The sequence below is a fragment of the Gigantopelta aegis genome, chromosome 8 (genome assembly GCF_016097555.1).
Source record: "Gigantopelta aegis isolate Gae_Host chromosome 8, Gae_host_genome, whole genome shotgun sequence".
Classification (NCBI taxonomy): domain Eukaryota; kingdom Metazoa; phylum Mollusca; class Gastropoda; order Neomphalida; family Peltospiridae; genus Gigantopelta; species Gigantopelta aegis.
The window spans coordinates 53,535,850-53,607,938 of record NC_054706.1 but is presented as its reverse complement, the minus strand read 5'-3'; the positions used below and the strand labels follow the sequence as shown (position 1 = coordinate 53,607,938).

General features: G+C 35.1%; 3 protein-coding genes across 9 annotated transcripts in view; 2 read left to right on the top strand and 1 right to left on the bottom strand.

Annotated features, from left to right (window-relative positions):
- LOC121379359 (pro-neuregulin-2, membrane-bound isoform-like) overlaps nucleotides 1-25,164 on the top strand; it is a 161,339-nt gene extending 136,175 nt beyond the window's left edge. For 3 of the 7 annotated variants that reach the window (XM_041507935.1, XM_041507936.1, XM_041507934.1), the window contains 4 exons: nucleotides 5,293-5,467; nucleotides 6,573-6,634; nucleotides 11,877-11,973; nucleotides 15,356-18,512. In XM_041507935.1, the coding sequence (XP_041363869.1) occupies nucleotides 5,293-5,467; nucleotides 6,573-6,634; nucleotides 11,877-11,973; nucleotides 15,356-15,617 (596 nt within the window). In that variant the 3' untranslated portion in view covers nucleotides 15,618-18,512. Of the gene's footprint in view, nucleotides 1-5,292; nucleotides 5,468-6,572; nucleotides 6,635-11,876; nucleotides 11,974-15,355; nucleotides 18,513-18,929; nucleotides 18,964-22,504 lie in introns of those variants that run through there. The other 4 variants (XM_041507941.1, XM_041507938.1, XM_041507940.1 and 1 more) reach the window with 4 other exon arrangements.
- A 7,050-nt stretch (nucleotides 25,165-32,214) lies between these two features.
- LOC121378845 (kinetochore protein Spc24-like) lies at nucleotides 32,215-44,559 on the bottom strand. The gene is made up of 5 exons (XM_041507184.1): nucleotides 44,488-44,559; nucleotides 37,657-37,914; nucleotides 35,281-35,539; nucleotides 34,713-34,789; nucleotides 32,215-32,964 (listed from the first exon to the last, which is right to left on the bottom strand). The coding sequence occupies exons 2-5, from the start codon at nucleotides 37,820-37,822 to the stop codon at nucleotides 32,858-32,860; spliced, it is 609 nt and encodes a 202-aa protein (XP_041363118.1). The 5' UTR covers nucleotides 37,823-37,914; nucleotides 44,488-44,559; the 3' UTR covers nucleotides 32,215-32,857.
- Nucleotides 44,560-47,360: 2,801 nt separating this feature from the next.
- LOC121379299 (rho GTPase-activating protein 32-like) lies at nucleotides 47,361-69,836 on the top strand. The gene is made up of 17 exons (XM_041507849.1): nucleotides 47,361-47,549; nucleotides 50,790-50,880; nucleotides 51,234-51,461; nucleotides 51,960-52,052; nucleotides 52,896-53,018; nucleotides 54,160-54,237; nucleotides 55,057-55,156; nucleotides 55,775-55,882; nucleotides 56,666-56,768; nucleotides 58,233-58,374; nucleotides 59,521-59,597; nucleotides 62,717-62,824; nucleotides 63,944-64,071; nucleotides 64,913-65,063; nucleotides 65,943-66,001; nucleotides 66,473-66,541; nucleotides 68,746-69,836. Exons 1-17 carry the CDS (start codon nucleotides 47,452-47,454, stop codon nucleotides 68,823-68,825), a joined length of 1,836 nt encoding a protein of 611 aa, XP_041363783.1. The 5' UTR covers nucleotides 47,361-47,451; the 3' UTR covers nucleotides 68,826-69,836.
- The last annotated feature ends 2,253 nt before the right edge of the window (nucleotides 69,837-72,089 follow it).

Here is a 72,089-nt window from a genome sequence, read left to right as displayed (position 1 = left end):
GTTATGACCTGTTGACAGTTTGTTTGTAAGAACCAGAACTGTCTGGGTTACCTGCAGCATGCTACGTTGTATTACCTCTACCAATTTGCTCGTTATGACCTGTTGACAGTTTGTTTGTAAGAACCAGAACTGTCTGGGTTACCTGCAGCATGCTACGTTGTATTACCTCTACCAATTTGCTCGTTATGACCTGTTGACAGTTTGTTTGTAAGAACCAGAACTGTCTGGGTTACCTGCAGCATGCTACGTTGTATTACCTCTACCAATTTGCTCGTTATGACCTGTTGACAGTTTGTTTGTAAGAACCAGAACTGTCTGGGTTACCTGCAGCATGCTACGTTGTATTACCTCTACCAATTTGCTCGTTATGACCTGTTGACAGTTTGTTTGTAAGAACCAGAACTGTCTGGGTTACCTGCAGCATGCTACGTTGTATTACCTCTACCAATTTGCTCGTTATGACCTGTTGACAGTTTGTTTGTAAGAACCAGAACTGTCTGGGTTACCTGCAGCATGCTACGTTGTATTACCTCTACCAATTTGCTCGTTATGACCTGTTGACAGTTTGTTTGTAAGAACCAGAACTGTCTGGGTTACCTGCAGCATGCTACGTTGTATTACCTCTACCAATTTGCTCGTTATGACCTGTTGACAGTTTGTTTGTAAGAACCAGAACTGTCTGGGTTACCTGCAGCATGCTACGTTGTATTACCTCTACCAATTTGCTCGTTATGACCTGTTGACAGTTTGTTTGTAAGAACCAGAACTGTCTGGGTTACCTGCAGCATGCTACGTGGTATTACATAAACACGTTCTGGTGTTTTGCTCTGGAGGAGGTATGTTATCAGTTGTGGTGGGCTCTGTTCCATAAATACAGGCAGACTGGTGCTGGCAGTGTCTAAATGAGATATAAATATCAGGCTGTGATATGTTTATGTGATAAACCGTTATCAGTTAAGTTGGCTTCAGGGTGTACTGTTTTGATCAGTAAAAAAACCAGATGCCCTCTTCACCCAGTCAAGCCGACACCCTGTTTCCTGCCCTGTAGGTGTTTGTAGTACCTGCCAAAAGAGATATTAACACTTAATTTCATCTAGTATGTAAATTACCTGTTTTACATGAACATGTGCTTCATGACACCACAACCAACCAACATGTATTTTTACCTAGAACTTGCTTTCTGAAAAAAAGTGCAACAATAAGGTGAACAGTTTTGAAAATGAAAACAAAGGTAGAATTATTACATAACTAGTTATTAATTAGTGCTTATTTGTAAAGTTTTACACTATAATACAAGAACATTTAAAAATTAAAATAATAATTATGTTCATTTTTAAATGTTATGTTATCTATAATACATAATGTCTAAAAGTCAATTAACCACACTTTTGAAAGTCAATTAACCAAGCTTTTGAAAGTCAATTAACCACACTTTTGAAAGTCAGTTAACTACGCTTTTGAAAGTCAACCAAGCTTTTGAAAGTCAATTAACTACGCTTTTGAAAGTCAATTAACCACACTTTTGAAAGTCAATTAACCAAGCTTTTGAAAGTCAATTAACCACACTTTTGAAAGTCAGTTAACTACGCTTTTGAAAGTCAACCAAGCTTTTGAAAGTCAATTAACCACGCTTTTAAAAGTCAGTTAAACAAGCTTTTGAAAGTCAGTTAACCAAGCTTTTGAAAGTCAATTAACCAAGCTTTTGAAAGTCAATGAACCACGCTTTTGAAAGTCAATGAACCACGCTTTTGAAAGTCAATTAACCACAGTTTTGACACACGTTTATATTATTAATTTCCAAATCTTGGTGTTTAAGCATGTTGACACCTGTGTTGTGAAGAATGCTTCTACTGACGTGTTTAAACAAATATATATATCGAACTTCTATTGATGTGTTTAAATAAACTACATACTACACTGTAGCTCTAACCATGCATATTACAACACAAGTCAATTATTAATTTTCGACAGGATAGCATAGGGTGGTTTTGTCAACAAGGAAAGAAAATAATGTTTGTTTAATGTCACCTCAGCACTTTTTAAACTATGGCATATGAAGGAAAGTTTAACGACACCACTAACTAGGGCATATTCATTGGTTACTTGGATGTCAAACATATAGAGCCGAATTTGTGAAGCTTGTTTTGTTTGAACACAGGTCTTTAAGTATTATAAATGTATGTAGTTACGCATGTGTAAGTCTTGATCAGGTTTTGTAAATTTGGCCCATAGTCTAAGAGTGGATCTTTTATAGACACCATCCCATAGAAAGGATAGCACACATACCAGTCGTGATGCACTGGCTGGAATAAGAAATGGCCCATCAGGCCCATTGGCGGGGATTGATCCTAAACCGACTGCACATCAGGTGCTCGCTTTACCACTGGGCTACGTCCCGCCTGGCATATGAAAGATCCCTTGCTGCTGTTAAGTAGAGCAGCCTATGTGGTGTACCAGTAGGTTTCCTCTCTCAATATCTACACATACCAAGTGTTAAAATAGCATATACATGTATGTATATATATAAACATCAAAGCAACATACTTTAAAATGGACTGAGGTGACATTAAACAAATAATTATCTTCCTTTCTTTTTTGTTGTATGTGGGGCGGGATGTAGCCCAGTGGTAAAACGTTCGCTTGATGCACGGTTGGTCTAGGATCGATTCCCGCTGGTGGGCCCATTGGGCTATTTCTCGTTCCAGCCAGTCCACCACGACTGATATATCAAAGGCTGTGGTATGTGTTATCCTGTCTGTGGGATGGTGCATATAAAAGATCCATGAAGTGGCGACAGCAGGTTTCCTCTCTCAATATCTGTGTGGTCCTTAACCATGTGTCTGACGCCATATAACCATAAATAAAATGTGTTGAGTGTGTCGTTAAATAAAAACATTTCCTACATTTCCTATTTCTGTGGTATGTGATGGTTCAGCACACCTAAGTACTGAAGATTTGAATTTAATCATTAATGGTGCTGAAAAGAACTAAAACATTTTAAAGATTACATTTGTATATTTTGATACACATAACATGTAAATATATTTTAATTCATAAATGTCGAATGACAGTTGTGTCAAAATTAATCTAAAACACACCAAATGTCTGTTAATTATTTAATATTCAGAATATTTATCTGAACATAGAAATTTATAATATATTTTTACTTTGTGATATACAGTGAAATTTTTCAAAACCGGACTCTCTGTAAACCAGAATTCCCTCAAAACCGGGTGTTGTTAATGGCCCTTTTTTAATAATCATTACAGAACTTAACCTCATTAAACCAGATACCTCTTAAATTTGGACATTTTACTTGGTCCCAAGGGTATCCAGTTTAGAGGGGTTTCAGTCTATATTCAAAATCCTTTACCTTTTTGTCTCATTATATTGACAATAAAAACTATAAGCATAATTTTATGTCCCGTTTTAATGTCGGTGTATAAATGCACAAAACTATGACTTGCTCCAAGCAAGTGCACCATGTGTTCCTCCCACATACATGCATATATATATATATATATATATATATATATATATATATATATATATAAAAAGAGAGTAATAAATAGTACGTTTTATATGTGTCCAAAAAATATCACATTATTGCAAAACGTAATCCATCTAAATTCTTTGCACAGCTTTATCGAATTCCAGAAGATCACTGTACAAATAAAGTGAAGTCATTAACCAACTTAAGTCTGTTTTGGTTCAGTATACATATAATAATATATTGCAGAATGCCGACTTTTGTGATGCTTTTATATAATGTTCGTTGACATACTTCTCCCAGTCGCCATTTATGCTGATTGGTTTTCTAAGTGCACAGATAAATAAACATGGAAGGAACATTTCATCAGCAAAACTAGTTACTTAGGAATGCCGCTGTTTTCCACCGCCATTACTGCAAGTGGCATTATTTTACAAGGGTGGGTTGAGATTATCAATGTAAATATTCCTTTAATAAATATCCTCCACTCTGTTGACATCCACGAACAAATTGGAATTGCTTATACCGTACTTGTAATTGTTTTCTTGAAACAATCTTCATTCAGTGCCCACGAGAAACTGTAGTTTTTAGGTTTTATATACTCTTCAAAAAAAGTAGGGGAACCTGAAATACTAATATTAATATCAACTATTAGGCCGAACATACGTTTTGACCACAGACATCCTAGTAAAGAACGTTCAGGTCTGTTTATCAACACACCAAAACACATTCCATAGTTAGTACGTGCATCACGCAGTTGCCCTGTACACATGCATGTGGTGTCATTCTCGATTTTGACAATTTCCAGGAAGGTCGATTAATCACTGTGGAACATTATTTCTGTCAATCTTTTTCATTCTGTTGATCATACAGTTGTTATTGTTCGGTTTTAGTCATTTTCATTGTTTGAATTTGCAATTTACTGATAAAAGAACGTCAACTTTCAAATTCCACTTCTGATCCCAGTCGTCCTTCAAGATCTTTGGTGGTCATAAAATCTATTGTAATACTGAACTACCGGTTGTAATGTTTGCCCAATTAATTCACTATTATCATATAACCATTCCCCACAGCTAATATACCTTACAATTTTGGCAATTGTAAATTCTTATTAGAATTGTAAATTCTTATTAGAGTTCCCCTACTTTTTTTTGAAGAGTATATAGATATTATTTCTTGTACCTGCTACTTCATGTACATTCTACAGTTTCATCACATATATACATACACTTGTATACCTTGTTTTTGCTTTCTTTTATTGTATATCATAATATGCACCCCTGGGAGCCAGTTAGTAAAATTTGTAAATTTGGTTTCTATAAAAACCAAAAATTATTGAGTCAACCAAGGGCAACAAACTGCCATCAGTGTTATAAAACTCCTAGGGGGCAGGACGTAACCCAGAGGTAAAGCGCTTGCTTGATGTACCGTTGGTCTAGGTTCGATCCCCGTTGGTGAGCCCATTGGGCTATTTCTCATTCCAGCCAGTGCACCACCACTGGTATATCAAAGGCCGTGGTATGTGCTATCGTGTATGTGGAATGGTGCATATAAAAGAACCCTTGATACTGACTGAAAAATGTAGTGGTTTTTTTCTCTAAGATTATATGTAAAAATGACCGAATGTTTGACATCCAATAGCCAATGGTTAATAAATCAATGTGCTCTAGTGGTGGTGTTAAACAAAGCAAACTCCTGACCTATGGTAATTGATATCTCAGCTATGGCAATTGCCATTGTTAAGTTCGAACTCTGTTTAAAATTTATATAACTGTTTTAAATATTTTGTGCTATTATTGCAGATGCCTGTGGACGACAGCCTGCAAAGCCGAACCCGACAGAGTATCCTCCCTTGATCACATCTACTTTGGCCACCCACCGGTTAAAATGCAATGCAGCGGAGACTGAGAAAAAGGGATGTCTCAACGATGGAAAATGTTTTGTGGTATTATTAGGAAACAGGACTACTTCTTGCGAGTAAGTGACAAGATTTCACTTGTTAATTTTTACAGGTCAAACAGTGCTTGAGAAAGTCACTAGCGCTCACAGAAGCTTTAGCTGGCGCCTATGTATTGTAGTAATACAGCTGATAATTTACACTAATTATAGTCCAGACCAAATATTCACTGGACTTGACCGAGTACTAGTGGATTTGTCAAAGCCTGGTCTAAGCCACCCTTGATCACGTCATCAAATGGTCACCAGTACACAGGGCTACTAGAATTTATACAAAATCCACTAGCCATTTCAAAATTTTACTAGCCATGTTAAATATTCACTAGCCCTACTTTACTTTAAGTTAATACAATTTTACTAAATAACAGTAATAATCGAATATGTGACCTAAAGAGGGAGATAGAGCTTAAAACACTAACATTGGGGGTTCAGGTGGGGGCAGGATATTTATATTTACAAAATAGACTTAACTGTAAGGCATAGCAGTAGTAGTTCTTTACTAGCCAAACATTATATATCACTAGCCATGGGAGTGGGGCTACCATGATCTAGAAGCCATGTCAGTACATGCTTGTATATGTGCCCATAAGCAAAGTTTAAACCAGATCACAAAGATTATTAGCTGAATTTGGCGAATATGCTCAAAAAAATCTTTAGCCACATTCAAATAGCCAAGTAAAATATGGCAGATTCAAAGCTCTTTAAGAAATATATTTTATCCGAATGTTTTACAGGTCTGAGCCACCCTTGATCGCATGTGATCGAATGATCACTAGTACGTGCTTGTACATGTACCCATAAGCAAAGTTTACATCAGATCACAAACATTATTAGCTGAAACAGTATAAATCATACCAAGCATACTTTTAATATTCTGTTTAATGGATGTACATGTAGATAGTGTTTTCATGGAAACACTATTGTTCTATTGTTGAGTTGTACTAACATTCAACATACACATGTACCTTCAATGCTAACTCCAAAATTTGGAAATGAGTGTATATCACATTTTGTTAATAAACTCTTTATTTGTTAGTAGTTATTTATATAAAACATGAATTATTTCACTTTTCCCATTGAATGTCTATTGAAATAATTGGATTAATTTGAGTGTTTTTCATTTCAGATGTCCTGAAATGTACATAGGAGACCGGTGTGAAGAAATTTCTCCAGACATCTTCGGTGAATGTAAAATCATCATAACATATTTAGCATGATTTCTGTGGGATATTAATCCCTTGATATGGGTCTATGATTTGCATGATCTGATAGCATGCGGTCAAATACGACTTGTATTGGTTGTACCAGCCTCGACCGTGCAATGGGCAAACCAGTAGATTTAGGGCTGATACTTGTGCTGAAGTCCTGGTTCATGTCTCAGTGCTGGCTCCATCCAAGAGCCCGACACCATATAACCATAAATAAAATGTGTTGAGTGCGTCGTTAAATAAAACATTTCCTTTCCTTTCCATCCAAGAGCACACTACACAGCTCAGTACAATGACTATCAGACTATAGCTATACCATGAGTGCGTCATTAAATAAAACATTTCCTTTCCTTTCCATCCAAGAGCACACTACACAGCTCAGTAAAATGACTATCAGACTATAGCTATACCATGAGTGCGTCATTAAATAAAACATTTCCTTTCCTTTCCATCCAAGAGCACACTACACAGCTCAGTACAATGACTATCAGACTATAGCTATACCATGAGTGCGTCATTAAATAAAACATTTCCTTTCCTTTCCATCCAAGAGCACACTACACAGCTCAGTACAATGACTATCAGACTATAGCTATACCATGAGTGCGTCATTAAATAAAACATTTCCTTTCCTTTCCATCCAAGAGCACACTACACAGCTCAGTACAATGACTATCAGACTATAGCTATACCATGAGTGCATCATTAAATAAAACATTTCCTTTCCTTTCCATCCAAGAGCACACTACACAGCTCAGTACAATGACTATCAGACTATAGCTATACCATGAGTGCGTCATTAAATAAAACATTTCCTTTCCTTTCCATCCGAGAGCACACTACACAGCTCAGTACAATGACTATCAGACTATAGCTATACCATGAGTGCGTCATTAAATAAAACATTTCCTTTCCTTTCCATCCGAGAGCACACTACACAGCTCAGTACAATGACTATCAGACTATAGCTATACCATGAGTGCGTCATTAAATAAAACATTTCCTTTCCTTTCCATCCAAGAGCACACTACACAGCTCAGTACAATGACTATCAGACTATAGCTATACGACATGCCAGGAAATATTTGTAATGTTTTTGTCAGTAATTTCAGTTTATCTTCATGTAAAAAAAAGAAAAAAAGAAATGATATGGAAATAACAAAAATGTTCTATTTTATGCGAAGATTGTAAAAATATTGGTCAAGATATAAATAAAATAGCAGTACTCGGCAATAGTGAAGATTGTTGTCTGCTAATAGGGATTGAAATTATTATTTCTCAATTTTTTCTTCACCTGAATACATGTACTTACAAAATTAATCTCCCAACTGGTAGAAACATATTAACACAAGAAAATCGAATACAGAGTTAAGTAGGATAAACTAATAAAAAATATTTACATCAAAATTCATGTGGAGATAACATTATTCACAATGGGTGAGTATTGATGTTTTATTTGTTTGACCAATGTTTTTACAAACTGCATATGAAAATGTAATATTTTTATTTTATTTTATGTTCGAAACAGCTTTTTGCTTTTTTTTATGTCAAGCCAAATTGAAATTATATATATAAAAAAGAATAATAAAAAAAAAAAAAGTGGTTGGTATTAAGTATAGTAGTTCAAAACAGCAGGTGTGACAGTTCATGATGCAAATAACCCAGTTCAAATTGGGCTACACCTTCTTCGGGCTTATCTTCATACTGGCCTCTACTGGCCTCGGTGGCATCGTGGTTAGGCCATCGGTATACAGGCTGGAAGGTACTGGGTTTGGATCCCAGTCGAGGCATGGGATTTTTAATCCAGATACCAACTCCAAACCCTGAGTGAGTGCTCCGCAAGGCTCAATGGGTAGGTGTAAACCACTTGCACTGACCAGTGATCCATAACTGGTTCAACAAAGGCCATGGTTTGTGCTATCCTGCCTGTGGGAAGCGCAAATAAAAGATCCCTTGCTGCTAATCGGAAAGAGTAGCCCATGAAGTGGCGACAGCACCACCAATTACCTCCTTGCACCAGTGTGTGTGACAACTCTCCTCTTCCCTCCCCAAAAACCCTTTCCTGTCTTGGACGAAGGAGCTGGCAGTGATCAGAACCTATGCCCTACAAACAGGCATGCACTACAACATCTTGTCCTGAATGTACATGTAAAACCACTTGACCGTGACCTTTTTAAAATTGAGGTTGTGTGGTGCAGGGCTCGAAACGGCCTGTGGCCAATGTTGCACCTGGCGACCAATGTCCCGTTTGGGCGACTTAAATATTAAAAAACATAATGGCGTTAGTCACCCAAATAATATTATTTGGTCGTTCTTCTTTAGAGCTATAACATATGAGCGACTATTAATATTTGTATTGCATATAATATTTATTCCACATTAAAATCTTGCTCGTGGTTCATGGTTGGCTTACCTTAATTTGCCAACATCTATTATTATTTTTTGGGCCACCATATGTTTTGGTAAGTTTTGAGCCCTGGTGGTGGTAATGGTGGTGGTGTGTTGGCTGAGCTGAAGTAGTGAGTAGTTTATATAGAAAAGGCACATAGGATTCTCTGTGCTAGTCATATAACCTTGACTTCTCCAGTACTAATCACTAACCATTAATCTCTTGCTTGGACAATTAACACAGATAACCAAAATGTGCATGTGTCCAAGACTGGATAAAACTATTACATGAAAATACATGTAATTTAAAATGAATGTATTGGCTGTGGGTGCTTCATGTGATACACAGATAGCCAAGGACATACTTGTTCTAATCTAGATATTTATGTTTTACCAGACAGATTTTGTTTATAGACTATAAATAAAACACAGGACTATTAGTACAAGATGCGAGTACATGTAGTCATTTATAGTTGTCACCTTGACCTGCCATATAATGCAAGGCAACTACCACTATTAGTGCCCATCGTGATTTCTTTTAATAAACCACAAACATATATGTGTTTGTTATTTGAGCTTTAGGGCCATGGGACTATCTTCCTAGACCAAGTGTTGTTTAATGACACCACTGGAGCACATTGATTTGTTAATCATCGACTATTAGTATTTCCATTAGTAGCAAGGGATCTTTTATATGCACCATCACACAGACAGGATAGCACATACCATGGTCTGTGATACACCATTCGTGGTACACTAGCTGAGACAAGAAATAGTCCATTGGCCCCACTGGCAGGGATCAATCCTAGACCGACTGCCCTTCAGGCTTGCACTTTACCACTGGACTATGTCCTGCCCCTTAGCTCCTGCAAAACTATATTTAGCTATGGTGAGATGTCATTAAACAAATAATCCTTTTCTTCAAAAACTACTTTTCTGAAATCTTTATCATATCTGTATATCTAATTCTCTAATCAACTGGTGCCATCAACACAACTTGTCTAGGACATTACATCTATATATACTGAACAACAAAACTACTTTTCTGAAATCTTTATCATATCTGTATATCTAATTCTCTAATCAACTGGTGCCATCAACACAACTTGTCTAGGACATTACATCTATATATACTGAACAACAAAAGAAATGCAAATATTGATTTAGTTTTCATTAATTTATATAGTATAATGTATATTAAAGGGACAGACCCTAGTTTCAACCCGTGAAAATTAACACTAAGTTTAGTTAATCTACAAACCTGAAACACATTTGGATAAAGTTGCAATTGAGTGAAACAAGAGTCTGTGACTTTGAAATAGTGAAATACCCACTGAAAATGGACTAAACCTTGACTCCATAACTGTTACTTCTCAGATGTGTGTGCATTTTTTAAAATATGAGAAATGCATTTTGTGATATTAAAAAACCCAGGATGACCAAAGACACTTTGAATGTACGGAAATTGATAATCTAAACCATAAAATCTAAGTAAAGTATGATTTCAGTTATCAAAAACGGCTACAATAGTCAAAAATATACCTTAGTGTTTAAAAACTAGGGTATGTTCCTTTAATGAAACATTGAGAAACTTCAGTGGTTGAGACAGAGACGTTGTTTTTACTCATGTTTAATTTATTGTGAATTATTTCATTTGAATTTCGTTAGTTTTTGTATCTGTTAAAATTATCTGTGAACATTTTAAGCTCATTTTGACAGTCTTAACTGTTTACAGTAATAATTGTATCATAAACTATATTTATTTAAATACATGTATTCACCTTTGGGTTTTTATGTTCAGTATAGTTTATAAAAGAAAGTCCATGAATATGGGTTGTCTTTGCAATAAGAAATAGGCATCAATACATGAGCACTGATTTATTTATACATGTAGATTGACTTACAATGAAGGTTATAAATGATAAAATAACAATTTAGAAATGTTTTGACTAATCATACTAAGATGACTAACAATTACTCAATTTTCTCATGCTGTATGTATTTCATCAATAATACATTGGTCTTAATTATATTTTTACTTGAAACATTAGGGTAAATTAATGCATGTGCTTACCTGACGGCATGCATTTCTTTTAATTGCTGATTTCCTATTGACTGAATATTGGCCTTGGTCATGGAAAAAGCTAATATTTTCCAAGGATAATTAGCCAGTCATAAGCAAAACTCTGGAGAAGTAAACAATTATGACCATAATAGGCGTGCATAAACATTTTTCTGATAAGATTCACACACAAAATTACTCATACTTTACAAATGAAATAATTTATATTTTGACTTTCTATGTGGAAACAAGAAATATATAAGATTTTTCAGTCTTTATGCTTTAGTTTTTTTAGAATGGTATTCTATCAGTTGCTCTATATATATATATATGTCGTTGGCTATTGTGTTCATGCTGTGTGACAATGCATATAATTATTATCTAGTTCATGTGTATATGTGTGAGGGAGGGAGAGATAGAAAGAAAGAGGGAGAGAGAGAAAGAGGAAGATAGTCCATGAGCCAGAGGGGTCTGTCAGTACCATCTTGGGGGACAAATGCTCTTAGTGATTTTTGTCCAGGCCTACATCTCTAGGGATGGAAAATTTATGATAGCATTGCAGCTTTCTGTGTGTATCTACCCGTTTTGTCACCCTACCCCCATTTCCAGAGAGAGAGAGAGAGAGAGAGAGAGAGACAGAGATTGCACCAATATACTGGTGGTAGTTCATATTTAATGCATATAGTATTATTAGTCGAAACTGTATTATTTAGATATATGTATATTTTCAGACTTAGATAAATTGTATGTACGGTATGTTTTGTTATTGCAGTGCGGAAAGGCGATGTCATGGTGGGAGGAATTGCTGGTGGGGTCTCTGCGCTTATTATCGTTATTGCAATCATCATCTATGCAGTTATTATTATTAAGTAAGTTTTTAAAGTCTATCACACTGACAGTTATAGCAATAATCATCTATGCAGTTGTTATTATTAGATAAGTTTTTAAAGTCTATCACACTGACAGTTATAGCAATCATCATCTATGCAGTTGTTATTATTAGGTAAGTTTTTAAAGTCTATCACACTGACAGTTATGGGTGTATACTACCAAATCAAATCCCATAGACGACAATAGTAACATATGTCGCTAAAACTCCTACCTGCAACGTATCAACCGACATAAACGCCACGGATATAAATACTACCACCCCTTACACTTAAAGTGAATCAGAAAAAAATGGGGGTCAAGCTGCTCGTTTCTGAGATAACGGGTAGCATCTATGACTACCCTAGTTTCGCACAAAACTCGAGTACTTTTTTTTACAGGTACCCCATACATGTTTCAAGCACAAGGCTACTTGACACATTGGTACTAGATGAAATAAAATTGCACATTTTTTTTACCCAGATGAAACTATTATTTTTTACAACCAACACACTCACATTTATAACCAATCACAGGACTTGTGGTGTTCACTTCTCTATCAAAAGTTCGGTGCACCTCGAACTTTGACCCAGCCGGAAGTTATTTGGTTTATTACTACCTTATAGCAATCATCATCTATGCAGTTGTTATTATTAGGTAAGTTTTATTAGTCTATGACACTGACAGTTATAGCAATCATCATCTATGCAGTTGTTATTATTAAGTACGTTTTTAAAGTCTATCACACTGACAGTTATAGCAATCATCATCTATACAGTTGTTATTATAGGTAAGTTTTTAAAGTCTATCACACTGACAGTTATAGCAATCATCATCTATGCAGTTGTTATTATTAAGTTAGTTTTAAAGTCTATCACACTGACAGTTATAGCAATCATCATCTATGCAGTTGTTATTATTAAGTAAGTTTTTAAAGTCTATCACACTGACAGTTATAGCAATAATCATCTATGCAGTTGTTATTATTAAGTAAGTTTTTAAAGTCTATCACACTGACAGTTATAGCAATAATCATCTATGCAGTTGTTATTATTAGATAAGTTTTTAAAGTCTATCACACTGACAGTTATAGCAATCATCATCTATGCAGTTGTTATTATTAGGTAAGTTTTATTAGTCTATCACACTGACAGTTATAGCAATCATCATCTATGCAGTTGTTATTATTAGGTAAGTTTTATTAGTCTATCACACTGATAGTTATTGCAATCATCATCTATGCAGTTATTATTAGGTAAGTTTTTAAAATCTATCACACTGACAGTTATAGCAATCATCATCTATGCAGTTGTTATTATTAGGTAAGTTTTATTAGTCTATCACACTGACAGTTATAGCAATAATCATCTATGCAGTTGTTATTATTAGATAAGTTTTTAAAGTCTATCACACTGACAGTTATAGCAATCATCATCTATGCAGTTGTTATTATTAGGTAAGTTTTATTAGTCTATCACACTGACAGTTATTGCAATCATCATCTATGCAGTTGTTATTATTAGGTAAGTTTTTAAAGTCTATCACACTGACAGTTATTGCAATCATAATCTATGCAGTTGTTATTATTAGGTAAGTTTTATTAGTCTATCACACTGACAGTTATAGCAATCATCATCTATGCAGTTGTTATTATTAGGTAAGTTGTTAAAGTCTATCACACTGACAGTTATAGCAATCATCATCTATGCAGTTGTTATTATTAGGTAAGTTTTTAAAGTCTATCACACTGACAGTTATTGCAATCATAATCTATGCAGTTGTTATTATTAGGTAAGTTTTATTAGTCTATCACACTGACAGTTATTGCAATCATCATCTATGCAGTTGTTATTATTAGGTAAGTTGTTAAAGTCTCACACTGACAGTTATTGCAATCATCATCTATGCAGTTGTTATTATTAGGTAAGTTTTATTAGTCTATCACACTGACAGTTATAGCAATAATCATCTATGCAGTTGTTATTATTAGGTAAGTTTCTAAAGTCTATCACACTGACAGTTATTGCAATCATAATCTATGCAGTTGTTATTATAGGTAAGTTTTTAAAGTCTATCACACTGACAGTTCTAGCAATCATCATCTATGCAGTTGTTATTGTTAGGTAGACTTTTAGTCTATCACGCTTACAATTATTGCATTCATCATCTTTGTTAGGTACGTGTAAGTTTTATTTGTCTATCACACTGACATTTATTGCAATTATCATCTATATTTGGTAGACTTTTATAGTCTTATCACACTGACAGTTATTGCAATCATCATCTATGCATACATTTGTCATTGTTAGGTAGGTCTTCATTGTCTATCACACTTATCATAATTATTACAGTTATTATCTATGCAGCTTTTATCATAATTATTGAAATCATCATGTCTGCATTTTATTTTAGGGACACAATGTATGTAGGTCTATCACACTTAAAATTAATACAATTTAATTATAATCTATAGAGACTTTGTTATTGTTAGGTAGGCCTTTTTAGTATATCACATTCATATGTACATGTATTGCTATTATTTATGAAGTTGTCATAATGTTTTCATGGTCTTTCACACTAATAATATTTTTTGCAATTATCATCTGCATGTATATACATGTAGTTCTTATTGTTAGGTAGTTCTTCATAGTTTGTCAGTGGCATCAAGGGCAAAGAAAACAACATATTCATCCAGGTTTTTGTGCTATATAAAAGATTGTTTAAATGAAAATAAAAACCTGTTCAATAAAGTCCATATTGAAATGATCAAGAGTATTGGTAGCTACCACAGTGTCCTGAGATAAGCATTATAGGATTGGTTTACCTTTGTTTTATTGATAGCCTGATTTCATGATGGACGCCTTTGTTTTATTGATAGCCTGATTTCATGATGGATGTCTTTGTATTATTAATACCCTTCTATTGGAGTGGGTTTTTTAAACTAAATTTGTTTGAAAAAACTATAAAAAAAAACCCCAAAAGCCAACAAGAAAAAACATTCAAGTAATTTGTAACTAGAGGGCAAATTGTTTCTGCCATTGTCTTGGATTATTTTCCATTAGGGACAGTTATCAGGGAATATTGTGTTCAGTATCACATCATGATTTGCTTTAAAGTTTCAGAGATCAGTACACAATTTTAAACATCAAATAGTAGTTGCTAATTGATTTTAAATCCATTATCAACTGTTGCTAATCAAAATTTGGAAAACAAAATATTCCCTGGTTATGCGAGTGGTGTTTTGATTGGTCAAATGAAACACCATCTGGACATGCAGTGACAATTGACTTTGGTCAGATCTTTTGATAGATACTTATACTTTTCAGTGACCAGTAAGATATTATTTGAATTATGTCGATTATTGGTTTCTGTTTTCTCTTTCAGAAGACGGCGGAGGGGACAGGCAGCGCGGGGTGTCGTGTTAAATGGAGGACCTGCACCCAATGGGCCTCTGCTGGAGCATGGGCAACCGGTAATACATGGTCCCATAGATAACGATACCACCATCGCCAGTCCAGTGTGGATCTACAGAGTTGGTTCCCCTTTTGATTGTGCACATTGTTGGGCTGCTCCAGTGTCACGTTCAGTCCTGGCTGTGTACCGACTTTGTTGCTGGTCTCAGTTTCTCTCGCCAACAAAGAATTAAACATTGAAATCCAATCTAAGTTCTAAAACACACTGAAGCTGGGTCTGGGTTTTAGGACAATGGTACCAGCCGGAAAAAAAAATTCCGCTGAATCGAATGTGACAAAACACACTACATGCATCTGTGCTGGCATGAACTACAGATCCAAGTCCATATTTTTGAAGCTATCTTAGCGCTACAGACTCGTAAAAACCATCGTAAGCTATTACATTACTATAGCGTGTTCTGTAGTGACGTCATAGTCTACAGTGGTTTTACGATTTCATTGTGTTAAGATAGCTTTGAAAATCCCAATCCAGGCAACACATAACATAGAAAATAGTGCTATATTTTCACACTGCCAGACTGGCAGCTGCACATTGTGCAGGCCTTATTTTTTATTTATTTTTAAATAACAGGAAAACTATATATTAAATAATGTGACATTCGCATAATTATTGTTGGTGTTTATAGAAGAAAAGATATATAAGGATGTGAACACAAAATACACCAGACCCAGACCCAGACCTAGCTTCAGATATGTTTTGGATCTTACTGTTTGCTCTGTCTTGTTTCCCTGTAGAAAGATCTGATGTGGCTTACATTATTACATGTTCAAGTGACATTTCATCTGTGATCAGAAGGTAAAAAATGCTTACCTAAGGCAATTTTGAACCTGCCGATGGCAGTACCTTTTGCAACAGGTATAAAAACCAACTGACACCAATATTTTTATCCAGTGGCAAAAAATTGTTATCAGTAATGCCCCTGACCTGTGGCAATTCATATTGCAACTATGGTAATTCCTGTCGGTAAAATGCATTAAGCTTCTGGTAGATTTTTACCAGAAATATTTTGATTGGTCAAATAAAAGGTCACCGGGCAAGAATAATGTCAGCTTTTGTTAGATTTACTTACAGAAACAAGGCTGAGTTTGTAATGAGATCTCTTTTCGATCAGATTTACTTACAGAAACAAGGCTGAGTTTGTAATGAGATCTCTTTTCGATCAGATTTAAATGGACTGACAAAAGAATGCCAGAGCAGATTGATTAAAACATACAATATTCCTTTAAAAGAAAACAATTTGGCTTTAGGCTTAATTGAATGATTGAAACATATCTAATATTCCTTTCAAACAAAAGAATTTGCCTTTAGGCTCAATGGATTGATTAGAATATTGATATTTCTTTAGAACAAAAGAATTTGTCCTTAGGCTAAAGTTTTCTAATTAACTGTTTACCTCTCATTATACTGTAAAATTTGCTCATGTGGTTGAACCGACATATGACCTGACCGTATTTTATAAGCATACATGTACAGTGATCAAGCCTATTAAAGGGACTATTCTGAGTTCACAGCCATTGGAAAGATGTTTCCAACTAACAGAGTTGCATTTAGTTACAAAAATCATTGTCCATGAAACATGTAAGCGGCAACGCAACTTATCCTGTCTCTGACAAAGTATGTTTGAAAATATTACAGTTCACTCATCGTTTTGATAAATAACAATTAACATTACTTTGTAAGTTTAAAGGAGAACTGAACAGTGAGGTAAAGTTAATACACATAACCAAATTATTGGATACCTGGGTTTAAACAAAATACATGTAGCAACTTGATTGGCATTCTTTTGTACTTTTCATTCTTTGTAGTCGAACATGATTTAAATAAGTGCATATTTGATATGCTATTCTTGGAGATTTTGACTGGCATTCCTTTGTAATTTCCATTCTTTATAGTCGAACATGATTTAAATTAGTGCATATTCGATATGCTATTCTTGGAGATTTTGACTGGCATTCCTTTGTAATTTCCATTCTTTGTAGTCGAACATGATTTAAATAAGTGCATATTCGATATGCTATTCTTGGAGATTTTGACTGAGAAACTGACCTCGGCATACCAAACTTTGTTTTAACACACTGCATCTGTTTTGGCTGGCATTCATTTTATTTTCAAGTATTTGTCTGTTGTAAATCAATTCACTGTAAATGTGAACACATATCTTTTTTTTTGTTTCTTAATTTTGTAAAACTGAACTCTTGTTAAATTTGCACACTTTAAACACAGTTTGATGTTTTCAATTTCACTGGTAAGTACTGTTCTGCATGCTAATGAAATTTTTATTTAGAAATAAATTTATCTCATATTTAGAACTATATTTGTGTATGTTATACAGTAAGGAAAAATCAGTTGTTTAAGATTTCCAAATTGCATAGTGCAAAGGTATATGTATTTGATCTGAGGTGAAAGTTTTCTGGATTTACCTGGAATTCCAAATGTTTAATCATCTATACCATGTCTTGAGATTTTCTGCTGTGTGTCAAGACATTTCTATATTCTCCATCCCAAACTTACAATATGGTTTAGACTGGTTCTTTGAATACATTCTGAATGCTGGCTGCCATTTCAGACCACTGTGCAGCCTTTATTCTAAGACCACTAATATTAACATGTCTGGTTTTTATGTCGTAGCTCACTTTCAGCTCTGTTAATAAAAGTGAATTTAGATTGGAAGGTGTAATTTGTTAACACACACACACACACATTTCATTGGTGGTGCTTAGCTCACTATTAACACTGTCCACTGGTGTTCCATTCCATTCCCCATTCATAAAAAGCATCTGTTTGGCTCCCTAGGCAAGAAAAATTACCAAATGTTTGACATCCAATAGCTGATGATTAATATATCAGTGTGCTCTAGTAGTGTCGTTAAACAAAAATCAACAAACAAACCCTAGGCAAGACTTCAGATGTGAGTCCCCTAGTAACCTTTGATAAAGTAATGTTGATTTGAAGAATTAATATTATTACATATATTTTGGTATGCATGCAGACATGCCACTCAATTGCTGGTGGTGTATATTCTTGAACTTAATAAACTTTTTAAGAAATAAAAACAATGTTTATGGCATTTTGTAATTTTATATTATAAGGTGGGTTTTTTTTGCTACTGTAGTAACCATGTTTTCAGGTTATTACAGAACTATGAATTATAAATGACTAAGATGGTATTTGTATATCAAAAAAATAAAAACAAACTTGTTCTTTTGTTGCACATGTATATAAAAAATATGTTTTCTTATTCACACATATGTACATATAAACAGGAATGTAAAAATATACCAATAGAAATATGGCAATTTGTAGTTCAACATTTTGAACTGAAAATTGCAGAGATTTTAATGTTCTTAAGAGGAATCATACATGGTATTATTAATATATTTTCATTTGCTGTGACTTCTCCACATTATGTGAGAATTCAGCATTAATTAGCAAGCATTTTGCTTCTCCTAGCTTAGTATATAACAAACACATTTTTTATCATCAGGGAACAACAGAGACTGCAGTTGACCTGAATAATGGTATTATAATTATTTTGTGACCTGACCTTGACCTGTATTACACACCAGTAGCTCACGTCTTAACATCTGTAGCAAGCAATCTGCTTTCTATTAGCTTAATTAATACAATATTTATGTAATATTGCTTACATAGACCTGTATTATAATTATTTTGTGATCTATCTTGACCCGTATCACATTTCAATAGTTCACATCATAGCATTATTTTGTGATCTATCTTGACCTGTATCACATTTCAATAGTTCACATTATAGCATTATTTTGTGATCTATCTTGACCTGTATCACATTTCAGTAGTTCACATTATAGCATCAGTAACAAACAAACTGCTTTCTGCAATCTTAATATAATATTCTTGTAATACTGCTTACATTTTAAAGTATTTCCCTGCTTAGCAACCAGGCACTCCAATGTCTTTCACCATCTGTATATGGAGGGTTTTGGGTGCTAAATGAAAACAGCCTCATTCTTACTACAATCCTGTTTTTATCTTTTTAGACCCTTACCAGTCCAAACGGAGGGGACTACTTCGCTTTCATATCCATCATTCTGTCTGTTTATTTGTCAGAATTTAGCGTAGTCAACTGAGTGCTCACTATAGGTGCTTGCGTCGCGGGATCGAACCACCTCGGTGGATCCATTAAACTGATGGTGGTTTTTTCTCGTTCCAACCATTGCACCGCAACTGGTCAAAGGCCTTGGTGTGTGCATTCCTGTCTCTGGGAAAGGCATTAGGAAAAATGTAGCAAGTTGCCTCTGATGACTACATTGTATGTCAGAATTACCAAATGTTTGACATCCAATAGCCGATGATTAATTAATCAGTATATGTGCTCTAGTGGTGTCGTTAAACAAAACAAACAAACGTGTACACAGTTTTCCTCTTTTTTTCACAATGCCTTTAGATATTGAGCAGATATTATATGTATAACTGTATCATATACTGTTACATATCAGATTTGACTTTCTTAGCTATTTACCCATTTTTGACATTAATAGCTCTTGGATTTAGGAGATACAAATATTTGTTGTGCCCGGTAGGGTACATGTATTGCAATAGCAGTCAAATAAAGTGATGAAAATATTTTGTATTAACAACCTAAAGTAGGCCTCACTGTTTAAGGGGAGTTATCATTCTGCCTCCCAATCACTTCCCTAAGGAGAGCAATTTTTAGCTCCCTCTGGCATGTGAACTTAAACAAAATAGTATTACAAAAGAATTATACATAAATGCTCAATATGGTAAAATCGTAAATGGCACCCTACACTAAGCTAGGTTATCAATTAATCTTTCCCATCAATTTTTTTTTTTTCATGGCACACTCTACAAAAAGTTTGAAGTATCTTGATCAGCCTGCTAGTTTTTTAAGGGGGGCAAGGTCCCTTGGAGTGTGTCAGAAAGTTGCCTGTATTAGTGATGGGCATGCTCCATACTTATAATCGATCCCTCTAACACATCTTTGTAGTTAACATTACTCAGATAGTAGTGAATTCATTTTGGTCCTCAAAAACCACATGATCCCTCATTGTTTTTTTCCCATCAGTATATAGTCACCTCACTAGTAACTTGCTCATATATGAATTTTGCACTATGGTGTGCTTGCACACAACTTTCCTTTTCAATTCTTTTTGTGAAATAGCTTTTTTTAAAACACTGCCATCTTTACTTCAATAATGGTAGTGTCTATATATACACACATGGTTCATCTATGTTATTATTGTTACTGAACAGCACTCTGTTTTCATGCTACTTTACACAGAAATCTCTATTACACAGATGTCACTGTATTTACACATTATAGGCCGAATTTACAAAGCCTGTTTTAGACTTAAATGCGTGTAACTACATACATTTAATATAGATGCTTAAACACCTACGTTTAAGTAAAACGGGCTTCGTAAATCCTGTTCTATATTTTTCATCACAGTCTGCAACAATATGCTTTGGTTGTCTTTTGTTAATCAGTGCTTATTGGGTTTTTTAATTATAATACAATAGCTGACAGTATAATGTACTTCATAGGTATGTGGATAAAAAATCACATGCATTGAGAAGTGTTGTATTACTTGTTATAATCAATCAGATTTGCTACAAACATTCCATAATATAATGTCTTTCTTTTAAATATTAAAGCACAGATTTGCTACAAACATTCCATAATATAATGTCTTTCTTTTAAATATTAAAGCACAGTTTAGTTAAAGATTTATAGAATTTCTTATTTCACTTGATAGTTTATATTAAAATGTGTAAATGAAATCAGTTGAGTGAGACCAATGGTGTAAGAGGTACAACAATAAATTTATTACTGTACTCCCACTGTGGTGCTACTGACCTGGGGCCCAATTGACAAAGCTCTTTTTAAGCAACATCACATCCTCTTTGCAAGTCTTTTTGCACTGCAGGGAGCGAGGCGTAATCCAGTGTAAAAGGGCTTGCTTGATGCATGGTAGGTTTAGGATCGATTCCCGTCAGTGGGCCCATTGCGCTATTTCTCACTCCAGCCATGCAGTGCACCATGACTGGTATATCAAAGGCTGTGGTACGTGCTATCCTGTCTATGAGATGGTGCATATAAAAGATCCCTTGCTGCTAATCGAAAAGAGTAGCCCATGAAGTGGTAACAGTGTGTTTCCTCCTTCAATATCTGTGTGGTCCTTAACCATATGTCTGACGCCATATAACTGTAAATAGAATGTGTTGAGTGCGTCGTTAAATAAAGCATGGTGAGATCAAAAAGTTGCAAGAATTTAGTGAATAATGAGGCCCTTAATTCCATGTTGTATTTGTACATTTTGTTCAGATCAGTAATATTTCAGAATTATTTTTATATCCGTTTTCTGTCGTCAGTTTGAACAGTGCAACATTATTCTGCCATTATAGGACAAATGCAGGGCTCACACTGGGAATCATTTTGTTTTAGCCAATTTTTAGATTATGTCAAATATTTTTTCGAAAAATATTACAAAAAGTCTAATGTAAACAAAATTGTATTATCCTCTTTATTAAAGGGCCAGACCCTAGGTTCTGCCCATGAAAATTAACATCAAGTTTAGTCAATCTACAAACCTGTAACACATTGGGATAAAGTTACAATTGAGTGAAATATGAGTCTCTGACTTTAAAATGGTGAAATACCCTCTAAAAATAGACTAAAACTCAACTCCATAACTGTAACTTCTCGGACACATGTGCGTTTTTAAAATATGAGAAATGCATTTTGTGATATAAAAAGCACCAGGATGACCAAAAATACTTCGAATGTATGAAATCGATAATCTAAACAATAAAATCAAAGTAAAGTATGATTTTAGTTATCAAAAACGGCTCTAATAGTAAAAAATATGCCTTAGTGTTTAAAAACTAGGGTACGTCCCTTTAAAAAATAGCAATTGGCTAATTTGGCAATGGGCAGTGTGAGCCCTGCAAATGTGATACTGGCTTTATAAAATCTTTTATGAAATATATATATAATGCTGAAGCAATTGATTGTGTATTTTATTAATTAATTCATATTCCATTTCGGTTTTTTCATTACAGGGTCGGAACCTTGATACAATGACGGACGAGGAGAAACTGCCCGAAAAGAACAATTTTAACAGTGTGAAATTTAACAATTTAAACCTAGAGACAAATGTATGATCTAAATCTGGGACCAACCATGTGACTTGTCATTGTGTTACAAAAACAATAGCAAATGAGAAGTGACTAAGCAATATGCAGAATATACATATCATTGACTGGATACCCAGGTGTCAGACTGAAACAACCCACAATACATAGAGTTTGAGATTTCGGCCATTTTAACTTTTTCTTTTTTTCTTTGTAGTCTCCATTTCAGAAAACTAAAAAAAAAACCTAACCCATATCTCAAAGCAAAATTGCTAGTCGGTAGTTTATGTCCAGCTACTTAGCTGCTTCTGAATAGTATATTATTAAGAGCTAGTGTGTATATATAGAATTAGGTTAGTGTATTCAATTTTAATTACTCTGCCTCTCAATTTCAATTTTTGTGTCTTGATTCAGTCTAGTGCTGAGGTATAAATGTTTCCAAATGGTTTTCATACCAATAGTTATGACCACAGAATGTCGTCTGCAAAGCAATAGTTATGACCACAGAATGTCATCTGCAAAGCAATAGTTATGACCACAGAATGTCATCTGCAAAGTGACATTTAGGGAGGAATTTTGAACACTGACCCCTTGATCACACTATGTTATGGACAACAGATTTTTCTGGTAATGTGGTTAGGTATTTCAAATCGCAGATCAGGGTTGAAGAGAGATTTGTCATGTGACAAACCTGTTGTGATTGCATTCTGAAGATCTAACCGCAGACACTTAATTGGTGTTCATTCTTAGGAAGTATGATCATGTGATCACATTCTGTGTTCTGATTGGCAATGTGATAAAATACATTTGATCGATATGATCATGTGATCACATTCTGTGTTCTGATTGGCAATGTGATAAAAGACATTTGATCGATATGATCATGTGATCACATTCTGTGTTCTGATTGGCAATGTGATAAGAGACATTTGATCTGTATGATCACATTCTGTGTTCCGATTGGCAGTGTGATACCACATTTGATTGGTGTTCTTTTTCCGAGAATATTTTGATCATGGTGTTGAGATTGGAGAAACATGTGGACATCATATTCCTACCAATGATGACGACGGTGCAATGTAACTGCTGTTCAGCAGATGTGAAAACCTACAATTTGCAGATCGTTACATGATCGCATTCTGACATCCAACGGGTTTAGCCATGGAGACGTTTCCTCTAGGGATGCACTTGTTAGATGTGTTGCCATTGTGATATTTGCTGCTATTATATGGCTACTATATTACCTTCTGGTCATATTAACTATGATGTTTTCTATGTTTGGACATTGCCATGGGAATATCTGTGATCTTTCTTGTGAAGGTAATTTGAATGTGTTGTAAAGGCATTGATGAGATTTTATTCGGATGTGGTTGGACCCTTTTGCCTTTTTCTGACAGAATGAGTGGTGCTTCTCATTTTATTACAATATCACTTCATCCTACTATAAGAACAGGGCTGTCATGTTTACAGATATACTTTTAGTGTTCTTATTTATCTCAAAAATGGCGAGGGAAAACAAAAACAAAGAAGTAATTTGAGGCATATTTGCAAGTTAGTAGAATACAGCTTACAGATGTATAGGGTATAAGCTGTCAGCTGCCAAATGTGGCATTCAATTTGGCAAATTTAAACCATTACCAAATATTTGCCAAAGAGTAAAATTCAAAATTGTGTATCTTTTATGTGTCAACCTCCATTGTGGCTGTTTGGCTAATTGTAATGTAACCTGGCCTTGTGGTTTTTGGATCAAATTTGCCAAGTTGCTCATAATTATTTGGTTGCAGCTTAAAGCCTGGTATGGTTTTTTATTATAAAGGCTAACATGGATTACATTGTACTGTATATTTTGCAGCCACTAATCTGAATAATGTCAGTGTAATGTAAAATCTCATTTATCTTGTGTAATTCCCCCCCTCCATCACCAAATGTCTGGACCATGGGTTTTTCATACTAAATTGAATTATGTCCCTTGAAACAAAATGCAAGAAAGCAGAAAATACATTTTATTTTGTCAGTAAGAATAATGTTGATTCAATAAACAAGTATTCTTAATGAACTGTTGTAAAGTTTAAGGAGATGTTAACTACATTGTATGTAAACATGACAGCCAAATGTAGATTTGCTATAGGCAGTTGAGAAAATACAATATGATCACCATTTCAGTTAATTTGTAGTGCCATATAAGCCATACACTTTTTGTTTTTTATTTTAAATATTTTTACTGAATGACTGTAAGTGGAAACTTTCTTACAAGCAATGTGGATCACAGTTAAAATATAAAATAATAACATATTTTTTAGTTTATGTGAAAACTAATGCAATTTGTTTCAAAGATATAACCAACAAATTATTTTTTTGTTTGTTTGTAGGAAGTCATTTCCATCAACTTCAAAATTAACATTAAAGGCCTAATTTTACGAAGTCTGTTTTTGACTTACACACATGCAACTATTAGTACATGCATTTGCAATGTTTGTGCATTGTGGTTAGGCCATCGGTCTACAGGCTGGTAGGTACTGGGTTCGGATCCCAGTCGAGGCATGGGATTATTAATCCAGATACCGACTCCAAACCCTGAGTGAGTGCTCCGCAAGGCTCAATGGGTAGGTGTAAACCACTTGCACCGACCAGTGATCCATAACTGGTTCAATAAAGGCCATGGTTTGTGCTATCCTGGCTGTGGGAAGTGCACATAAAAGATCCCTTGCTGCTAATCGGAAAGAGTAGCCCATGTAGTGGCGACAGCGGGTTTCCTCTCAAAATCTGTGTGGTCCTTAACCATATGTCTGACGCCATATAACCGTAAATAAAATGTGTTGAGTGCGTCGTAAAATAAAACATTTCTTTCTTTCTTTTTTTGCAATGTTTAAATACCTGTGTTTAAGAAAAACAGGCTTGGTAACTTAGGCCCTAATTAGTTGAGCATGGGCGTCATTAATTGTTTGTTAGTGACATGCTGATACACTCCTTCCAATTTAGTCATCTGTATACATCCCTTGATCACTTTATGAAATAATTTTTCAATAGGAAGTAAATGTTTAATCATTAAATATTCTTAATCCAAATGAAATAGTGTGAGAAAGGTAATCTTTCTAAGGTAAACAGATGTATTAAAAATTTGGGAAAATTGCAAGATTTAGTGTACAGTGTACATCATATATTAAAGTATAGCTTCAAAAATTAAAATTGTTGTGATGTATTTTATTAACATGAATTTTTCCTTAAAAATAAGAATGTTTTATTTCAGTAATTATTAAAACTTGTTATTTTTACCTATTTTGTAAAATTTTGCTTTTGTATTGGTTTTTACTGATATAATACATGTAAATAATAAAATGTTTTAAGATTCCCCTCTCCACCTTGATCCACAAAGTTTGTAATTAAATATGTCACCTTAACCATAGACGAGAAAGAATTTTGAGGCTTATGCAATATTTTAACATGTTGGTACACATGTATATGTTTTTTTTGTTTTTTTTTTACACTACCTTATTCAGCCAATCTTGTTTTTTTCATTGCCAAAATTCTAGGTCATTACAAACCTGTATATTTTCAAAGCAATCTTGATTTATTTGTCGCTTAAATTTTCTTAAAGTTTTATCATCAGTCAGAAGTGATTACCGGGTAATGTCAGCTGGTATTGGGAACCCAGACCCATGGTCATCTACCATAAGTTATGGTAGTAAATACCGGAGGTTGTCTTTATTAATGCAGCTAACTACATTAATGTACAGGTATGAGTTACAAAAAGAAAGTTTTACTGGTTTTAAATTTACTATTTAAAAAAATAATGAGATTGGCTATTGTTTTAAACATTTCATAAAATAGGACATTTAGAAATTGTGTCATATTGTTTGCCTTATAAAATGTGAAATTTTTACAGTGCAAACATTCGTTTTGTAATATTTGTTATTTGTATATATGTGTAAATAATCTACTTCACATGATGGCATGAGGTAAATCATGTATTTTTAAACCCATCGCAAGGTTCATGCATGCAGCAATCCAGAGAAATGGATGCCATGACTGTTCTTAAAGTTATCATTGTGCAGATAAGATGTACCCATAATGAATTTTAAAACAAATTATTGGAAAAGCCCTAGGCTTAAATAAGAATGTGTCTTCTTTTTGGAGAAGAAAGATTTGATGAAAGTTTAATCTCTGGGCTTACTGTTCATTATCCATTATTGTAATTTTTACATTTTCAGGGTAAATTAACATGAATACAGGTATTTCCCACATGAAATTCACGTTAATATTACATACATGTAGTGTAATAAATAAATCTGTATGTTGCTAATGAAATAAACATTGAAGTAATTATTTTAAAAATAGTAAATTTTTAGACTTACTGTTACAAATACATGTATTTATATTGCAATAGTAAAGATATATGTACAAATTGGCCATCTCAGAACATACATTCTCCATACAATTTTTAGTTCTTCCCATGGTGACAGTCATGTAAAAAATAGACACAGTAAATTGGAAAAAAGGAAGTCAAATGGCAACATCGTGGTAATAAGCTAATTCAATGTATAAAGTTTAAAAGAAACAACCATGTTAAACCTTTCAGTTTGTTATCGGGGAAAAAAAGGTTGCCCAGAACACCATTATGTTCACCGGTTACTCCTCATTTTGAATTCCCATGCTCTGGATTCAATATTTGATTTTATGCTTTTCATCATTCTACGTACCTTTGCCAATCATGACCAAGTTTTAAACTGACCAAGGAGTGAATAGTATTTTGTACAATAGTGCTTTCTGATTCACAAGATGTTTTAGTGGTAAAATATTTTGGCAACATAACCTTTAATAACCTAAATTATTACCCCAACGGTTACTCATAAAGGGGGAAAATATTTTTCATATTTTCTGAGTGTGAAGTATTCTGCATTGGTGTAACATATAATACTATTGGACAATTTGATTCTTACAAATCAATGACCTTGTCTGTACTAAAGATGACGTCATGATTTAGCAAACACAAAATGATGTCATGTAGTTTAAAAGAGTTTGTGTTTATGGCTCTGTTTTCATTGTTAAATTTGTAATAAAATCTTATTTTAATGCAATTCATTATATATTTTTTTAACAATAAATAGAATATTGGTTTTTGAAAATTATCTGTTAGCTAGGGTAATAAATAGAATAACAAACTCTGTACCAATTATTATCAAATGCATGTCCCTCGTGAAATAATTTTCATTTGTCACTTGCTAAAGCTCATGACAAGTGTAAATTATTTCACTAGTAACATAAACTTGATAATATCTGGCTACTTATTATTATTCTCTATTAGCAGTTCTGATTTTTGATTATTCAAGGCTTGAACAGGTGCAAAAACCATATAACAGTAATGTAACAACTGAGGCATGTTCACGAGGACAAATGAATGTGGTCGTGGACTAAACTGGTGGTTTCATCTGACCGTAAATGAATGTGATATGATAGAACACGATGGTACCAGTCAACTTGTTCATGAGCACTTGGCCACCTGAATATGCCTCTGTGCAAAAATCATCACAATATCTGGGAAGGTGTGATAAGTAAACATTGCAAAGGGAAGCAGCACTGGACATCTCAGAATCTTGATATATTTAGGAGTGTATTACAAGTAAACAGGCCTTTGTCATGACCAAGGACATCTCAGTAGACACAATATAAATGCGGGATTAGAAGGAATATGAAAGAGTACCAACTATTGGAAAGTCGTCCTTTTTCATATGCTGTGTCTGTAATATCTATGCAAAGTATGTACGGTAACTGATGGTGTACTTTCTGTGGCCAGTAGTATTTACTACATAATGATACAATCTCGCCATACCACAAATATCTTCAGTTAAGATCTACGATTCTTGCCACATCAGCTTCTGTCACATCCATCATTCTTGTTCCCGTTGTTTGTACTGTATCTCCATTTGTATGTCACCTGGTACATTAATTACAGTCTTCATTCGTGAAGTGACAGAACCTAGTTTTTAAACACTACCAATATATTTTTCACTATTAGATCCATTTTTTGATTGATTGAAATCGGGCATTTTATTGTTTATGACTTATACATTTCCATACATCCGAAGTGTTTTTGGTCATCCTGGTGTTTGTAGTACCGCAAAATTAATTTTTCATAATTCTGAAAAGGCATGTATCTTTCAGAAGAGTTATGGATATGAGCTGCAGTCTATTTTTTAAAGGGCATTTCCCCCATTTTAACGTCACACTCTTGTTTTACTTTATTGTAACTGATACCAGTGTTACAAGTTTGTAGATAAACGAAACTTAGTGTCCATTTTTACATGCTGAAACTAGGGTCTGTGACTTTAATTTAAAATAAAGAAATTTGTAGTAGGTGATTTCTGTACTTAAATATACTTTTTAACAATATACACTAAGCAAGAGTCATTAAAATTGTAACATTAACAAAAAAAAATGGTGTAACATTTATATTATTTTATAAGCTAAATCGTAATGTTTTTAAAAATGTATTTTGCTTACAAAAATGCCGTGCTCATAAACAGCAAATGGTAGCTGTATAAAAATGTATTTGTGTAATTCTACAATATTAAAACTTCAATTTTTTTGCATACATGTATTTTAAATTTTGATATCTCCCATTAATTTTGTTTAGATGCTATCTGGAATCCCTTTCAAATACAGATTTACAGTAATTGATAAATAGTGTATGCTTATTGTAGTGTTGCTTTGTCAAGCCATAGACTGGCCTCGGTGGTGTCGTGGTTAAGCCATCAGATATAAGGCTGGTATGTACAGGGTTCGCAGCCCTGTACCGGCTCTCACCCAGAGCAAGTTTAACAACTCAATAAAACCACTACCCCACTGTCCTGCACAGACAGCTCAAATAGCTGAGGTGTGTCCAGGACAGCGTGCTTGAACCTTAATTGGATATAAGCACAAAAATAAGTTGAAATGAAATTGTGCAGTCATGGAATTACCCAGTAAGAGATAATTTGCAAGCACAGACATTGTTTTATTGATATACAGTACATGGGTTACAGATAGTACAGATTTTAGCTCCTGAGTTTATAGGTAGTAAACTGGTTAGTATTTTTACATCAACAGGAATCTGCCCATCAGCTATCCACCATTTGAAATACCACATGACACTTTGCATGATACTAGTTTTTTCTAATTTTTCAAATATATAAAAATCACAAGAACATTGACTTTTTGCAAGCAGAATTGTCTAGGTCCAACCCAGATTAGTGAAAAAAGGTTGCAGAATGGAGAGATAATATTATAGGTATATACATTAACAAGTTGATACTTGATGCCCATACCAACTTGAATTATCCATGACAATTTTGAGGTATCAAATATTTAATTCATATTATGAGAAATAGGTTAGTGGGGTGGGATGTGGGTGAAGAATGACATTTGCATTTGTTTTAGGTAAAATATTTATTGGCGCTTAAAGTTAATGAATTGAACTTTCATAGTTTCGTATAGCTTTGCTACACTTTCTTAATGTTGTGATATTATGGTATGTATAGTATATTCCAAAATCTGAAAGAACAGAGAGGGGGTTAAAAATAATACCATATCACCAAAGACTGGTTTTTGGGACAGTCTTTTAAAGATTTAAACACATTCTCTTAAGACATCCGTCCTTGAAGTTAGACTTACAAATTCAGTAGAATAGTTTTTTCTAGAAAAAAAGCAAATGAAGAAATTGGGATTTATGCTGCATTCAAGTGTGCTTGTAATTACTGTTTCAACAACGTCAGAGTTGCAACTATCCTTTGAAATGCTCCAGAAATCATATTTATGACTTGGAAACTTGGAAGAAAAAAAGCTAACTGATGATAAAAAATTAAAGCAGGCACTTAATTGTTCAATCAACAATCGATTGGTACAAAAGTTGTGGGAGACTATTTTAATACCTTTTCACATTTCAATTGGGGGAAAATGATGCAATTCATAATTAAAAAAACTAATTCAAAAGTACGAGTCGATAAAATTGCTTTTTAAAATTTCAATTGGAGGTATAACAGAATTATTTTTTTATTTTTTTTATTTTTTAGGATACTTTGTTTTATTATTAGTGAAAATATAGCTGAATTTGTAAGTGGCTATTTTGAGGGAACAGTAACTTATTTTCTTACAAGTGCACCTGAACGCAAACAAGTTGTAAGTAAGACTTTACAACTCGGACATCAGTGAAATATTAATGAATTTAAATATATAAATAATACGCTCCAAAATGTTTATAAAAGGATAATATTTTGTGATTGTTGAACTAGCAAAGCTGCACATGAAATTCTACATCCTATGCATGCAATATTTTTGTAGCACTAGTTGTCTAACAATAGCACTGTATTAAATTTCCTGATTGCAGTAACAATGTTTAATCAAATCTAGTCAAATTTATTTATTACTGGATAGTGGATTAGCTATTAGAATGTGAATTTAGGCATTACAATGGGTTGGGTTATATTGCAGGGCAGATAAATACAAATTTACTGAGAAGCTTTACAAATAAATGTGTACTCTGGTGGAAAAAGTTGTGACAGACTGAGTCGCATACTGCATAAACCAACTGAGGCGACACATTTAAAAAAAAATTTTTTTACAAGGGCAGTATTACTTTGTATATGGGTATAATTTATTCTGTTATTTATGTTGTCTTCTATTACCGTATAATTAAGTTGTTTTGTCTACAATTTAACTTCATGGTTGTGTTCATTTGTTCCATTTTTTCACTACATTTACACTGAAAACTTTCATTTAAAACTAGAATAAAAACTATTTTTGATTAACATGCTATGAAAATAAAGAGTCACATTTTCGGTTGTTGCTATTTTTTTTTAATTTGCTATGATGTATAATATACAACAGTGATGTGTGTGAGGATAAAGCATTGAGAAACAAATTTCATGTTCTGAAGTCACCATAATACAACCCCTGCAATTAAAGGGACATTCGTGAGTTTGCTGCATTTTTAAAGATATTATCGACTAACAGACATTTTAACGATTGTAATTACATATCAAATATATTTTTCTGCATAAAATATTAGTGCCTGTATATTATAAGTATTTCTGATCGTTCTAATATTTGTACTAGGTTAAATTTCATCTTATTTCCTAAAATATAGTTTTTTCGTACGTTTGAAATTATTTTAAGACAAAATCCAGTTTGGGATTCTTACAAATATTAAGACAACCAGAAACACATTGAATATACAGACACTTATATTCTAAACAAGAAAATATATTTCATATGCAAGTTTAATCATAGAAATATTTTATTAGTCGGAAACATCTTACAATGCAGCAAAAACTCGGGAATGTCCCTTTAAGGAAACGTCTACAGCAATAACATGCCGTGAAAAACAACAATCAAATGTGATTGACAGTAAAGAAAGGTGTTGTTGAGAATTGAAAACTCAAAGGTACTGCTGATTGCAGTGAGCAATTGCAGAAGATGGATGATAAGCGGATTTGAGAAGACCCCCCACACCACACCACACCACACCACACACGCACACACACCAAGCTTTGTTTTCCTATACATGGGTAGTCTGAAGAAACCCACATGTATATTACTACCCTAAACAGTTGTTTTCATCAACTAAGTAAAACTGTCCTTTCAAGTCCAGACACTAACAAATAGAATGTTTTACTGGATAAAATGTATTCTTATTCCCTATAATGAAGAATTCCATATAATGAAGATCCAATATTTCACTGGTATAACTGAAAGAATGAGACATGATAAAAAAAATTCAAATGTTCAGTCCATATCAAATTTTACTTGTCAAAACAACATTCTTCAGCTCACTAAGAACACTTGTAGAATCATTGCTATGAAATGTCATAAAATGTTGACATCCATAAAACATGGCGTTTTCAAAACGGATGATGTTCCAAGTTGAAATGACATCTGATAAAAATGTCGGACAGGTTACATCAATGTTCTATCATTTACAGATGGATGATTTGGCCATTGTCAATGAATTAAACTTAGCAGTAACAGTTGAAGAAGATATCGAACAGGAAACCTCACATATCTATCATTTAAAAACTGATGATGATTTGGTCATTGTCAATGAATTGAACTTCCCAGGAAGCAGTGACAGTTGATGAAAATGTCGAACAGGAAACTTCACAGATCTTAACATTTAAAAACTGATTTTGATTTGGTCATTGTCAATGAATTAAACTTCCCAGGTAGCAGTGACAGTTGATGAAGATGTCGAACAGGAAACTTCATAAATCTATCATTTAAAAACTGATGATGATTTGGTCATTTGATCTATCATTCACCTTCGTCCATCAGGTCCCATAAATAATTCACCAAGAAAAAGTGTGACACCTGCTTTGTGTCAATGGAAAACGGCTTCACATCATTTTTCTTGCAGACATCTGATAATAGTGTTAAGGATCATAGAACACATTGAAAGTATATAAAATATTTTTGAAAAATACCAATACAATGAAACTGCCATTATAGGGCTACAACACAGACAGGGCACATACCACGGCTTATCATATTTAACAGTAATGAGGCACTAGATGGGATATGGAAAAACAAAACATGGGTCCACTGTGGGGGTTTGATCTCACAACCTCAGCAGCTTGGGCAAGTACTTAACAGACCAAACTAGATTCTCCCCCAGTTATGCGATGCTGATTACTTGCATACATCCATGTACATGTGTTTTTATGGAATGCACTACTCTTAGATTTTCTATGTACTTCATGCTTCTTCATATTAGGAAACATTTATCCATACATGGGGGCGGGACGTAGCCCAGTGATAGAGCGTTCGCTTGATGCACGGTCAGTATGGGATTGATCCCCATCAGTTGGCCCATTGGGATATTTCTCGCTCCAGTCAGTGCACCACGACTGGTATATCAAAGGCCGTGGTATGTGTTATCCTGTCTGTGGGATGATGCATATAAAAGATCTTTGCTGCTAATTGATAAAAGTAGCACATGAAGTGGCGAAAGCGGGTTTCCTCTCTCAACATCTGTGTGGTCCTTAACCATATGTCCGACGCCATGTAACTGTAAATAAAATGTGTTGAGTGCGTCGTTAAATAAAACATTTCCTTCCTTCCTTCATCCGTACATAAGTTTAAAAGACAAACAAGTGATTTAACTACCATTCTGTCAGTGATGCCAACAGAAGATGTGTTCATGATCTCGTAAAAAGTTTGTTTTTTGTTTAATGACACCACTAGAGCACATTGATTTATTAATAATTGGCTACTGGATGTCAAACATTTGGTAATTTTAACATTAGTCTTAGAGAGGACACCCACTATATTTTTCCATTAGTAGCAAGGGATCTTTTATATGCACCATCCCACAGACAGGATAGCACATATCACGGCCTTTGATATACCAATTGTCTCGCACTGGCTGGAACAAGAAATAGCCCAATGGGCCAAGCGACGGGAATCGATCCTAGACCGCAGTTTACCACTGGGCTACATCTCACCCAATAATCTCATATATAGGATTGGAATATTTGAAAAAGGACATCTCCTTACATTTGAAAATTACAGCTGTTTGGTGTCTAAACAAATGGATATTTTCACAATTGATCAATTGCAAAAGGAAACTTTCTACCTATGTACAACTACCAGAAAAGCAGCAAGGGATCTTTTACGTGTACTTTTCAACAGAACGGTACATACCACGGCTTACCCTGTCCATTGCCAAATAAGCCAATTTTCAAACAAAGTGGCTACAACATTTAGTCTTTGGCTAATAAACTGTCTTTAAACAACAACGTTTTGAATAATTTTCAAGGAAATGCTCATCATATTTGAAAACTGGATCAAACAAAATTTGTTCCAGTGTGAACCCTGACATACAATGGCTTTTCATGAACCAGTCATGTGGCATTGGTTGTGGCAAGAACAAAAAATCTAGTCCATTGATCGTAACATCCATAGCACCGTAGGCGAGCATGAATACAGTAAGCAATTTTATATTTCTTTTTTCTCATCTGGTGCTAATGCAAATTTATCTCATGAAACACTAGCACCTGAAAATATTTCCCGTTACGGTATAAATCCACAATAAAACAATGTGGTTTTAAACCAAACCTCACCCAACATGTGATTAAGAAGATCATAAAGAGGTCGCGAGAAAGGATACAGCCACTAACTTCATCTGGTCCACAGTCGTACCGCCAGCGGATGTTGCTGATATTGCTGTACAAATTGACGTCGTATCTGAAACATTAAGTGAAAACGAAAATCCTTATTTTTACACACCCGTTGCTGACAACATCGTACGTTATTTTTGATAACACATACTAATAACACATATACGACTGGCTGCTCCTAGGTGATGACCAGGTATGACTAAACGTATGGCTTTCGCTTGTAAGATAAATGGTATCTAACTGCCACTCATGTAGTATTCTTTATTTACACACTGTTGTGAAAATCAAAATATGTTACATTAGGGCAATACAAGAATCCAGACACTTGTTTCGTAAAATCAGTACGACACACAAGCTCATGTCATAATTTCTATTGAATTAAGGGAACCAAATCTCACCTTGCTTTTGGCAGAGACACACCAGTATCGCGTTTCTGCCTCAGCTTCTTCTGCTAAGTGATGGCTTTGTTCAACATACCGACGAGCTGCTGGCACTCTTCCTCCGTGTATAATAATTTAAGTACAGTATTTACATGTAAGTACAAGAACCTGATCTCACCTTGCTTTTGGCAGGGATATGCCAGCATCATTTTTAATCTGTTCGCGTTTCTGCCTCAGCTTCTTCTGCTGGGCAATGGCTTTGTTCAACACACTGGCGAGCTGCTGGCACTCTTCCTCCGTGCTCGACACGTGCTGCCTCGTTGCCTTCACCTGGTCCTCAAGCACGGCGATCTCCGACTCAATGGCATTCAGAGACAGCAAGCCACCACCCCCACCCGTCTCATCATCATCAGCGAGGTCCTGCTGCTCCAGCAGACCTGTAATAAATAACACAATTCCGGTTTTGTTTTTACTGTTAAAAAACAAGTCTTTAATTATAAAGTGAACTCTGTCCAAACAAGATTTCTGTGTTATAGGTAATACTAAATCAAATACCTTCTGGCTGAGTCAAATTTCGAGATGCACGCAACACTTAATAGAGAAGTTAACACCACAAGTCCTGTGATTGGTGATAAATATGAGTGGGTGGTTGTAAAACAAAATGGTTTCATCTGTGTGAAAAATGTATGCAATTTTATTTCATCTATTACCACTGTGTAGTCGTATGCCTGAAACATGTATGGGGTACCTGTCAAAAAAACTAGGTTAGACATAGACACTATCTGTTATCTCTGAAATGAGCAGCTTGACCCCCAATTTTTTCCAATTCACTTTAAGGGTGAGGGGTGGTAGTATTTATATCTGTGGTGTTTATGTCGATTGATATGCTGCAGGTAGTAGTTTTAGCCACATGTTACTATTGTTGTCTGTGGGATTTGATTTGGTAGTATACACCCTGCATAGTCTGTTTGCCTCTTAAGGGACTCAATGAACTTTTATGAAAACCAGGGAACATTTTGTGTTCAAAATCTTGATTAGCGATATTTCAAAGTCCATTGAGAATTGATTAGCAACTACTGTTTAATGTGTTAACATTGTGTAGTGATCTCTGAAACTTACGTACCAAATTGAAATGTGATATTGAACAAAAGGTTGATATTTACCATATTAAAAAATACGAGTGACGAATTCTATTTATCATATCACTGTCAATTTTGTTTATTTTTCACTTAAATGATTAATAAACAAAACCCCAATGCTTGGACGTAACAATTTGTTTTGACATATGAATACATGTACATGTCAATCACTCAGCTGATAATCGGTTTGTCAATACACCTGAAGGTTATCTATGCTTTCTGAAACTAGGTTAAAAGCGGACAGAACGATTGTAGCTATTTAAACAATTTAACATTAATTTAACAGTTTTATATATAAACAATGAAATTATAATAAAATAATTGACAATAGCCAATTTTTTTTGCGGCATTTTGCTGAGTACTACGTCATTGTCAGACATAGGCGTATCTACGTCACTGACCTATTTAAGGGCTTCATCAAGTTCAGTCGGAGTTGGAATCACTGTCAAAAATTATTCTTCGTCGTTTTATGGGGACAACAGGACTTTTAGGCTGAGCCACATTTATTACGATGTTGCCCCCACTGACATTGCCCCCAAACATGGTGTTTACACCGCTGGAAATATTGATGATCTGTGATTGCTTCAAATTTAAAAGTGTTGTCGGATTTCCTTCGAAGACGAACACACGGGAACCAAACTTGATGATTCACCAGATGTAGATATCGCAGACAGAATGTGCGACAGTTCTTTGTGTTGGTCGTGATTTATATGGCTGTATGCATTAACTGAATGAATATTTTTGTGTCCTGTTATCTGCATGATTTAATGAGCAGGAACATGATTGTCGTTGTTTTTGGACCAGATATTTGCATGCATAGTGGTTCGTCAGGCGTTTAGTGGTACACATATTACCACTCGAACACGTTTTTCATCAGTCCAGCAAGTTTATTTCTACCAATGCATTGCCCGAGGAACCACTGTTCTCCTGCTTTCGGCATATCGAGTGTGTGTGTGTAGCAATGTAGAATGGGTCGTCAGCTTCACAAAAGTTTCGAGGTCGTTTTGAAGAATAAAACTTGAAAACTTCAATGGGACATTGAAGGAATTTTGTGTTCACCCAAATTTTTGGAATAACGTCTCTGCAATCGTGGGGATTTTCTCATACTTTGCATACTTGCAAAAGACGACAGGTGAAAATAGTTCTATGTTTCGGTATATAATTTGCGTAATAATGTAATTTGCATACTTATGTTCTAAATACTTGCATACTTATGTCTCAAAATATGTGATTTATGTAATGGGCGTGCCCAATGCTATTCCTTAGTAGTGATATGATAAATATTTCTTAACTTACAACTAATAAAACACCATAATAAGAAAATTTTATATTGTAAACGTTCTGCATTACTGACCACTGGGCTATATCCCACCCCTTAATCAAAGAATAAGGGTAAAAAACAGTTTTCTGAGTACCTTGGATATCTCTTTTGATGGCAGCTATCCGGTCTGCCCTCAGTTTTTTTATTTCATCTTGAATGGCTGCAAGTTCTTCCAGAAGTTTCAGCTCATCATCTTCTGCAGACAGGATGGTCAACAATTCATTGCTGACAAGAATCGCTGAGGCATAATCGTCATTCATGGTGATTGAAAGGACAAGCACTGGATCATACAGGTTACACACCAGGCAACCCTTGCAATCTGGATCAGCATTCAGCAATGCCGAAGGAAAGGCTGAAGTAAAATTCATTGGAGTTAATTAGCATCTAGAAGTAAAAGTAAAATTCATTGGTGTAATAGCATTGAAGTATAATTAACATAATCAGTCTTTGCCATGGTCACCCCAGGCAAGTGAAAACCTTATTGTGAGTCGCCCACCCAGCGACTGAAATTTTATGCATGCATTCATTACAGCTAATTATTTTGGAATGTCCAAAATGTAATTTTGGTAAACGAACCAAAAAGTTAGTTTTGATAATAATTCAATTGACTGGTTATCTGGTATGTATAATATGCAGCCAAACCAATACGTGATTTTGACTTGCCTGATGTTGTTTTCACTCACCTAGGGTAACCAGACGACTGTAAACTGCACACCCTGTCTAAATACAAAACTTTACAAAACACTAAAAACATTAATTTCAGGGTTGAAAATTAACATGAAAACCATGGTCACAACTAGCCCTCCAATTATCACATTGTATTTTAAATGCACAGCCAAAATCAAAACTAGAATATTCTTTGTTGAATAATAATCATGTGCTCACAGTATATAGTCTTGTTTCCTTCAGCAGGAAACCAATGAATTGACAGTTAAAATTCATATAGAAACACGTTATTAATCAAATAACATTTAAAAAACAAAACAAAACAAAAAAACCCCAGAATGAAATCCAGAATAAATAAAATGAATTCTTTACAAATTACCATTAAATTATGATTAAATCTCATTTTTAATACAGGGGTGAAGACAAAATGCTAGAACAGCCGAGGTATACAGCTTGACTTGCATTGTCTCTGAAGTAAAAACAAATAATGCAATACAAAGAGAATAAAGGTAGAACTGCGCGTGCTTTAGTATATAAACCTAGTCTCGGGGTGGCAGTCCTATTTGTGGCGATGCAAGAAGGGGTAAAATGTCCAGTACTGGATTTCCTCGGGAATGGACGAAACATGCATGCGGGTGCATTTAATTTGAATATTGTAAATGCTACAGTAGTAGGCTACTAATAAAATAAATATCAAAAGAAAAATAAAGCTGTAAAAAAAACCCAACATTTTACTAAAATATACGATGTACTTATGCACTCATGTTAGTGTAAGTTAAAATTACAAGATAGATTTTGATTTTGTCCCAGAATAATGTAAGCTAATTAAATATAATTCCTTTTTACCATAACATTGAATAACAATTTTCAAATAGTAGCTCTACTAGATAATTATGGCGTATCCAGTCCAATGTAATAAGCTGACGACTTTTAGATTTAAAAAAATACATGCAATGTCTTCAATATGTTTTGATATCTATTTTTAGAAGACCCGGCCCAAAACCACAGAAGCTGAATCTGGCGGTGTTAAAATATAGAGCATGTTCTGTCTTCTGCTGCTGTAGTTCGCGCCAACACAGACGTGATGTGTTTTGTCACATTCAATTCAGTTTCAATGTCTTTGTTTTTTAACTGGTACCATACTCGCCAGACACTAATATCGATGGCCGCCTAACGGACTACATTTGTAAAATTCTTAGTCACCCATAGCCAATGGCGACTGCTAATTTTCAACCCTGTAATTTTAGTAAGTATTTTTTGTTTAGTCCTTGAAATTACCAATATCGAAAAAAAAAAAAAAAAAATTTACGAACTGCACATGCAGGCCCTTATTGAAAATAATATGTATATTTATAATAATTTTTTAAAAACAGTTTCCGATGGGTTCCCATAATCACAAGTACTACTTAACGGTACCGAAAAAGTGTTTCCCATAAAATTTGAAATCCTATGGCCTGACATGCATGAAAGGTTTATTTTTCAACCGCATATCACATTGTGTCTGAACCAGGCACATGAACAGGACTTACCAGTAATTGTACCTGGGGAGGGTTTAGACTGTGACAAGCGAAGTTGAGGGGGGAGGGGGAATCAACTGATGCTCCCCCAAAAACTACATTCAGTTGCAGGGGTATTTGCATCTTATAGAGGTTTGTAATGTAATGTTAGTTTGTAAATGACATTATCAAGGTGATATTATGTCCGACATTACACATTTTTATGGTACGAAATGACTTTCAGTTATGGTACGAAATGACTAGGGTACGAAATGAATTTTTGGAATGGTACGACCATGGTACAAATTGACTAGCAACCATGTTGCTGACCTGAAAGTCCTTCCCAGCCTCCATGAAAATATTTTAGGGGGTAAATAATTTCAGTTTGACGTAAGAACAAAACTAATTTAGTGTTTTGGAAGGGTACCAGACGTTTCGCCCCCAAATAGGATGTTAGTTCGCCCCCAAATAGGATGTCAGTTCGCCCCCACGTGCATAACCAGTTCGCCTCTACAAAGGTACCAGTTCGCCCCCAGTCAGTTCGGGTCATGTTCCTGGCCTGGAAAGTCATGAAATTTTTATATTGGTCATGGAACGGCCTGAGTGTAATAAAGTTCTGTTTTGATATATCCATACGTGTTTGTTCTGTGTTGAATACGAATGCCAGGCTAGGCAGGTCAGGTCATAGGGTTTTACGTGCACATTCAGAACAAGCTGTTGTAGCGCACGCCTATCACGGGAAAACGAATAGATAAATTCTGATGTCTTGCAATCATGTTATACTAGTAAGTTGAGCAAATGAATGGTTAACATTTTAGGAAAACGAATATATAAATTCTGATGTCTTGCAATCATGTTATACTAGTAAGTTGAGCAAATGAATGGTTAATTTATAACAGTAAAATTGTTTTGTTAAAAAATATAAGCTATTCTGAGTTTTAATAAATATATACACAGATATCCAGAAAGATAGTTGTTAAAACATAAGGACCATATATTTTTGTCAAGTCTCTGCAAAGAGAGTTTTGCCAGCAAACACAGTGACAATCATGTGACTAAGTCACTTCAATAACTATATAGCAGTACAGTTGAGAACAAACAAAAACAGTTTTTAAAATTAAGTTTTCTTTCAAATGATAGTCTTTGAAAATCATCAAAAAAAGATATTAAGAAATGTGATGTTTTTATGACTATGAGTGAGTGAAGTTCAATCTTGCTTTCTTTGCTCGTTTTAACTATATACTTAAATTACGATAATTTTTGTGAATGTAACAGACATAATTTTTTACTTTCCGTATGCAAAAGTCAACATCAGAAATCTTCAAATGTACATACTGCTGCACACAAATGATGTAACCACCAAAATTGATAAATGAATGATACTATTTTTGTGTTCAGTTTAGAAACCAATTGGCTCAGGGCATCATGAGTTCGACTTTTACCCCCCTTTCAATGGTTACTTTGATATAGAGGGGTATGGGTCAAACTCTTTCCCTTTTCGGCCTGTTATTTATAATTGTGATGTTTATTGCTGGTCTGTAAGGTCCAAATAGATATTAGATGTCAGCGTTAAAAATTTTACCGTAGATGTTTACCTTGCCTTGGTCAAGTTGGTTGTTTGTTTTGTTTGACGACACCAGTAAAGCACATTGATTTATTAATCATTGGGCCTTGGCTATAATTATAATCATAATGCTAGCCTATTGGATGTCAAACATTATGGTCATTTTGACAGTCATAGAGAAGAGAGGAAACATGCAACATTTGTCCATTAGTAGCAAGGGGTAATGAGTTCGACCTGTACCCCCCTTTCAATGGTTAGTGTTAGTTTTAACGTATTTAAGGTTAGGCTTGGTCTGACTCTTAGAGACTGATATAGCGGGATAGGCCCTACGGGTTATAGCTAAAACGGAACCGTGCCAAAATGGCACCAAGCGAAAATGGAACCAAATCGGACACAACGGAACCTGCGTTGGCTAAAACGGCACCGAAATTTATGGCTAAAACGGAACCTACGATGGCTAAAACAGCATCATAATTGAATTTTATTTGAAGAATAGTAAATAAGACAAAAAAAAAAAAAAAAAAAACTTAACTCAAATGAAAAGTTATTTATTAAAAGAAAAAATAAATGTTTTTGTGTCACTTCTGATAGTTGCACAAACAATCTTCAGGTCAGGTAAATTTATTTACGTGCTTCCATCAGATAACTGTTCAAGCACGCTCCCATTGGGAGCCGCCTCTGACAAGAGCCAGACGCCAATCTTGCTGAGGAGAACTCTTGTGAACTCTTAATTTACGTATTTACATCACGTTATAATCTATTAATACGTAATATTAGTAGTAACATTACATAAACAGTGTGGCCAGTCTACGTCATCAAAATGGAAAGACTATCAAATTCACCCCCCCCCCCAACCCCTATTCATCGCTCTGAACCATAACCCTAATCCTGAAATTAAAAATAAGATAAGTTATATATATTTATATATGGTGCCGTTTTAGCTATGATAGGTTCAGTTTTCGCCAACAAAAATGGTTCTGTTTTCGCCAAAGAAAATGGTTCCGTTTTAGGTCTCACTACACAGATCACTTCCGGGTGACAGTTCATTCATCATGGTCCACTATAGTTCCTAATTGGGACACATGTTATGGGTCACATATTCACTTCTAGGAAATGGTGAAGAATTAAAACAATATGTATGTTTAATGGTAAGCCTTCTGGCTGTATTTTGCCCATGTTATTTTGTAATATTGTGCATCAACCTTTTGGGACATGGGTATATAGCGCAAGTGACAGCCAGAGTGAATCGGTTAATGAACCACCTATTCGGACCAATACTACAGCCAGATGCGGTCATATAGCAAAAAACTGAGACAGAAATGTTCTCAATTTTGGAGTGAAAATAAATGCTTATATAATGTATGTTTGCAATGGTATATGTTGTTAGTGCCAACGAGAACCCGTTCTATGGGCAATCTTCGCTTGAAGTTGGGCAGTTTAACATGGGTTTCAATGGCAGATGACATCTGTGTAGTGAGACCATAATGTAAAACATGAAATTACTGTTTATCCCAAAATATATAAGTTTAGCAAGCCAAAATGAAAATGTACTAGTGTAGCATCCTTATAAAAGGTAATTACATCGATGTGGATTTCAGCCAAGTGTATGGGGGCCCTATTTGGGTAAATATTGCAAACATGTCAATTTTATTTATTTTTCTTTTCTTTTTCTTTTTTAGGGGTGTGTGTGTCAAAATGTATATTCTAGTATTCTTACATGTAATAAATAAATTGATCTGAGTGTCTAACACTGAGTTTCTCATTGTAAAAGGTCAAAATTCAAGGTCACAAGGTCAATATCCAAATTCACCCTAATTTCTGTGATTTTGTGCATAATGAATTTTTTCGAATGTACAGTCATAATGACACACAGTTTTGATGGTTTTGTGAATATATAACATAGTATTCTACTATGAAAGTAGAATTTGTATTTGCCATTAATAATATGTGGATCTTCATGCTGAAATATACAGAAAAAACCCAGGATTTCAACACTTCATTATGAAACAATTGTTGCCCATAGCAACAATTGATGGAAACTAATATTTTTAATGAACTAACTAGATAATTAGCTTATTTGTATGTTCCCCATATCAGAACTACCAACACGGTCATACATTACCATATAGTGGCTGCTTGTTTGATGACCATCTATTGTGTGGATGACCAAGGAGTAACAATGTGATATGAAGTTTTATTAGATGGTATGGTGCATCTATCTTTTGGTGTATTGGTTAGAGTTCATAAGTTACACGGCTCTAGTATAGCTTTTCATGGTGTAAATGACCCAAATTATCAAACTGACTTCAAACCAAGTTTGACAAAATCGGTCACTAGACTTTAAGGTCTCACTACACAGATCACTTCCGGGTGACAGTTCATTCATCATGGTCCACTATAGTTCCTAATTGGGACACATGTTATGGGTCACATATTCACTTCTAGGAAATGGTGAAGAATTAAAACAATATGTATGTTTAATGGTAAACCTTCTGGCGGTATTTTGCCCATGTTATTTTGTAATATTGTGCATCGACCTTTTGGGACATGGGTATATAGCGCAAGTGACAGCCAGAGTGAATCGGTTAATGAACCACCTATTCGGACCGGTACTACAGCCAGATGCGGTCATATAGCAAAAACCTGAGACGGAAATGTTCTCAATTTTGGAGTGAAAATAAATGCTTATATAATGTATGTTTGCAATGGTGTATGTTGTTAGTGCCAACGAGAACCCGTTCTATGGGCAATCTTCGCTTGAAGTTGGGCAGTTTAACATGGGTTTTAATGGCAGATGACATCTGTGTAGTGAGACCTTTGCCTGTACCCGGCCCTACGTACGGGTCGAACTCTTACGCAAGTTACGGACTTTCCAGCAAGGGATCTTTTATGTGCACCGTCCCACAGACAGGATAGCACATACCACGGCCTTTGATATACCAGTCGTAGTGCACTGGTTAGAACGAGAAATAGCTAAATGGGCCCACCGACAGGGATCGACCTTAGACCGACCGCGCATTAGGCGTGCGCTTTGCCTCCCTTTGCAGGCTTTGGTCAAGTTGCTGACCAGCGACGAAACTACTTTAGAAAACGATCCAATGATTTAAATAAGCCTATATTCTGTAAAACAATTCAAACACCAAATAAAGTTGATATAAGTGCTAGTATTTACAAAACAAATCTATATTATTGGTATTACCATCAATTTTTCAAAACACAAATTGACTGCATTTCAAAACTTCCGCCAAAATATTTGACTGTTTTCCCGTCGAATATTATTCATTACAGTGATAATCAAAGAAAGCGTAATAATAAGAGAAGCGCAGTTTATATTAAGTAAATGAACTAAAAGCCATACCCACAAACTTAACAAAACAGAATTTAGACTAATATGGTAGGGTGGGGTTTTTTCACAATGTATTTGTAATGAACACGATCACGTTCTTCGTTAGCCTGAGTACTCTGCCGTTCGAGAGCTATCTAGACGGACTTTTGTACAGTTAAAAAAAAAAAGTTTGTTTTGTTTAACGACACTATTAGAGCACATTGATTTATTAATCAATTAATCATCGTCTGTTGGATGTCAAACATAATGGTCATTTTGACCAGTCGTGGTGCACTGCATTGGCTGGAACGAGAAATAGCCCGACAGGGATTGATCCTAGACCAACCGCGCGCTTTACCACTGGGCTACGCCCCGAACTTTGTACGGTTATGATCGCTCTCTGCCCAAATGTCCGTCTAGCTCTCGAACGGCAGAGTACTCGGGCTAGTTCTTCATAACCCGGCCCCTCTTTCATAATATCGGTTTAAATAATCCAGGCATCCTGCTCATTATATATATAGTATATATATATACTGTATCCCCCAAAACCATAAGCATAAGACAGAAGGGAGTGGGATCAGAGGGTCGACCCCCCCCCCCCCCCCCCCCCCCCCCCCTAGAAGAAATATTCAAAATTATTTGTCATGTATTTCCATCATTCTTATCACAATATTAGTTGTAATACATGTAAAAATGCATAATGATTTGTTTGGAACCCTTTTTCGCCGTTTGATAGAAATGCAAATATGAATAAACATTAATTGTTATCCAGATTCATGCATTTTCATTTAATTCATAAAAAAATTAAAAATAGCCAATCTGATTGAAAATCAGCCTGTCCGTTACCCCCCCCCCCTCCCCCATCTTAGAAAACAATGGAGCCATGCCCCAAACTTAAAATGCCCGACCAAACTTTAATAGGTTCGATCGTTTTTACAAGAGACCTGAATTTGTATATGGATATTTTCGCACTATTTTTTCCCTTGGAACGAAACTCTATTTTCCACGTAGGTCCAATCCCCAGTTACGAGCCAGCGAAAGGTGGATAAAACAATTTTAATAATAATAATATATATAAATAACTAACCAGAGGCACGTTTTCGGGGTAATTTAGTGTGAAATATTGTGGATGATTAATTTAATTTAAAAAAAAATTCAAAGAAACAAAAAAAAAAAAAAAATAATAATAATAATAATAATAATAATAATAAAATAATAACAAATAAATAAATTAATTAATTAATAATACACATAAATATAAACAATCTAATTAAAATTAGCTCCACTATTACATGTGGATCTAACACCAGCTAGTTGGAGCTCATGTCCACCAATCAAAACCTTACTTGCAGAATCCTGCCAGTGATTTAAAAATAATTTGAAAACATTCCGAATTATCAGTCTTCAGTTTTACATTACAAATTATTTATTTTATAAAATAAAACATGTTTTAAGGCATTCGTAATTCACACGAAACATGTCAAATACCCTCAGGATAATTCGGAATGTTTTCAAATTATTTTTAAATCACTGGCAGGATTCTGCAAGTAAGGTTTTGATTGGTGGACATGAGCTCCAACTAGCTGGTGTTAGATCCACATGTAATAGTGGAGCTAATTTTAATTAGATTGAAATATAAATAAATAAATAAATGTAAAAAATAAATTCGACGAATTTCGGTGTGGCCTGTATGCGTGTTACACCGTCCTACGTCGGTAAAATATTTATTTATCATTTTATTCACACACATTTAACACCATAATAACTTGTATTTATTAAAAAAATAACTATAAATAAAAAATAAATAAGAGAGCAATATTTCGCAGTGTAAATTGTTCCCCGCTTCAACCCCATGTGATCACATCTGGAATATCCCAGAGCTGATAATAGTAACAGCTTAACGTTGACATCTAGATCTGAGGCATCTTTTGGGGTTTTTTTTAAATGGTACACCATATGTTTTCCACAAACGTACATAACTGAAATATGTTTCTGTATTTTAGGATGCATTCAGTAAAGTTTCTCTTATTGACCATCAAAATTATTTACACTTGCATGTGTTTTAATTTATTTGTGGCGTGTATAGGTGCTTTATTATTTGTTTTTAATCATTCACAGATTACCACCGACATTGATATGAATATACAATCATTAAAGGGACATTCCTGAGTTTGCTCAATTGTAAATGTTTCCGACCAATAAACTATTTCTACGATTGAACTTACATATTAAGTATATTTTCTTGTTTAGAATATCAGTGTCTGTATATTCGACGTGTTTCTGGTCGTCTTAATATTTCTAAGAAGCCCAATTGGATTTTGTCTTCAAACAATTTCGTACGTACGAAAAAACTATATTTTAGGACATACAATGAAATTTAACCTAGTACAAATATTAGACCGGTCAGAAACACGTTTAATATACAGCAGACTGGTTTTGCTTTTACAAAACGTTAAAAAAAAGTAATAAAGACTGAAATTGCACCCAGGTGCAATGCCGTCACATTATTGCGTGAATTTCACTCCGATAATAATCTGTCGACAACGTCATAAACTGTTGGGCGACAATCGGAAAAATCCGTCAATAGTTGTATATTTTATTGCTTGATTGATATAAATCGATTATAACCGATCGCGATATTCGATACTGAAATTTAAATCGATCCAACACTCGTGGAACACTTCGTCTATTTTCGTATTATATGGCGAACAAATGCGAGATTTTCCGTCAGTTATCCGGAAGACGTTGTGACATCACGTCATCCGCGAAAGAACTTTGTAGTTGCCAAAATTCAAATTTTATACATTTCTAAACATATTTGCAGCCTAACCAGATAGAATGTGGAGTAGAGTAGGTCACCATTATTCAAACTTTATGCGTTGGCGTCATAAAAAGCCTGACAATCCTAGACTAAAAGCATACAGAACTGTAATTAAGTAAGTTTCAACGTATTTATGATGGTGATACCCCTTTCCGGGTATGACCAATTTTCATACCATTTCATTTCCTAAAATATAGCATGGGACCCTGGTGATTCGAGGTACTTAATAATTGGATTAGTATATTTTAAAACTGCTTTGTAATTTATTATAATTATTAGTCAAAGAAATTTTTTAATTGTTAGCAACTGCAGAAAAATCTACATAGGCCTATTTGATGCAATCAAAAGTACACGCATATAATATTAAAGGGACATTCCTGAGTTTGCTGCATTGTAAGATGTTTCCGACTAATAAAATATTTCTACGATTAAACTTACATATTAAATATATTTTCATGTTTAGAATATCAGTGTCTGTATATTCAATGTGTGTCTGGTCGTCTGAATATTTGTAAGAAGCCCAAACTGGATTTTGTTGTCAAATAATTTCGTACGTACGAAAAAATAAATTTTAGGAAATAAAATGAAAATTTAACCTAGCACAAATATTCGAATGATCAGAAACATTTTTAATATACAGCCACTAATATTTTATGGAGAAAAATATATTTGACTTGTAATTACAATCGTTAAAAAGTCTTTGTTAGTTGATAACATCTTAAAAGTTGAAGCAAACTTGGGAATGTCCCTTTAAAGGGACATACCCTAGTTTCAAAATGTGAAAATTAACACTGCCTTTAGTTATCTACAAACGTGTAACATATTTGGATAAAGATAAAAGTGAGTGAAACGCGAGTCTATGACTTTGAAATGGTGAAAATTAATACCCTCTAAAATTAAAGTAAAACTCGATTCCATAACTGCTATGTCTCAGACGCTCGTGCGTTTTTAAAAATATGAGAAATGCATTTTGTGATATTAAAAACACTGGGATGATCGATAATCTAAACAATAAAATCTATGTAAAGTATGATTTCCGTTACCAAAAACGGCTCCAATAGTAAAAAAATATGCCTTAGTGTTTAAAAACTAGGTTATGTCTTTTTAATATTAATAACAAATAGTCACACACTCTGGACTTAAAACTTGTTAGTAATTCCTGTCTCTGGAACCTTTTATTTGGTATAAGAATAATTTTTCTTTTTTATTGATGAAAAAAGAATTAATGATGTAAATGTTAATTTTGGACATAGTTCTGTTAATGGATCAGGAAGTGTCATTTCTTCATTTGTTGATAAATGTAATGTCATTGGTTCATGCATGCTCACAAGCTAAAAAATAGAAAAAAGTGATGTGTGTGACTATTAATGTGTGCTACATTTGATTAACTCCATGACAAAGCCTGTACAGTAGAAAGTAGGGAGTTAATTAATGCTTTATAAACTGGAAAGAAACATCAAAGATATCAATTGTAAAATCAAATTTGTTTTTTTTAATGTTCACTATTTGGAGGCAGGTGGGGTGGGACCCACAAAAAATTAGTCTTTGTAAACAGTTTATGTGCCACTACCAGTCGTATGGTTAGTGACACTCTGATGATTCGTATAGTGGTAGTACTCTTTTATAGTCGTCACTGTACGAGCGCGCGTTGTGAAACACTCGTACAACGGTTGATAAACTCGGAAGATCGATCAAGTTTAAGGAAGATTTTAATAGGTTATAAGTTACACATTTCACAAGTTATAGTTCAGTTCTTCTCTGGGTATCTCGTCACAGAGTTAACTGATAGGATGATCGTGGTTCGGGATAAAATGTTCACAGGAACTGCATCTGCCTCATGTTATCATCGGATGTTTCAGTTTTACTTTCGTCAGAAAGTATAACGACCGGCTGGGCCAACAAAGTAGTTGATTCTTGGATTGCCGTGGGCCGGAGCTTTTCGTGGTTGAGAAAAGACTGTCGATAGAGCTTGCTGGCTCTTCTTTTAAACACTACTGGCACGAGGAAGGTATGCGGGTCATGCAGCGACATTGGTCGGTTGAGGCCGGATCTGTCCGTCAACACAGTCGTACGCGGTCATCTCGCATCGTCCACAAAGTTCATATATGAATTATAGACTGACCACCGCTGGCCCATCGCTGTTCCTTTAATGTCAGGAGAATTAGTTTGGAGATGTCTGGACTGACTTCCGCTGGCCATCGTCGTTCCTTTAATGTCAGGAGAAATTAGTTAGCTATCTGTTTCTTTAATGTGAGGGTATTGTGTTACATTTATGATAGCCTATATGTAGATACTTATTAATTACATCTTATATTCATGTATGTACCAGCCTTCACTGAAGGTATTTTTGGCTTAGCATTTGAAATAATATGAAATTTTCAATAATTTTATTTGCAATTTGTAAAAACATTGGTCAGGATTTAAATGAAACAGCAGTACATTTACTTAAATCTATTGTGAAGAATTTTGTCTGCTCATGGAGATTGAAATTATATTGTCTTTCTATATTTTTTATATTGTAAACACAAACAAAACAGATCTTTATTGGGTAGGTAACTTGTTTTACATGCTCATATATACCACTGCAGGGGTTTTGAACACACCCATCCCGAGTCCAACCTCCGATATGACTTTATTAGAAATACATATTAGCAAAAGAATAATTAAATAGATCTGTAGTTTAATAGTAACATAAAAGAAATTAAGAACACCTTTCTATTTAGAATTTAAAAGTGATAAATAAACAAATTACTCTTTAATATGAATAATCTGATTAATATTAGCTCTACTGGGTCTACCAGTAGATCTAACAGTATTGCATGGACTCCCATGTCCAGATGACATTTCATCTATAAATAACAATTTTAATATCGACCAATTACACTTCGCCTTTTATAGCCTTATTCGGGAGCATACAAATTCTAAAAATATCGGGCAAGACTATTTATGTGATAGGCGAACTTGTTGGTCTATTTCAACATTGAAAAAACAGGGGGAAAAGAGCAGTAATAAACTCTGGATTGTATACTAGTATAAACAGATTTTATGGCTATACCATCACAGGTTTTTTTTTTCCGTCTTGAAACAAATTTTATATAAAATTTTATATTGCAATTAGTTTTCGGCATACTTTGTAATTCACCTGAATCGTTTCTTATACCCTCAGCATAATCCCGAATGTTTTCAAATCACTGGCATGATTTTGCAAGTAAGGTTTTGATTGGTCGAATGAAAGGTCAACTGGATATGAGCTCCAACGGGCTGCTGTTAGATCCACATGTAAAGGTGGAGCTAATTTTAATTAGATTGTAATGTGAATAACATGAATGAAGTCTCTACAACAATTATGTTTCAGTTTCAGCCCACTTGAAGGAACAGCTCGTTTTCCCAAATTGGAAGATTGTTCCCACTTCCACTATGGTTTGGTTGCATTCAGAGAACTTAAGGTATTTGTATATAATCAGGATTTCGAAGGGTAAAATTATGTACCCGCAAATCTTGAAAATTAAGGGATACATTTTTATAATGTTCAGAAATATTTTGTAAGGAGAACAGCTGTTTAAAATATGTCAAAGTACATGAACTACAGTATCCAATTCCAAGATTTCAAACCTATAGCCATCCAGTAGGGGCACTTACAATCTGTTTGTTTTTAAAACATACCTTCAAATTATTTTTTGGCAAATAGCCAGAGATTCAAATTTCTTCATTGGTTTATTGTTGGTACATTGATGGTATAGTGTTTGCCTACTTTAATTGTTTATTTTTGATACATAATATGTATTTTGTTTTTCTAAAGTTGAAACTCTGTGAAAATGACACCGACAGATGTCAGCACAGTTATCATGATACAAAAGAACAGACTTACTTGGTTGAAGTATCATCAGCGAAAAAAACTTGGACAGTTTGCCGGACCTACAGTGACTTTTGTATGCTTGACTGTCGACTTCATTTGTGCGTTTATAACCGAAGGTTTAGTGACTTGCCAGAACTTGTGCCAGAAGAACAAAGTAAAAAATCTAAGCAGGTGAGGTAATATTATAGAGTGAAAATAACTTTGTACACACACTCTTAATGAAAACTACGCCTAAAAAGAAAATATTGTGTTTAAGGGAATGTACCAAAAATGTTTTTAGGTAGGGTACATGTAGGTCTGCTTTTTATACGCCTATAACGGTACTCTGGTTGAAGGAAAACACAAAACATTTTTTTCAACAGCAGTATTAAAGAGAAGCATATACAAAAAGCTTATAGTGATTTATATATTTATCACTCATGAAAATGAGGAATTCTGAATATAGTTGGAATCCAATAAGAAATAAAGAGGAAAGAAAAAGTTGCTTGTGAAACTGATTATCAGAAAGTATATTGTGTACATTGTATTTTAAGCGGCATTTTCTTCCTATTGCCTGTATGTTTCGAGCCTTGAATTAGACATTGCATTAAATTTTGTATTGTAATAACAAGCTATCTAGACGTGATACATATTTATGGTATCATTACATATACTTGAATATCATTTCAGGAATTGGTGGAATTATTGAGTCAGTACCTCAATCGATTTTCAAGGCTTGCCACCTGTTTAATAAACTGTGGTTTAGTTCTCAAATGGCTGGAGGTACATATAACATTTCCTACACTTAATACATATCAGCTCATTTATTCTTTTTATACACCCATCTATGATGGGTCGTATTATGGTATGGCATTGTCTGTCCGTCGATACGTCCGTCTGTTAACATTTTCTTGTCAGGACCATATCTTACATACAGACACATTCAGGATCATCAAACCTCACATGTAGGAAAAACATGGGATGGCGGTGTGTTGTGTACTATTACTAGGTTGCTGTAACCTACTTTTCACGGTCTACTGCACAGAACAGTAAATCCTTGTCTTGCATACAGATGCATACTGGACCATCAAACCTCACATGTAGTAGGGATGACAGTGTGTCACATACTATTACTAGGTCACTGTGACCTACTTTTCACGGTCTACTACACATAACAGTAAATCCTTGTCGGGACCATATCTTGCATACAGATGCATACAGGACCATCAAACCTCACATATAGGAACAACTTGGGATGGTGGTGTGTCACATACAATTACTAAGTCTCTGTGATATAAATAAGTCAAATAATTTGTCTATTTTCTGAACATCATAATTATTGTTTTCCATCAAACTCGTGACGGCCGTATCATGTACCTCACCGGTACTCTTGTTAAACTGTTTATGTGTCAAGGTGTGTTTAATCAAAAATATTCCTTTCCTTCCACATTACCAAGCAGCTGTGATACATGGATGTGACAGTATTTTAAGTCTGGGGAAAATGTTGGTGTAGTGACTGTATGTTGCCACAAGGATACTTTGTTGTCTTCATATTCAATTATATAGGTGTTCACATCCTGTCTTAATGACAGCCTCTTGATCTCACATGTATTGTATTGTTTACAGATTGATAACCTTGGCAACCGGCTGGTAACAATGGACAACGGTGGCATCAACACTCCAGCTGTTGCTGTTGCCCATGTGATCAAACGTTACAATGCTCAAGCTGTAGATGAGATATCACTTGAGGTTTGTAAACAAAATGTAAATAATTGGCAACATCTCGACATGGGGTAAATTAAGTGTTGTTGTTACAGGCCTCGAATTTGGCAAATTAGAGGGCAAGGCCATCTGCCCCAAACTAATGGAGATTTTTTTAATGCATTACAACCAGAAAGCATGGCAACAATTATATAATACAACAGTACACATTCAAAATAAAGAAGTGTGAATGATTTCATAATAAAACAATTTTCAGAAGTTGTCTTTGAGTATGATGACTGGTTAGTACCCTGCAAAATAAGGCTACGCTAGTTTGGCCATGAGACTGTTTAATTTTGACGGCATTGAGGCATATGACTAGGGCATTACAGCAATTTTCTACTTGGCCACCGTTAAATTAACATAAAATTCTTACGGTATATTATAGCAGTAAAATAATTATTTAGTTTCTAAATCCAACGAAATAAGTTAGTAAATCATTTAAGTCGATGAAAGAGAGAGAGCCATTCTAAAAACTATACATATTACAATACCACAATCCCCCAAATAAAATAGTATACCACCTTTGGTTGAAAAGCTCAGAAGTGAAGCACTCTAGTTTGACATTTCACATTTCATACAATAAATGTATATTATGTTGTTTTGGTCTGCCCATATGTGGGTATTATGCAAATAAATTATTGTTATTTGTATTCTTACAAAGAATGGATCTCACTGGCCAAAAATAAAGGTCTGATGTTAATTATAAGTGACGATTGAATAATGCCTAATAACAACTCTTTGTGGAAAATAACAAAGACAACAAATTCAATAACGTATTCAATAAATTTCACATAACTATGTAGCCGGAGATTGCCGAAGGTGCTGCTAAAATATATGTATGTCAACATAATACAACAAACCATTCTTCATTAATTACCTTTCCAAACTGTACCCAAATGTTGTTTTTTCATAACTCAAAAAAACCTACATTATTCGATATTAGTTGTAAAAATCCAAAACAAAACATTACAATGTTACATCATCTCATGCCACATTTTTAAGAATCTTAAAAGTTAAGTTATCTTTCTTTTTATTTTCCACATGAAAACTTGATTCCAAAATGAATGTACATGTATGGTGTTTATGTGATGCTGATAGTATTTTAACTATATGATATTTTCATTAGGTTGGCGATATTGTATCAGTTATAGACAAGTTTCCCTCTCATCTCACATCATGGTGGCGAGGAAAGAAAGGCTTTGAGGTAATTATATATACTCTTCAAAGTAATTTTAAGTAGGGGATATTTCATTTCAAATAACAAGTAGACTCATGTCAGGCCACCTTTCACGGCAAGACATGCTGCTAGACATCAATGGTGTACACATCATAGACAATGGGCAGAGGTAATGTCTTCTGATACAAAAATTAGACTTCCATGATGGACATGACAATGTTTGGAGATGTGTAAGTGAACAGTATGTCGACACCAACCTTTACTCTTGACTGATTTGGAGGTGGGTCATTTATGGTGTTGGGTGGCATCACTGTGACTGTCAGAACCCAACTGCATATTGTTTCACAAGAGACTCATGAGCAGGTACTACCATGGCAACATCGTTGCACCCTACTCTTGTCATGCTGGATGACATTTTGTTTTTCAGAACTGATCACTATGTGGTAAAGAAACATTTTTTATTTATATTGATTTTTATTTTTGTTTTTCCAATGTTATTCGAATTGGTATGGGTTTAAAACTTACTAATATATTTTTACATGAATTTTAACTTTGTTCATTAAAGAGTTATATATATGCCAGTTCATCGGTTCCCTTTTTATGCAAATGGACTATAAATAGGATTATTTTCATTAAAAATAAACATTTATATAATTGTGGAAAAACAGTAAAGACCTGTGGAAAAATTAGGTTATGACAGTTTTACGATATCGTAGTGCTAAGATAGCTTTGAAAATATGGACACTGGGCAATACTTCATCCTCATTTCTATTCAGAAAATGGTTGGAGAGGGGGTGGGGATCAACACCAGATGAATTTATTGTTTTGATTATAACTATTTTCTAGGTTGGTTTCTTTCCAACTGAATGTGTAGAAATAATGGAAGACACAATTCCTCCTTTTGTTGCATCAAGAGTACTGAAACCATCCATTGTAAGAGAAAGATGTGAGTAGTCCGTTTTGTTTCATAGTGAAGGCTTATTTTAATTGATTCTGCTGAACTTTGTAAGTACATGTTACTAGTACTACTTAAAATTAAAGTCACAGATGTGTAAATTGGTGTCCCAAATTTTCCTCTTAAATTGTGTCACTTTTTTATTATTACAATGAACTTTGGTTTGTTTTTTGTCATTAAAAAATAAATTATGATTGGCAGTCCATGTATCAACTTAAAACAAAGTACATGTATTTTGTTTAAATACAGGTGCATGTAATTCATGACTTTCCCCACCATACCTTATCTTCACCATTGCCTTTTAGAAAAATAGCATAATATGTTGCAGGGAAGATGTTGTTCAGTATTGTGTCACCATTTGCTGTGCATATTAGAGATTGCTACACAATGTTAAATCATTTTTAATTTATTAGCAGCTGTTACATATTAAAATTTGAAAAATAAAATATTCTCTGTGGAGGTATTGTTACGTTGATCATAATGATTTGTGTTTAGTCATGACTGTTACATATTATTTTATTTGTATAAAAAAAGTACTTATTCTCCTTTCAGTTATATGTTTTTTGACCTACCCTAAACTTTAAGTGCATGTAAATCTTATTCTTTCAGCTTCTCGTAAGCGAGGATTGCTGAGAAAAATATACAGGACATTTAGGTCAAATAAGAAAGTATTTGGAAGTGACCTGACAGAATATCTGCTGAAATCAGGGTGTGATGGTAGGATACAGCGAATAAGATATTGTGGTTCCTAAAAAGAAAGCCATTTTTGCAAAACAATGAACAAAACAAATCCTTAAATTGCAAAGTGTTTACTAATATTTTAAAACATTTTGTTAGAATTTACAGTAATTTATTAGCAAAGTTTGAGATAATTAATGAAACAAATAACAGTAAATTAAGACATTTGGTCATGGAACATGTACAATAAGATAGCTAGGACAAACTACAGGAAATATTAATTTTTATTTAAAATTGTGCATTGAAACTACAGGAAATAATTTATTTTTATTTAAAATTGTGCATTGAAAAAAACTAGTTTGTTTTAGGGAAAAAACTAAAATGTCGGTCTCTGGTCAGACCAAAGTTCCAGAATTTATGCCGCGATGCAGCTTTCTTTTTTCTTTTCTTTTCTTTTTTTCTTTTTTTTAAAGCATGGATTGCACAGAAAAGATGGGTATATATATTTTTTTATATGCTCCTCATCTGCCTTGGTCCATCCTTAATGGCCATTGGTGCCCCCTCCTTTGTCTTGGTACTCTAAATATTTTCCTAATCAGTCACCTGGGGAGTTCTATACAACCCACAGGGTTACTCCTACAAAATCGACGTCATACTGTGGGAAATTTAAAAAACGTTGATGCGCGAGGGTCCAAATTGGCCAGAGACCAGAAACCAGAAATTTATTTTGTTGGCCTTAATTATGTCTACTTCAATTGAAAATTCAACTCATTAGCAAGATTCTGATACTGTAATATTAGTTAACTTTTTAATATCTTTTAGTGCCAGCAGTGGTGGAGAGGTGTACAGAAGTTATTGAACACTACGGTATTGTCGACAGTATTTACCGCAAAGCAGGAGTAAAATCAGATCTCAAGAAACTCAGGTTAGTTTCATTTAAATTGCAAACAAGATTATAACAGGGATTAAGATACCGATGATGTTTGACCAGTCTTCACCAGAAAAGTAAGGCGAATGATCACTACAGCTCCCTCAACACTCTTCTGGAAAGTTTTCAGAAAGTGACAATTTGATCACCTTGCTGTAAAATAGTGAAGACTTTTTGATTGTATTTACCAATTAAGGGGGCGGGACGTAGCCCACTGGTAAAGCGCTCACTTGATGCACGGTCTGTCTAGGATCGATTCTCATCTGTGGACCCATTGGGCTATTTGTCGCTTCATCCATTGCACCACGACTGGTATAATCAAAGGCCGTGGTATGTGCTATCCTGTCTGTGGGATGATGCATATAAAAGATCCCATTCTACTAATGGAAAAATGTAGCGGGCTTCCTTTCTAAGACTATATGTCGAAATTACCAAATGTTTGACATCAAATAGCCGATGATTAATAAATTGATGTGCTCTAGTGGTGCTATTAAACAAAATAAACTTTAACTTTGTATTTACCAGTTGGAACAAAGAGGATTAGTCCTCTGGGTTTGTATATAAAAGTAAAACACTTTTCCCATTAATGGTACAGAAAACATGTCAATTTTAATTTTTCTTCATATTTTGAGAACAATTATGTATTCTCTGCTCCTGTAAATGTTTTAGCATTGATGTATTTTCACCTTAGACAAGCTTAAACTATTCCAAATTCAACTTACTCAGAGAGGCAATTAGATTTAATCCTTAATTAATTGTAGATTCTGTCTATTATCCGAACCAAATTGTTAACAACTACAAAAAATTACTCTCCTACCTTTAATTGCCGTTAGATTTCCTCCAAAGTTTGTCCAGGCAGAAATCTTAAAAAAACCCCATTACAATGACACAGATTCCACATACCAGATGATACCTATGTCACCTATATCGACTTTGCTGAGAGCGCATAGGGCAAAAAGCATGTAATTTTGTGCCAGCTGCCATTTTGACTTTATGGAATATTCTTCAAGAGGGGTGAAAGGATAGGACTTAATCTAACAACGTCATAACATATGATATAAAAGCAAATGTGATGACATCATATTATTTTTATTTTTTTTATTATTATGATTAATTTTTTTTAAATGATACCATTAGAGATCATTGATTTCATATTAATTGTGTCAGATACTTTGGAGGCTTTCACACCTCTTGAAGAGTATTCCATAAACAAGCAACATGGCAGACGGCAGAAAAGTGCATGTATTTTTCCCTATGCAATCTCAGCAAAGACGATATCGGCGACATCATTGCAGTCTCATGTGTGGAATCTGTATATTTGTAGTGGTTTTTTTGCGATTTGTGTCTGGTCAAACTTTGGAGGAAATCTAACGGCAATTAAAGGTAGGAGAGTAATTTTTTGTAGTTGTTAACAATTTGGTTCGGACAATAAATGTACAGTATTTTTACTCACATATAAAGGCATGAGTTCAACAAGGGTCATGATCCTGATCTGGTGGCTGAATCCAGGAGCAGGATTCATACTATCAGCTCCCTACTGAAGCTGTATTTCCTCGAACTGCCGAATCCACTTCTCACACACCAGCTGTATGACAAGTTTATTGTAAGTGTGCACATTTTTATTACACTGTCAGGGTTTGTGCCAGAAAGAAATATTTGAGTATGGCGCTATGGAATTGAGTTTTTAAAATGGGGGTTCCAAAAAAAAATGAAATTTAGGATCCCGCACATGTGTGTTCCTATCACTGGTCACGTTGTAGGTATGGCGTCATACCCAGAAACCCTGACTGATGGCAAAGATAACCATGCATGTGATATATTCTGTCTACCACAATGTGAAACATGTCTTTTGATAGGTCATGACCTCCAATCAGCTGATCGACTGTGCCATACTGTATGACTCCACATAAAGTATCAGCATAATACTTATAAATACTTTTGTTTTGCCTTGAATACATTTATAGTATTGCTTGTGTTAACTTTATTGAATCATGTAGCATAGGATTGCAAAATTTAATTGACATTAACTAGCCAAATCAGGTGGCCACCACATGACGTCATGCAAAATAAAGTCTTTTCATTAGGTCTGTGCATTCCCACGTCTTGTTTAGTTATGTTGAATGTAATTCTGTCCCATTTTTATTCATTGTTGTAAGGTGTAATAAACAATACTTAGTTATACTCATTCCCGAAAGAGACCATTTATACTACAACTTGTGTTTTTTCTATTGTACATATCATTTGCTTTCCCTCATGATGTACAATTGAAAACACATAATTTGTAATATAAACAGTCTCTAATGGGAACTCATTTAGTATTCTCTATGTTTTCAACCTGTTCAGGGCTATCACTTTTGGATGTGCTTTGTTTTATTTTGTCATTTGTTGTACATTCTTTAAATTCACAGAAGGTGGGATAAAACCAGTGTTGGATTTATTATTTGTTTTGACTGAAATTTATTTTTTAAGATTTTAATAATTAAATAATTAATTAGAGATTAATGTACACTTCCAAAGTAGTACGTTGTTCTGTTACACCTGATTGTAGTGAACTTCATCAGTGTTATAGGTTTTTGGGATTACAATGAACTGCTTTACACAAAAATACATGCAAACATGGAATGTGGTGTACCATGTTTATGTTAAAATTTCTAAATTTGTACAAAAATTAATACAATATTTTTGGTCACATCATTTATGGCTTGTGTCTGACTCTTTAAATGTAAGTATATGTAATATATTTTGACAGGATGCGATTCGTAACGAGAGAAACAAATTGACAAACTTACATAATGTTGTAAAACAACTTCCATTGCAACACTTGAGGTAAGAATTCTTTTATTATTACATGTATTTTGTCATTATCTAATTTATTATTATTTTTTTAATCTATCTCTTTAAATAAAAAGACACACTGATTTTTCCCATGCCAACCAATTCTCCACAAGATACAATCTATATGTAGTGAGATACATGTAAAGCATTAAAGAAGTCCTAAATTATAGGTTACCGTATATTGCCGTGTATTAGCCGATACCTTGTATATGCCGACCTCTTAGTTTGACCCTAAATATCAAGTACAAAATCATCGGCTTCGTGTATAAGCCGAAGTCATCTTTTGTCCAGTTGTACATTGTATTGGTTTCAATAATACTGTCAACTGTCTTTTTTCATTGTATTTTTTCCCTTTAATTAGAGACACGGTAATCGTCATCACAATGCTAACGTCTTCCATGCCGTGCAAAAATAATTTAGTACCGATAAATCATAACAGGAAAATAAACAATTCAAGCTGTAACAACATATCATTGCACATAAGTAATTAAATTATTCACTGGACAGCAAATAATAAACTCATAAGGTATGTTTAATCCCTGTTTTACCCTCCACACAGAAAAACGATTCTGTGGTTCATGGCTGTTGTTTACACAGAATTGTGTAATCCAATCAAATAAGAGCTTACAAAATGATATAGACAGAGGTGTCAAACAAAGATAGCGGAACACGTTTTTACCATTGAAATGACAATAAAACAAGTAATTTTTATTATTATTCATCAAACTATTAATGCATTCAAGAACAAAAAACTACATAATATTGCATGATGGGGTGTTTTATTTATATTGTGCACAAATTATTGTTACATAAGCTGTGAAAGGCTCTAAGGGTCTGATCAAAATTTATAATTCGGGGTCGGGAGTGTTTTCGATCGGAATTTTATGAACCAATTTGTTGTCTCCGTGTATAAGCCGACTCTCTTCTTTTGGAAAGTATTTCTAGACTTCAAAAGTCGGCTAATACACGGCAATATACGGTACTCAGAAATTTTGGGTTATATTTTTAAATTTATTTTATTATATTTTTTGACTCAGATATTTTTTAATGAAGCTCGATTATAGAATGGAGACTTCTAATTTGTTTACGTTGAAAGTATGTTGTCGGTGTGTTTTGAATAGAGTCTTCTGTTAAATACTTGCAGGATGTCACATGAATTTGGTAAATCTATATCAAAGAAATGTGAATAACGTAATCTTGATCAGAATATTTCAACATGTATTGATTTGTCAATCAAGGTTTGCGGTTTGATTTTGTTAATTTGCCATGTGATGTTGATAACTTAACAAGTGTGCTTAATAATGTTTTTGTCATATTATATACCATATTAAAGTATATTTTCTGGCGGACTAGTAGAAATTCTGGTGGGCTAGTAAATTTTAGTTGGTTCTGGTCTGACAGGCTACTGAAATATTTTCCATTTCTACACCCCTGGCTGTTGATTGATGGATCTATGTGCTCTGGTGGTGTTGTTAAGCAAAACAAACTTTTAACTTTTTATTGCGCCATGTCCTAAGCATTTTGTTAATACAGTACATTTTATTAAATATTTTTGTGTGTGTTCTAGAATGAAAACGCAAAACAAATATTTTTCAATATTTTGTTGTGATTAATGAAAAATATATTTATTGGACTTAAAATAACAATTTATGAGAGGAAGCCATTGATTTGTACTTTTATCTGGGTTTTAAATCTTGGTTTTGTTCTCGTTACACATACAATAGCAGAAACACACAAAATGGTGTGAAATGCGTTCACTACATGCTCAATCATGCTGCATGCAATGCACGTGAAATGCCAGTATGTGACACATAAAAGTCACGTAACGGTGTCATATTCCTCGTCACATTAAGAATGCCACGACTCGGAGAAGAACAAAGGGAGCGAACATTGGGCATGGTTCAAGGGGAGACTTCACAAAGACAAGTTGCTAGGACCTTCAGAGTCCATCCATCAACTATTGGAAACTTGCTGAACGTCATCAACAGACCGGGTGTGTCCGTGATCAACCTCGACCTGGTCAACGTCCCGTTACGACCCCACGCCAAGATCGGCAGATTCAACAACACCACCACCGTGACCAGTTCAGAACTGCAATGATGACAGCAAGCAACACGATAGGATGTCATGGAAGGCCTATCCATCCGATGACGGTCATCCGTCGACTCAGAACGGCTGGACTCAGATGCAGACGCCCGTACAACGGTAACATCATGACACCGCGACATCGTGCTGCGAGACTACAGTTTGCTCTCCAGAATGGTAATCATCCACCAGCCTTTTACTGGAGCATTGTTTACTCAGATGAGTCCGGTTTCTCTGTCTAGTTTGCTGATGGAAGAGCACATGTGTGCAGGAGACTCCATGAATAGTACGCTGACGGATGTGTGAGGGAACATGATCGGTTTGGCAACGGTTGTCTTATGGTATGGGGGGCAATCAACTGTGATTTCAGGAGTGATCTCATCATTGTCCACGATGCCCTTACAGCCCAGCGTTATGTTGACGTTATTCTAAGACCAGTTATCCAGCCACTTTTGCGCCATCACCGAAGACCAGGAGGTCCCCTTCTGTTTCAACAAGACAATGCCCGTCCACATACTGCAAGAATTACCCAGGCATTCCTGCAACAAGCCGGTATCACCGTTGTGAACTGGCCCGCCGTTTCACCGGATTTGAACACATGTGGGATGAGTTAGGACGTCGTGTACGTTACCACCAGCCACCACCGCGTAACATCGTTGAGCTTGCACAGGCGTTGCAGGAGGAATGGAGGAACATTCCTGTGGCTTATTTGAGATGTTTGTGCCAATCCTTTCCCCGTCGTCTTCATGCATGCTCACGGGCCAATGGTGAACACACCAGATACTGACCTTGATATGGGGGGTTGAACTTTTCGATTACAAATGCAACTCGATTACTGATGATGACTGGCCATATTTCCATGTGAATGTATCTCATGAATACCAGTCATTAATGTTATATTACATTATCCATCAATTCATTAATAGTTTGTCGTTATTTGCAATGAAAAGTTGTTTTTGCATTTTCATTGTGTTTCAATATATTTTGTCTACTGTTTTCATTTTAGTATAGTTGTATTGTTTCAGAACTGCTGAATATTTAATGAGGCATCTGGCTTATGTAGCAGAACGTGACATGTATACTAACGTGAAGTTGAAAACCATGGCTTTCATTTGGGCCCCAATTCTTCTCAGGTAAACCTGTTAGAATGTATATTACGATACAAACTATTTTTTATTTGTATAATGCAACCCCTTCAATTTAGAAAATGTCTATATATGGCACACAAAAACCCCAACATGCCACTGCAAAAGAAAATTTGAATAAAGTCCACAGCAAAAATAGTGCCACAGAGAATTAAAAACTTCATGGCAATGCCGTGGTTGATAATGGGAAATTAGTCAAATGGTGTTAATGTTATGAATGTTGATATAAATTTGTTATCCTCAAGCATTTCAAGGTATACTAAAATGTTTAGTGTCAATTTGTTTTCATAATAGAGAGAAAGAGGAAACCTGTTGTCACCACTTAACTACTCCTACTCCATTGAGTCCACTGAAGGTGATCGATCCTATGACCCTTCACTCTTCAAGTAAATGCTCTACCACTGAGCAAAATCAAGCCACACTTGCAGATGTTCAAACTATATGTCTCATAATTATGCATTCTAGATTCCAGCAACTAACTAGCCTATTAATTTTTTATGTTATTAACAAGACGGCCATTGCTAAATATACAGAACTTCACATAAAAAAATTTCGCGTCCTATTTATTGCACAGTTTATTTTGCACAAGAATATGTACCACAAGACCGCATAGTGGTTGAGTGGTATATTCTTGTGTAAAATATAAAAACTTTTTTAATTTAACGTCATAACTACACTTTCTTAAATTTATTGATCAGTCCTTTCATGGATTTACTTAATGTTAATAATCATACTATGCAGCAATCTTGTGTAATGTTTCAAATACGATGTGAGGTAATTTGCAAATCAGACATGACATCGGTAATAAAAAGGTGCTTACTCCAGTAAGAATAGAAAGGGAATTCCCCATTTACAAGTTCCAATCCAGATCGCACATGTTTGATACAAGATAAGTTTATCACACAGTTTGAAAATGTCTTTATCACTGTAGTAAGATTAAATAGGTATGTAATAAATATTAATATCAACAGGTCCATGGACCTTTTCCCTTTCCTCTAGACTGTGACATAATTACCCATTCTAGATTCCTAACTAGCAACTGATTATCCTATTACTTTTCATGTTGTTATTATCAAGACAGCTATTGCTATATATTAATATGAACAGGTCCATGGACATGGAGCTGGATGTGATGGCTGATCCAAAGCAGATGGGTGTCGTTGAATGTCTCATCTGCTACAGCAGTGTCATCTTCAATGAAAAAGCGGCGCTGTATTCCATGTCTGAATTTCACAGTGGGTATTGTGTGGCGATATTGTCCACGTAATTCGTAACATGAACATTGTCAAGATCAGAAGCTAAAATGTTCAGTGCAGAAAATAAATCCAACAGCATATTTTATATTTGTATTGTGTTTTGACCCCAAAACCCTCTCCCTGCACACATACCTGTGCATTTAGACCATTGTGCCTGTACAAAAGTGATACATCTTTTGGTCTCATGCCAATGTTCAATCTCAAGAAATATAATACAAATATCGGGATGATGACAATTCGACTTGTCCAAAAATCCTAAAGTTAACAAACCAAATACAATATACTTTGTTTTTTTTATTTAAAGACATTTAAAAATACTTAAACGAATTAATCCTTATTTGAGCTGAGATCATCGTGCTGAATTTCAATTTATTAATGTAAAATAATAAAAGTTCTTACCTTGAATTTTGATGAAATGTGTTTGATAGTTGTTATTTTGGAAATTACTTAACATTTTGAACCAATTCAGAATCTATTACGTACCTCCAACATCCACATTTTGTACTAGTTTTTAAAAATTGATACTAATATGTATGTTGTAAGAGATGCACTGTATTTATTGGCAATTAATTTAGTTTTCCTACTTAAATCAAGTCCTCACTTTTTAAGAATCCTGAACACCACTGGCACTTTTTAATGAGATTCTTATTATCTTAAAATTAACAGAAATTTATCTTTGTTTATTCATTGAAATACATGTGTTATATTAAGCTTTTTAGCATGTTGTGAAAAAGTAATAGTTCTGAAAGATTTTTTTACTGTCCTTTAACAACTGAACTAAGACACATTTCATTTCCATTGTGTTATACTTTTATTTAAGCAAATAAAGCAAAGCCTGACATGAAGTTGTTAAATATGTCCAAGTCGGAACGTGTGATGTCCTTAGAACAGGCGAGACAGAAGAATGAGATTATCACATCGGCCCTCGATCCAACTCAGGTGTACATCAGTGTGCCACTCTACCACGACAGGTACAAGTACTTTATTTTTATTAACGCTGCACAAAATATGACTGTGTGTGTGTGTGTGTGTGTGTGTGTGTGTGCAGCCATGGTGGATCCAGAGGGCGATCACATGGGTCTTGTGAAACCCAGTTGAAGTGCCATTTTTTTTAAAGTTATCATTCACAATATACAGCACTAAACTGCCTTCAAAACATGTTTGAGTATCATTTATTTTAAATTTTCTAAGGAGCATGTCCCCAAATCCCACTAAAGATCTCTCCCTTTGGGAGCTGAGTTAATTTGTCATCAACAAACACATATTGTCCTTTTTATACTTTTATGACACACACTTCCCTCCCCCTCCCCTTTACAATATCCTGGATCTGCTCCTGGCAGTCACAGATCTACAATATCTAATAGAATATTCGAATAGTGCGATCCTGCAATCATGTCATGGCTTTTGTCTTTTAAAGACAGAAAGGAAGAAAAAGAACCACTCAAAAACCCAGCTATATCTTTAGGTTTAGTTTCACCTTCAGATGTTACAGCGCTCGCTCGATGCACAGTCGGTGTGGGATCAATCCCCATCAGTGGGCCAATTGGGCTATTTCTTGTTCAAGCAAAGTGCCCCACGACTGGTATATCAAAGGCCGTGGTATGTACTACCCTGTCTGTGGGATGGTGCATATAAAAGATACCTTGCTGCTAATCGAAAAGAGGAACCCATGAAGTGGCTACAGCGGGTTTCCTCTCTCAATATCTGTGTGGTCCTTACCCATACGTCTGATGCCATATAACCATAAATAAAATGTGTTGAGTGCATCGTTAAATAAAACTTTCTTTTTTACTTTCTGATACAGCCATTATAAAGCAATAATGTGTTATTGATAAGTTTTCCATTTGTAGTTTCAATAGCAGAGAGGAAACTGACAAAGAAAGCTCCATTTCAGATCGTGCTTTTCCATGTAAGAATTAATTTGTTTAATATATGTTAATCAGTTTATACAGTGAAACCCCTTAAAACTGGACCCTCAGTAAACCGGAAGTACCTCAAAACTACTTTTTTCACAGTCCGTTTTTAAATATCGGTACAGAACAAAACCTGTCTTAAACTGGATACCCCTTAAAACAGGACTTTTTTTAGGAGGGAGGTCCAGTTTGAAGGGGTTTCACTGTATATTGAAGTGGTTTCCTTTGGAAATATAGGTTTGATAATTAATTTTCTAAAGGAATGAACAAATAAATGTTTCATGATTTTGAAGTGCATTGATTTTTAACAAATGTTGTGCAAGTGAACATAAATGTTTGATGATGTCTGTACTGAAATTAAAAATTTATAAACTAAGAAAAAAGTGGGACATTTTAAATGTATTTTAAATTGTTGAAATACCATTTTAAGTATAAGTCATTCCTAAATTAATTGTTTTGTCTTTCAGGTATCGAACTCTTAAACATCAATAACAACTTCTCGCTGGACTGTGATGATAACCTGCAAAACAGTGAAGGTGAAATGTCATTATTCTTACAAGACAAATAATGTGGTCTGTCTGTCTGTCTGTCCGTCCGTCCGTCCATCCATCCATCCATCCATCCATCCACATAAAGTTTTCTGGATGGTTTTTACAATACATCGAGATATTGAGCTGAAATATTTTTGTATAGCTTTATCATATACTATTATACCCCTGTCACACTCTACTGTGATCATGCTGGCGCTCCCACTGCGACCTGAAAAGTATGAAAGCGTGAAGCAAAGCGCAGTAAGGTCGAACGATTTGGTGACACATTGGAAACCGTCAAGGACGGGAGAGGGTTGCCATGAGCTACCTTGAACGCCAAACCTTGGCGCTTATTTTGTCCATGCATGCACAAAACAAGTGCAGCGGGTCGGCACTCTTGACTAGAGCAGTGTAATGAAGCAGTACAGTCACCACAGCAGCGCAAAGCGAACTACATGAGCATATCATGGACGTAGCAACAACGCATAGAAGCGTCTTGGGGTCGCACAAATCGTCCCCTGCGACTGCTGTACGCTTATTGGCCTCTCAATACGTGCCTCTCCCGTTCTTATTGCGCTTCTGCTACGCTTTATGGGATTGTTTCCGTTCATTCTACGTCCACACTGCGCTGCCACTGAGATTATGATGCTCGTTATACGTCCAAGACGTTGTTCCGACGTTTGCAATAGGTTCACAATGTGATCCCACTTCCACTGAGCCCCCCCTACACACATTTTGGTATAAATACAGCTTCATCATCTATACACAATCAGTGTGCATCTGCTCTTCCCCATGTCCGCAGACAGGCAGAATGTGTTAATTGTATAGCTGCTAGCGCATATGCAGGCACAACAGGCACAGGAGGAGGGAAGAAGGGAGAGGAGATGCTGGGTTCAACCATGGTTAGACGTGGGGAGAAGAGTTCAATTCGGCCACTATCACTGCCTAATGCCTGAGCTACGACACAAAGATCCTGCATCCTTCTTCAACTTCCTGAGAGTACCACCAGAAATGTTTGATGAGCTCCTTGCCAGACTTGGTCGTTCCTCGTATTCAGCCTTGATACATGTAGTCAAGATTACTGATATCCACTACTAGCGCCCTCTATTGGAAGAAAATTTGTAACACCGATTATGTCCCTTACACGATGACATCGCTGACCAATCACAGCATCGGTAACGTGACAATCTTGAAAGCAATATCAAAAATTAACCGCCGGACGCTGACGCTGCCATCTTTGTTTACAATAACAAGGGAATCTATAAGGAGCGTTGCGATTCGTTGCAATCAGATCTCATCACATCCAATGAAATTTAAGCATTTTGTGGCACGATTTCCTGACGACATGTATCAAGGCTGAATACGAGGAATGAATATTAGCCTTGATTTATGAAGATGCTCTAGAGGATGACTCAGCTGCACTGCTTTCCTCTGGAGGGTCTTCCTCATGGGAGCTGTGAGCAGACTCAGATGGGGGAGGACTGGACAGCCGTGGAGACTGTGATGGAGACAGCCTTCCTCGACCTCAGCCTGGAACCTTCCCTCTGGCAGCAGACTTCTTGGTTGTTAAAGGCATGGTGCACACACAGCGGCTGAAAGTAGACTGATGCCCTCAGGTTGCAGGAGGCTCTATTTATACATGCTGCGCACACACAGTGAGTGAGTTGCAAACATATTGAGAGCACAGTGAAAGCGACATCGACGCACTGAGAGCACACTGATGATCAAACTGGGAATTCATAGGGTCGCAGTGAGAGCGTACTGTAGGCTACTGAAGCTGTCTGGTGTCATGGATCTCACAATTTTCAGCGAAGTCACTACGCTTTGTTGAAATATTTCATAGTCCGGGAGTGCAAAGTGGTTGTCGGCTGATCGCAGTAGAGTGTGATAGGGGCTTTACAGATGATGTTTGACTTTAATGACGATTTACCTATTTTGACAGTTATGGCCCATGAACTTAGGAGATACAAAATTTTTATTTCCGAACTTTATTTTTGGAATGCCTCAAGATATTGAGGTGAAATTTTGTTTATAGCTTTATCATGTACTGTTACAGATCAAGTTTAACTATCATGGGGATTTACCTACTTTTCACAGAGTTATGGCCCTTAAACTTAGGAGATACAAACATTTGTTGGGCCTGGAAGGGGACATGTATAGTTTCGCATTACTCTCAGAATGCTTATTTATTTATTTATTTATATTTTCAGCATGTTATCAGTCTACAGATTTACTGGTGTTGCCTGGCGATCTGTCATCTTCATTTTCCACATTACGCACATTTATTTGAATTGTTTGACTTGTAACAGTCAGTTACAACACAGTCTAGTCAGTTCTAGAATGATCGTTATCCGTCAACAAAACAGAACACCGTGCTTGCTTGCCTCATGAATGGAAGATAAAATCATCAATTTGGTCAAAATGACCCCTATTAGAAATTGGGTGTCCGGCACAACAAGTCTTGTAGGTAGGGTCAACAATGTACTCAGCTGGCCGTTTAGGCCCATATGTTCCTGTTAATGTAATATTTTTATCTTTATAGTTATTAACTACAGCATTTGTGAGAATGTAGAAACTTTATTTCTGAAGAATAAATATCTTGATCTGTATGGCAGATATCGGATAAGAGATGAACTGAAGGGAAACCCCCCCACTTAATTCTTTTACTTATTTTCACTAAAATATTTTTACATTTTATCTTATGCTAGACTCAGACTGTCAACTGTCATGACAAAGTTGGCCAATGACAGCTGCGTTGTAATTTATTCTACTCCCTACTTAAGACGGGTGCACTCAGACTAGCAACTAGACAGTCATAGAAGTCATGAGAGCAGAAAGTTGGCCAACTTTGTTGTGGCAGTTGGTAGTCTGACACTAGCATTATGTGAAGTAAGTTGCCCCCACTGGGGTTGGGTTTTTCTTTTCTTCAGATTTTTCTGTGGGGGCGGGTTGGGTGGACAGTAACTTGCATTTAATTCTAGCTATACTGTTACTTATATTGTATATGTTCTTCTTTATGTATTGTATGTTACTAAGTGTTTTATTATTTACCATTGATACCAATATTATCACAGACCTTAGTAGAGGACCTTGAAGTGAAAAGTATTATATTAAGAATTGCTTGGTATTAATTTATTATTATTATATTATACTATTATTATTATTATGTTCTCAACTATTGCTTGGGTGTATTTACTATATACATGTATATTTACACTATATTTCCAATGTTATTTGTTTTAAATGGAAACAATTTCTTACATTTCAAAAGATGTGTGAATAATAAATATATTTTATGCAATTTGTGCTATTTGTTTTATCTTTCTGATACATGTATTAGTGGCGAATCCAGAGTGAAATCGAGTAGGGGTCACAACGAGGCTGTGAACCTGGCAATGGAGAAGGGACTGGGGGTGGTAATTTTACAATTTTTAAATATTGTTATAAACTGGAAGGGACAGATGCAGGATTTTTCAAGGTAGTGGATGCAACGCTTAAAAAGCAGCTACAGTATTCAAAAGTAAACTAATGTATTATCTGTATCTATCATCCACAGAAGTATTTAGCTGAACAAATTAACATATTCCCACTAAAAAACAATAAATGCATTATTTTCATCTGCTAAAAATGGGATTTTTGAAGACACTCCGAAATTCGGTCGGGGTTAAGGGTGGGAGGTGCTCCTCCAACATCCTCTTTGATCTACGTGTGCAGTCCTTTGGGAGAGTTGTTCTTATGCTTAAATTGATGCAACAAACTGAATTGAACTGAATTAACCTAGTGAACATTTCTTCTATTCTTTATTAATATGTACTGGCGTATGTCTGCCTCTCTCTTTTTTCACCAATGTGGGTGTCCCACCACAATATAAAATGCTGGCTATGCCAATCCCTGTGCACCCCCTACCCCACACTTTCCACTTCATCAGTCCTTATAAAGAAACAGGTAAACAATCAATCAACCTGTTGCCACTTATCTCTTGATACATCCATCCAACATTTGCAGGAAATATTGGACCAGAACAGCACTGTAGTTGGATGTCATCATTAGGTAGTAGGGGCGAGGCGTAGCCCAGAGGTACAGCGCTCGCTTGATCCGTGGTCGGTTTGGGATCGATCCCCGTCAGTGGGCCCAGTGCACCACGACAGGTATATCAAAGGCTGTGGTATGTACTACCCTGTATGTGGGATCGTGCATATAAAAGATCCCTTGCTGCTAATCTAAAAGAGTAGCCACTGAAGTGGCGACAGCGGGTTTCCTCTCGAAATCTGTGTGGTTCTTAACCATTTGTTTGATGTCATATAACCGTAAATAAAATGTGTTGAGTGCGTTGTTAAATAAAACATTTCTTCCTTTCGTCTTCCATTAGGTATGCACAGATATTTTATATTTTTACAAATTTAAAATAAATATGACTATAAATGACAAACAGTGATCTTTTCCCACATTTTCTGAAGTTAAACAATGTTCAGACGAATGTGTGTAGTATCTCTTCGACATCAATAAGCATACTAAAACGTCAAAGCATTGTTGACGTCACGTCAATGGTAATGGCTTCGGCATTTTTCGTAACTTATAATATAAAATATAGAAATGCCATTGAAATGCACACCTCCAGCATCCTCCCACTGGATCCGCGCCTAACAGCTAATAAAAGTAGTGTAGAACTATATACAGTAATAATTCAGTGTCCGTTGCCGGCAGAATTGATGATGCAAAACACTAAAGTAGCACGGTAAAGAGGGGCGGGAATTAGCTGTCAGTCGAGTACTCGCTTGAGATGCTTGCGTAGCAGGATCGAACCACCTCAGTGGAATCATTCAGCTGATTGGGTTTTTTCTTGTTCCAACCAGTGCACCACAACTGGACAAAGGCCGTGGTATGTGCTTTCCTGTCTGTGGGAAAGTGCATATAAAAGATCCCTTTCTGCATTAGGAAAAATGTAGTGGATTTCCTCTGATTACGAATCAGAATCACCAAATGTTTGACATCCAATAGCCGATTATTAACTAATCAATGTGCTCTAGTGGTGTCTTTAAACAAAACACTTTTTTTTTTTAACTTTCATTCATGTAAGGATAAAATTTACAACATGCCAACTAATAATAAAGAGAGTAAGAAATTTGAAACAAAAACAAACTTTAACTAGGTAAAGTGGACATTTGAACATTTATCTTCCAGTAACTACTAGATAATGACTAATTGATATGATATAAAGTTGAAAAGTCCCCCCCCCCCCCCCCCCCCCCCCCACCCACATGTTTTGATGGTTCACAATGAAACCCCTCCCTCTTCCGCTTGGCGCAATGTTCGGCGGTTAGGCTTTCCAATGCAACATGCACTAACATTATGTAACATTAATTTGATTCAAACAAATAAAATTGGAATAGTTTTATACTGATTCATAGAAAACAATTTTCTTACATACCCGTTGGTGAGAACATTATTCGTTATTTTTGATAACTGTCACTGTTAAGACATACGTGTGATAACCATTTTTCTTACACACCCGTTGGTGAGAACACCATGCGTTATTTATGATAACACATACCCT

Bases quoted from the DNA above. Each gene is read 5' to 3' on its own strand.
- LOC121378845 (XM_041507184.1), bottom strand. From the start codon at position 37,822: ATGAATGACGATTATGCCTCAGCGATTCTTGTCAGCAATGAATTGTTG. The intron at 35,540-37,656 runs GTACTCAGAAAA...TATTTATTACAG, and splicing joins CATCAAAAGAGATATCCAAG to GTCTGCTGGAGCAGCAGGAC. The intron at 34,790-35,280 runs GTGAGATCAGGT...TTAATGTTTCAG, and splicing joins ATATCCCTGCCAAAAGCAAG to ATACGACGTCAATTTGTACA.
- LOC121379299 (XM_041507849.1), top strand. From the start codon at position 47,452: ATGTGGAGTAGAGTAGGTCACCATTATTCAAACTTTATGCGTTGGCGT. The intron at 47,550-50,789 runs GTAAGTTTCAAC...ATTATGTTTCAG, and splicing joins GCATACAGAACTGTAATTAA to TTTCAGCCCACTTGAAGGAA. The intron at 64,072-64,912 runs GTGGGTATTGTG...CTTTTATTTAAG, and splicing joins TTCCATGTCTGAATTTCACA to CAAATAAAGCAAAGCCTGAC.